General features: G+C 48.8%; 2 protein-coding genes across 3 annotated transcripts; one reads left to right on the forward strand and one right to left on the reverse strand.

The window, feature by feature from the left end:
- Positions 1 to 1,232: 1,232 nt before the first annotated feature.
- SYNDIG1L (synapse differentiation inducing 1 like) lies at positions 1,233 to 20,274 on the forward strand. Of its 2 annotated transcripts, none has more exons than XM_084893670.1 (4): positions 1,233 to 1,426; positions 16,785 to 17,251; positions 18,184 to 18,324; positions 18,468 to 20,274. In XM_084893670.1, the coding sequence occupies exons 2-4, from the start codon at positions 16,847 to 16,849 to the stop codon at positions 18,624 to 18,626; spliced, it is 705 nt and encodes a 234-aa protein (XP_084749796.1). In that variant the 5' UTR covers positions 1,233 to 1,426; positions 16,785 to 16,846; the 3' UTR covers positions 18,627 to 20,274. The 2 variants fall into 2 exon arrangements, with proteins under 2 accessions (XP_084749796.1, XP_084749795.1); XM_084893669.1 differs by having other exon boundaries at positions 1,265 to 1,426; positions 16,788 to 17,251; positions 18,468 to 19,403.
- Positions 20,275 to 43,862: 23,588 nt separating this feature from the next.
- On the reverse strand, positions 43,863 to 46,073 carry VRTN (vertebrae development associated; the record flags this gene model as incomplete). The annotated part of the gene is made up of 1 exon (XM_084899041.1): positions 43,863 to 46,073. One exon carries the CDS (start codon positions 46,071 to 46,073, stop codon positions 43,863 to 43,865), a length of 2,211 nt encoding a protein of 736 aa, XP_084755167.1.
- Between the last annotated feature and the right edge of the window lie 24,988 nt (positions 46,074 to 71,061).

The raw sequence follows: 71,061 nt of genomic DNA on the forward strand, positions 1-71,061 counted from the left end.
CCCCAGGACCTCCTTCCAGCCCTGTCACCGGCTCCACCTGCTTCAGGCTCCAGAGTTTACTTTTTGGCCCCTGTTTCTCTTCAGAAAACAAGAATGCTCTCCCCTCCCAACCTCCTGGTACTGTGGTGAGACTCAAGACCTATGGGGAGCTTGAAAAAGAGCCTCATCCATTCATGACCCTCAAGATGAGGGTGTCCCCAAGCTACACAAAGAGAACTGAAGTGAGGGGGTGATAAAGAGAAGCCCTGGGCTCCGGGGTCAGATCCTCTCTGGGAGACCTGAGGGGGATGCTCCCCCACTGCGGGCCTGGCTGGAGCCAATGAGTCACACACGTCAGCCCGTTTTGTCCTCATGTGACTCCTATGAGGTGGCCACAGCTCCCCCGTTTTGCTAATGAAAAAACCTGAGACTTTGAGAGGTTAAGTCATTTTCTCAAGATTATACAGTTAGTAAGTGGGAGGCCAGGGAGCAAAATTGAGGTCCATGGTCTTTAAAGCCCATGCATTTCCCAGCCCAGTATTGTTCTCCCTGCGTGAAGAGATTTCATTTATGAGCCCAGCGTCTTTATGAGTAAAATGGGGGGTGGGGCTGGGGGGAAGAGGATTGTATTGCCTCTTAGAGTTGTTTAAAAATTAAATGAAATTATATTGCTTAAAAGCATGAAATCCTGCTTGGTGTCTAATAAATAGTAGGCGCTCGATAAATGGTTTTTATTTGCTTGCTTTTCTCTTTAGGGCATCTTCATATTATTAAATCTCAGGGCTTGGGCGCCTAGGAGCTCCAAAAATGCTTCAAGAAGCGGGAGGACCGCACATCGCTTCTGCGGGAGCACGAGAGCAGGGTGGGCAGAAGGGCTGGGAGAGAGGACTCGGCTCCAGAAGCCAGAGACACCCGCCCGCCTGCCCGTGGCTGCCTCTTCGCCCCTTGCTCCGCCGCCTCCTCCGGGCTCCCCGGGCTTCCCGCTCCGCCCCGCCCCGCCCCGCCCCGGAGCTGGGTCCGGAGCGCCCTGGTGGGCTGGTTTGGGAGCGTGGAAGGGAGCACGAAGCACGGAGGCGAGAGGGAGGCGGCGGCGGCGGCGGCGGCGGGAGGCGGGGGAGAGAGGGGACCCTCCTGGCTGTTCTCCCAAGTCCGCGCGGAGCCGCCTCGGGCCGGGCTGAGGGCTGCGCGGCGGCGGCCCGGCGGGGCCGGGATGCGGGGCTCCCGGGACCGCGCGGGGCGGGGCGGGCGGCGGCGGCGGGCAGAAGGCGGGAGCTGTCCGTGGTGCTGAAGCGGCGGCCGTGGCAGCGGCCGGGGGCTCCGGAGCAGAGGTGCCCTCCGGGGAGTTCCACCGCAGCCAGCCACGAGGCGAGAGCGCTGTCGCTCACCGGCCCATGCCGGGCCCCCGAGCCCCGCGAAGGAGGCGGGACCGGCGTCCTCGGCAGGACAGGTAAGAGGCCGTCTGGGGGCGCATTATCGGGAGCGCGGAGCTAGGCGCTGAACCAGGATTGAGCTGGGGCCCTTCTCAGGGACGAGGGCTCTGCCAGAGACCACACTAAGTCCATGGCTTCCCCTCACCCTCCAGGGGGAGAGGGGCCTGAGGGACTGGGGCTCAGGCAGGCACCTGGGTACCCTGACCCCACATCACCAGGCCTTGACCCCAACCTCAAGCAGCTCTAGACACCCTGCCCCACTAGGAATGCTCAGGAGTCTCCAGACTCCTGGTGTCTCGGTCCCCACCAGGGCTCTGCGACACTAGGGAAATCTGAACTAGCTTCACTAGCTTCCCTCTCCTCCCCCAACCCTGCTCATTAGGGCACTGCCTCAAGATGTCTGCCCTGGAAATGACCCTTGGGGACAAGGGATGGGCCAGGCCTCTCGGGACCTATTAACCCATTTTTCCACGGAAGGAAGGAGGTACCAGAAGATACCTTAATTTTATCCTGTGGCCCTCTTGACTCTCATGGAAAGAGACTGGTTTTGCATCCCACGGCTTGGTGCATGAGGGCCAAGAGTGGGAGATCCTGCCTCCTGTTGTCTATTATGTAGCTGAATGCTGGTGACCCTAGACAGAATCTCTGTTTGGAGTCCTTCCTGTTTTTGGCAAGAGTGAGCTGAATGAGATCATTCGGGCCTGCAAAGTGCTTCCAGGTCTTCAGAGCAGAGTTCTCTGCATGCCAGAATGTAGCAGTCAAAATAAAGCTGCTCAGAGGAAGACCGGCCTGTCCCTGTGGCTGGCCACTGCTTTATCCCCATCTTCTTACCCCAGCACCACTTCCCCACCCACAGTAGTAGAAGGAGCCCTGGGCGAGGCATTCCTGGCTGGACTCTGGCAGCTTATTATCTGAGCTCTCTGAACCTCAGCTTCCTCATCCCTAAAGTAGGGATAACACCGCTGCTCTGCTCCCCTCAGAGAACTGCCTTGAGACTCAATGAAACAATGTACCTGATGGAAGGCTTGTCGACTGTACGTTGCCATCTTAGTGTGAGCTGTGGTCCCTGTTCCCACCCACCAGCCAAACCTGCTGTCAGTGGCCTGTGCATGGTCACCCCCCCCCCCTTTGCTCCCAGCGTGGCCATGACTCCCTTCATCCTTGGCCTCCCTGAGGTCCCAGAGTCAGTGAAACCCAACTGATAAAACTTGAGAAGGTAAAAGGGTTCCTTGTCTACTCTTCTGTCGTCACTTACAGGAGATGATATAGGGGGAGAGTCTGACTCAACAGTGTTTATTCCCCCCCCCCAAAAAAAAAAAAAAAAACAACACAGATCTAGGGAAACAGCTCCTTGAAGGCAAGGATTATGTTGCTTTCATCTCTTTGCTTCCTTCAACACCCCGCCTCCCCCATAGCACCCCAACAATGGTGAGCACTCAGTAATTGGGTGGAAAATGCACGAGCAAAGTGTTAACATGTCTCAGAAGAAAAGCACTTGACTGCAAGTCAGGAGCCCTGTGTTCTGATCCCAGATCTGCCAGTGATTGTCTCAGGCTGTCCCTTCCCTTCTGTAAGCTTTAGTTTTCACTTCAGTAAGAGAAGGTTGAACTCGATGAGTTTTAAGACTATGAGGTCTAATGTTCTGGGGGGGGGGGGGGGGAGGGCAATCTGAGGGGTATTCCGAGCCCACAAATCCCTAAGTTCTCCTTGAACACAGGATACCAGCTTCACAAACCTGATCTGAAGAGTACGTTAATGTCCTTTCAATGAAGAACTGGATTTTATGAATGCAGTGGGATGAAGAAATAAGAACTTAGGAAAAGATATTTATAGTTTTAGTGCTTCTTAAGATCTCCTACTCTTCCTTATTTCCCTGGGAAAGCCAAAGTTGCTGAGCTGGGAGGGCCGCTGCCTCCAGGCCAAAAGGCTAGGAAATCACTCCCCCGCTAACATCCTTTGTGAGTAGCCAATGGCCAGGGACCCTGTCCTTAGCCGTCTCCTCCCAGGGATCCTGCCTGATTGGGATCCCCCCTCCCCCACTTAAGAAGGCTGAAGGAGGGGACAGTCAGGAAAGATCCATCCCTAGAGAGAACACTTTTTAATATAAAAACAAAACGAGCTTCTCTGACAATAATTTCCCTCAACTGTGGCAGGCCTGGCTGATGTGCAGAAAAACCTCAGCTAATTGGCACTTGGGCAGGGCTGAGTAGGCCATGCCAGTGACCTCCCCTACTTACCCACCACCGCCCCCTCCCCCCGTGTCAGCACTTTCTGGCTCCCAGCTGCCGGTGCAGCCCTGGCAAGAATCAGCTCCTCAGAGTTAATGGACAGTCACTAACCTTTATAACAAAGTGACAGCGGCAGCAGCAGCGGCAACCCTGGAGAGGGGCTTTATTTTCTGCAAGACTGGTCTGTGGGGGTGCTGGCCTGCCGCTGGGGATAGAACCATGCACCACCCCTGCTCCTCCAGCTGTCTGGGTGGACACGCCAGCTCCAGAGCTGTCAGGGTTCAGGGCATCGCTGATCACCAGGCAGACACATCTGGCTTCTCTGCCAGCAGGGAAAAGCCACCACCGGCTGCTTCTTGTGTTCCCCTCTCTCTGCAAGACTTCAAAGGGAAGAAGGGAGTCAACCTGGGCGCCTGATTGGATGATCTTGGCTATCTGGGGCTGGGGGCAAGAGAGGTCTGAAGAAGAGAAAGAGATGAATGTCATTAAGAAATGAAATGTGTGTTGTGTGTGTGTGTGTGTGTGTGTGTGTGTGTGTGTAAGAGAGAGATGGAAACATTGAAATACACATAACACACATATATATATGCAGGCCCCTTTCCCTGGGTGGCGCACACAAAATAATAAGAGGCTATCTGGAGATACCTGCACATCATTCATTACCTTTAGATTCAAAGACCAATTCATTTGTACATCCCAGAGGGGCTTGCAGCCCCAGAGTGCACCGCGCCAGGGAGGAAGAAGTGGAAGCAGCAGCCTGCACTTTGGGAAGAAGAAACATGTCAGTTCCTGAAAGCTTGGGCATTGTCCAACCCCATTCCCTTCTCAGGGGCTTGGTGGGCCTCCTGCCTGGAGCGAGGTCCCTCTGCTACTAGCCAGGGGGCCATGAAAACTGATGTCATCCCTGCTCTTTCTATCCAGGTTCTCCCTTCTCTTTCTCCTCCTTTATTCTCTCTTCTTTCTCCTCCCTGCAGCTGCCACCCCCAACCCCCACCCCAAGCAAACCAAGCCAGGGCGTGAGGGCCCCGTGCTCTGCCTCCTCCCCGTATGTGTGCTGTCTTCTGCCATCAGATGCTCCGTGTTGCTGTAAGTGGTTGGGAATGCGCTGCTTCAGTAGAGAGACAGGTTGTTTCAGTGAGAATAAAGATTTAATTTCTGCCTGGAAATGGACTAATTTGAGTAGCGGTGCCACCACCTCAATCCTCCCAGCAATTTTCACCCTTGTCAGCCACGTTCCCATCCCCCAGGCAGGTGGATATGTTCTGAGAGAGAGGCCAGTCCAGCCATGGGAGCACAGCTGGCAGTGGATAAAAAGCAGGGTAGACTTTTGTTCTCTGGAAGACGGCACCTCAGAAGACTTGGGAGCTGACAAGTGTTCAGCTGCCTTTTCCCTTTCCTGGGTTCCCTCCTCAGCCCTCTTGTCTCCCTTCCTTGCTCTTCTCTTCTCCTCCCTCTCCATAAGTCCTTCAGTAATTCTCAAATCTCTCTCCAGCCCTGACCACTGTGCAGGGCTTCAACTTCATACACTTAATTGCCCCATGGAGTTTCTACCCTAGTAACCCAAAGACACTTCAAGACCAAAGTCATCCACTTCTCTTTCTCATCTTTCTCTTGCGTGTGTGTGTGAGTGTGTGTGTGTGTGAGTGTGTGTGTGTGAGTGTGTGTGTGTGTGTTTCATTTTTGCAGTTCAGTATTTGGTGAGCCTTTTCAATGTAAGTATCCTTTTTTCTTTCAGCTCAGGAAACACTTTCTGCTTCTGTTCTTTTTTTAATCCTCACCCGAGGATATTTTTTCCATTGATTTTTTGAGAGTGGAAGGGAGAGAGGGGAGGAGAGAGATACTGAGAGACAGAAAGGCAGAGAAACATCCATGTGAGAGAGACACATCAATTGGCTGCTTCCCGAATGCGCATGGATCAGGGCCCCCAGGTATGTGCTTGAACCCACGACCCTTCGGTGTGCAGGCAGGCACTAAAACCACTGAGCACACTGGGCTCTGCTTCTGTTCTTTTAATTATTATTTTCCTACAGTCTTTCTGAAATGCCTCCTAGATTGATTTGGAATTCTGGGACTCTCATTCATATCTCTCAACTTTATTTCACCTGCGTCATCTTTTTGCTCTGTACCTTGGGGAAGTTTATTAACTTTTCCTTTTACATTAAAAAAGTTAGTCTTGTGCTGGCTGGGTGGCCCAGTTGGTTGGAGCATTGTCCCATGCACCAGAAAGGTTGCAAGTTCTATTCCAATCAGGGCACATACCTAGGTCATGGGTTTGATCCATGCATAGTTGTGTATATGGAAGGCCATCTATCAATGTTTTTCTCTCTCTGTCTCCCCCTTCCTCTCTTATTAAGAATCAATAAAAACATATCCTCAGGTGAGGATTAACAAAAAACGGTTAGTCTTTAACTGTGTTTATTCTATTGCCAACTCTCTCCATTACATTTTTTTTTTAATTTAGACAATTATTTTCAGTTTTCCAAATTCTTTCATGTTCTTTGATTGCTCCTTTTTCATAGCAGCCTGTTCTTGTTTTATGGATGCAACATCCTCTTATATATCTGTGAGATTATGAATTCAAAAAATTAATCTTTGTTGAATTATGAATTCAATAAAGATCTTGTCTATAATTTGGATGTTTTGATCTTATGTCAATTTTTCTGTTCATTTGGCCCTTTTCTTTTCATGTATTCGTCATTCCTCGTTGTCCAGGCAGACTTATGGATAAAGGGAGGTGTTGACTAGCACAGGTAGCTGGTGTGGATTTTCCTGGAATTTAGGTACAAGAAGGCAGCCCGGGCATGCCTTGGTGGTTGAGTGTCAACCTAAGAACCAGGAAGTCCTGGTTTGATTCCTGGTCAGGGCACATGCCTGGGTTGCGGGCTCAATCCCCAGTGCGGCCATAGATCAGGTTCAGGCGCTTGTCCTCTCCTGCCTCCATGTTTACAATAGTCTCCTTACAGGACTCCTAGCCTCCCTGCCAAAGAAATCCACACCAGCTACCTGTGTTGGTCAACACCTTCCTTCACTCATAAGTCTGAATGGGCATCAGGGAATAATGAATACATGATAAGAAAATAAAAGGACACTCAACCGCTGAGCAGCACCAGCCGGGCCCAGGTTGCCTTTGTTTTCCTAACAGGTCTCTCCCTGGAATGGGAATTGTTCTTACCTCTGGGGTTTGGGGCTGCAGATTTCTTTACCATTTCCTCTGTATCTCCCAGAAATTCCTCAGTGTTTTTGGTTCACTGATATCATTCTTTTCTCTTTTCTAATTTTGTTATAATTTTATTCTTTAAAAAAAGAAAGTCCTGCCGAAACCGGTTTGGCTCAGTGGTAGAGCGTCGGTCTGCGGACTGAAAGGTCCCAGGTTCGATTCCGGTCAAGGGCATGTACATTAGTTGCGGGCACATCCCCGGTAGGAGGTGTGCAAGAGGCAGCTGGTCGAGGTTTGTCTCTCATCGACATTTCTAGCTCTCTATCCCTCTCTCCTCTTCTCTGTAAAAAAATCAATAAAATATATTTTTTTAAAAAGAAAGCCCTGTCGTTTTAATAGAACCTTAAGAAGGAAAAGAGAGAGTATTTGTGCTCAGGCTGCCTTCTTTAAAAAAATATATATATATATATTTGGCTTCAGAGAGGAAAGGAAAAGGAGAGAAACATCAATGATGAGAGAGAATTATCAATTTGCTGCCTCCTGCATGCCCCCTACTGGGGATCGAGCCCACAATCTGGGCATATGGCCCCAGCAGTAATCAAACTGTGACCTCCTGGTTCATAGGTCAACATTCAACCATTGAGCCACACTGGCCCAGGCTGCCTTCTTGAACCAGCAGTCTCCCCTTCGAATTTCTGTCTCATCTAGTGGCATCACCTTCTACTTCGCTGACAAAGTCAGAAAGACGGGAGTCATTCTTGGCTCCTTCCCCTCCCTCACTTGTAGTTAACCACAAAGTCCTATTTATTTAGCTTCCTAACAACTCCTCCTCGGGTATGACTCTTCATCTCCATTCATTTTGCCATATATCAGGTTCAGGTCCTCTCCTTCCTCCAATTTTACAGTAGTCTCTTTACAGGACTTTTGGCCTCCCTTTTCATTCACCTCTAATCCTTTCTATCCACTGCTGCTGACCAGAGTGCTCTAAAACACAGGTGCAACCATACCACTCCCTGTCATGAGCTCCCCACTGTCCACAGGAAAAAAACCCTCCATATAGAGAAGACCCTCTCCCTTCTCCTGCCTCATCCCATCAGTACCAAGCCACCCTGGCCTCTCCTTCATACCAGTAGCCATGCTTCTGTGCTGCTTCCTCTGCTAGAAATGCCCTTCCCTCGTTGTCTCGCCTACATGACTCATCTTCTTTCTTCAAGACTCACTTCTGATGTCACCTGCTCTGAAAGCCCCTTCACAGTTCCCATCATCGCCTCCACTCAAAATCCCAGGATGGGAGTCCCTTATCGGAGTCCCATAGCTCTCTGTGTGCTGCTAACGCACTGACTCCATTGTATTGAAATTTCGTACTTACTGGTCTGTATTCCCCACCCCCTCCTCTGAGCAGGTACCACTTCTTGTTTATTTTTGCTCAAGAAATGTTTGTTGTGTAACAAAAAGTGCCCGGGCCAGATGTGCTCCATCCATCCCAGATCCTGGAAAGTACTTTCTTATGAGGGAGGCTCAGCATACCTAGCTCACTCATTCACTCATGAGATCAACTGTTCAAGTACCCACTCTACGCCCGGCGAGGGGCTGCAAGGATGAGGAGGACAGAGGAAATCCCCATCTCTTGAAGCTCACAGTCTGGTCAGAGAGAAAGATGCTAATCAATGAGTCACACATATAAAGTAGAGGCGGTGATAAGCTCTCTGAGGAAGAGCTGGAGCCTGGAAGCAGAGAAGCAGGGCACTTACATCTAGACGGAGGAGGCAGGGACACCCTCCCTGAAGAAGTCACTTTTGAGCCGGGAGCTGAAGTATTCTGATGTGAGTAGAGACAATGCTTCTGCGAAACACGGCTATAAAGTGAAGGAGGGAGAGGAGACAGGAGCTGAGGGAGCTGGCACTGAGGAAGGCTGTTCCAGTTATCTGCTACTGCCTGCCTGCCCCAGAACTTTGCAGCTAAAACAAAAGACAACTTATTATACCTCAGGACCTCGGGGGTCGGAAAGCCATGCGGGGCTGAGCTGTGTGATTATGCTCTCCCTGTGCACTCGCTGAAGAGGTCACCCAGTGGTATTCAGCGGACAGATGGGCTGGTTTGGAGAGTCCAAGGAGGCTTCCCTCATGCATCTGGCTTCTTAATGACTGGAAGGCTGGGCTCAGCGGGCTCCATTGACAGGAGGATCCACACTCACAGCCTCTCCAGCATGGCGGCCTGAGAGTAGTCCAGCTCCCTACAGACAGCTCAAGGTTCCAAAGGCGGTGAAAGATGCATGGCCTCGTGTCACCTGCTTTGGAGTTACACAGCATCCCTCTGCTGTGCGCTGGGGTTGAAGTGGTCACACACACACCTAGGCCCCCACTTCTCAGTGGGAGGAATGTCAGAGTATTTACAGCCAGGTTTTTGATTGTTTGTTTGTTCTTAATATATTTTTATTGATTTCAGAGAGGAAGGGAGAGGGTGAGAGAGATAGAAACACAATGATGAGAATCATTGATCATCTACCTCCTGCAAGCCCCTCACTGGGGGTTGAGCCCGCAACCCAGGCATGTGCCCTTGACCGGAATCGAACCCTGGGCCCTTCAGTCTGCAGGCCGACGTTCTATCTACTGAGCCAAACCAGCTAGAGCTACAGCCAGATTTTACAACCACTGCAGTTGATTTATTTTCTAGCGAGGAAGAAAACAATATGTTTAAGTGCTTGTTAGGAAGGATCGGGAGTTAGGAGCTGTTGAAGACAGAGGAGAAAGCAAGGATAATTAATTGCGTTAGCTTTCCCAGACACACTGAAGCCAAGAGAGCCAAATTCCCCATTTTCCCTGGACTCTCACTCCCCTTCCTCCCCTTTTCTTTGCCCCTGACTTTCTCTCTTTGCTGCCAGATGCAGGGAGCTACAGCCATGACCCCCAGCTATCTGGGTGGCTTTCATGCTCATAGGCCAGCAATCATCAAACCCAGCCCGAAGCCATTACAAACAGCCACGCTTCACAGCTTGTACAACAGCTTCCATAGTATCTGACTTGAAGGTAGTCTAGCACCTTTTGTTAAAGGTTTCACCTTTTCCCTGATTTTAATCATTTATATTTAATCTTCTGCCTTCCTAGGAAGTGCTTGCTTTGATCTTTCCGTTTAGAGGCAATCTCTCCTGCTGTACTGAGAGATAGCAAGGTGAACAGTTCAGCTTCTCACAATGGCTCTGTATTTATACAAATCCAGACCTTAAGGTTATCTAGGCAGCCACCCCTGAGCTACTAAATCACCCCAAATCTCTTAATCTTTTATTAAAGCTCCTTTGTCCCATCCCCTTCACTGAGGCCTCTGGTGTTAACCCGTTCAGGACCAGATCCACACAATTTATCCTGACCTTCTAGACACAGGTAGGCTCTGAAAGGCATAGTAATGGAAGGCGAGGCTTTGGACTCACTTAAACTTGGGTTCAAATCCAGTCGGTCACTGTTTATTCCTGGGCAAGTTACTTAACTTTTCCGAATGTTCGTTTCTTTATCTGAAAAATGGGAAATAATAATAGCTAGCTTCCTGCAGTGAACAGTTGCTAATTATAATTTTATAGGGTTCTGATAAGGGCTGGCCCCACCCCAAAGATGTGACCAAACACCTAGTTATACATCACACTATCCCTTGGACCTTTCTTTTTTTTTTTTTTTTTTTTTTTAAGAAGTCTGTTCTTTATTTTTAAAATATATTTTATTGATTTTTTTTACAAAGAAGAAGGGAAAAGGATATAGAGCTAGAAACATCGATCAGCTGCCTCCTGCACATCCCCCACTGGGGATGTGCCCGCAACCAAGGTACATGCCCTTGACTGGAATCGAACCTGGGACCCCTCAGTCTGCAGGCCAACACTCCATCCACTGAGCCAAACTGGTTTCGGCTCCCTTTGGGCTTTTTGAAAAATAGTGTTCAGGATGCCTCTTCCCAGGTATTGTGTGTAACCAACAACTCCAGGCCCCACCCTGCAGCTAACCTGGAGAACTCGATGCTGTCCAGGCCAGCATGCGCTCAGGTCCGACTGACCTGGGTCAAATGGGCTCTGCTGGGCTCCAGCCATGTGACCTCCCAAACCCTATTTAAACCTCTCTGAGCTGCAGTTCCCCACCTGCGACAGAGAAAGGATTAAATGAGATATTGCATTTGAAGCACTTGGCCTGGTGTTCAGAACCAAGCGAACACTCAGTGGATGGTATCTGACCTCTAGTGGCACTAGGCACAGTCGTATTCCCAGGGGTCATGCCCAGCTCACCACTCACGTCCAATACACACACACATGCACATATTTCTTATGCCCTTGAGTCTTAATATGTAAAATGAAGATAATGCAGGCACAGACTTCATAAAGCAACTGTCAGAATTAAAGGAGATGATAGCGCTTAAAATTGTGCCTGGACCACAGTAAAAACTTGGTAAGTGTGAGGTGGTGGTAGCATTTTTTTATTCTTTTTCATTGAACTTCTTTGTATTTTTATATTTAAGGTGCATTGCTATAAGCAGCATGTAGTTGGATTTTGTTATTTTAAAAATCCAGCCCAGCCAGTGGCCTGGTTGGTTGGGCATCCTTCTGTGCCCTGAACAGCTGCCGGTTTGATTCCCAGTCTGGGCACATTCCCGGATTTCAGGTTTGATCCCCAGTCAGAACACATATGAAAGGCAACCGATTGATGTTCCTCTCACATCAATGTTTCTCTCTTTCTTCCTCTCTAAAAAAATCAATAAAAATATATACTCGGATTTAAAAATAATAAAATATAAATAACCAAACAAACAAATGGCAAAAAATCCATTTTTGACATGCCATCATAAAAATCATTAATTTTAAGTATGCAATTCAGTGAGTTCTGTGAAGTACAGTCATGTAACCACTACCACAGTCAATCAAGGTATAGAGCAGCCCCTACAGTAAAAAAGTCCTCATGCACCTTTGCAGTCAGTCCCCACCCCCAACTTCTGGCTCTTAGCAACCACTGATCTGCTTTCTGCCGCTCTAGTTTCGCCTCTCAAATTCCATATGAATGGATTCATACCCTATGTGACTCTCCTTGTCTTTGTATTGGCAATTTTATTTCGTTCACATTCAGTGTAATTGTTGATATAATCGGGTGTAAGTTTAACATCTTACTCTTTGTTTTCTATTTGTCTCATCTGCTCTATATCCCTTTTTCTATCTTGTCTGGTTTTGGGTAATCAGGCACTTTTATTACTTCATGTTCCATCTGTTAGCTTACAGGTTATACATGTCTTCACTATTTTTTTCAGTGGATTATCAGAGCAGTGGTTCTGAGAGCGTGGCTTCTGGACCCGCAGCACCAGGAGCACGGGGAACTTGCTGCAGATGTGCATGCTAAGGCCCATCAGGAAGCATACACGGTGAGGGTGGGAACCAGCAGTCTGAGTTTACGAGTCCGCAGGTGGTGCTGGTTAACACTAAAGTGAGAACTGCTGCCCTGAGACCACGTCAGGTTCTGGAAGGCAGCCAGGCTGTGTGCAGGTCCCCTTACTCCGAGGGACGGAGCTGATTCAAGGCCTGCTTTGTGCCTGCTTTCTGGTTTGCTCCTGCCAGAAAGAGGGGTGGCCTAAGGCAGTTGAAAACTGGCACTGTTTTCTGGGTCCCCCACCTCTTTCTTCAGTTTTTTCTCCCCAGCTTCCGATGCCGCTAGAAGAAGGGGAAAGTAGGGCCAAGGGAGCCTGCAACGCTGACCCCTCCGATTCTTGCTCCCTCATATTCCTTTGGGTGAAATATGGGTGATTCTTCAATGCCCTCATATTCTCCCTGGCTTTTCTAGCTATTATTGGCAGGTATTGTGTGACCTGAGTTTGTCTGCCACAGCTAGAAGGGGCAGCACCCATCCTATTTTTATTCTCCCACTAGAATTATTGAGTCAAAATGAGTGTCTAGCACATGCAGAAAGCTCAGTAAGTGTTGTTATTATTCTTCTTCTCCCAATAGAATCCCAGGGTCATATTGAGCCGAACTGTTAAAAAAATCAACACTTTCTACCCCATCCATTCAGTGTATAGATCAGCAAGCTGATGTTACACTATATGATGATTGGACTCAGGTGCAATCAGACTCCAGTGGGACGCTGTAATTGGATGCTAGTGGGCTCCTGGATGGCTTCCTGTCCCTGGTCTGAGAGGCGGCAGTGTGCTCTCCCTCCCCAAACCAGGGACTGGAAAACCTTAGCTCAGCTCAGTTCTCAGCTGAAAAGAAAACAAGCCAGAGCCATCTTCTCTCCCTCTCTCCCTCTCCTCCGGTGGGGCCCGGACAGCTAGGCCCAAACGCACAATTTGGAGCAATCTGCTTAGCTTCAGAATCCCAGACATTTCATGTCTGTCGTCTGGACATGTGTGCACTTACACACACACACACACACACACACACACACACTCACACAGGTATGCTCACCAGGCCATAGGCACACATAGTCCAAGGGAGCAGAGGTGGAGATGAAAACTGCTTTGAACTAGTCTCTTCCCCAGAGAGCAGGGAGAAACAGCCACAAGCAATAGGCCAAGAGGTCAGGCCAGGCCAAGGGCAGAGAAGGCTGCCCTGGGGACCTGCCACTCCTCCATCTGGCCAGAGCCCAGTGCTGGGTCCATGGGGTCAGCTCAGTGAACTCTTGTATGGCCCTAGCAGGTTATGGGGAGAGCGTGACCACATGACTGTTAGAGAACTGTGACCCTTGACTGCCGCTATGAGCAGGTGCTACAGCTGAAGCTTGGATGCTTTATGGAAGTGGAGGTGTGTGTGTGTGTGTGTGTGTGTGTGTGTGTGTGTGTGTGTGTGTGTGTCAGGGTAGGCTTTGATGCTGTGCTCAGACGTCTAAACCCAGAAGAAACGCTCTAGCCTAGGGAAGTTTTAAACCAATTTTAGATAATTTGGTTCAGAAGAAATCTATGCACTTAATTTGTTCTGGTTTAAAAGTAGTACATGCTCACTGTAAAAAAAAAAAAAAAAAAGAAAAAAGATGTGGAACACCGGAAAACCACGGTGTAAAAAAGAAAATGGAAAAAAACACCCGTGCTCTCACCCCTGGAGGCAATCGCTGTTGACACTCGGCTGGAGTTGAAATGATGTGCACACACTGTTCTTTCCTGTCTTCTCCCTGAACTTGCAGGGAGCACTGTCTCCTGTCGTTCCTCTCTGTAAACCCGCTGGAAGGTCTTGTACCACCTTAGATTGGACCATAATTTATTTAACTCATCCCTGGTAGTGGGACACTCGGGTGGCTTTCCGTTTGTTCCTATTGTGCAAAACCCAGGACCGTGCATCTTTGTACAGTGACGTGCTGAGAAGCCTTGCCTAATGGCACAGCCCAGGAAAGGCTGTGTGACTTGGGTTCTGGAAGCTCAGCTGGGTGTACTCTGACCAAAAGAGATGGTTGGCAAAAGAGGTCCCAGGATGAGCTGGGACCCAGCTGCCTCTTCCTGCCCTGGACAAGTGCCCTGCAAATGCCCCCACAGTCTCCAGAGCCCCAGGGCCTCACTCCAGGCCACAAGCATCCTTCTTTTCCTCCTGGGGGACTGGACAGGTGACTTACCCTGTTGGCACAGGGCAGAGGGCACGGGTGAGTTAGATGCATTCGTCTGCTCTGAGGACCCTGGGACTGGTCCTCCCTGCCCCACCCCTGCTGAGAGGCCCTCCACATGAATGGCAACAAGGACCTTCAAGGCTATCCATAGAGACGGGTAAACGAAGACCAGCTGATGGAGAGGCTGGGGGACCTTTGAGAACCATGTCCGATAATCCTAGAGGGTGGGAAAGATGAGGAGCAGGCAGGGCTGGGACTAGGGCACCTCAGGGGGAGTTGGGAAGCCTGAGGGTCCACCTGGCAAGTAGATGTCATGTCTTTCCTTTGCCTCCCTCATCCTGTTCTGAGGGGCCATGGAGGGAAGGAGAGAACTCTGCACCTCACTGGGCTCTGAGCCTGCTCATCTACCCTGGACTCTTGAAAGGTGACCAAGAGTGGGGGCATTTCACTTCTGTGGGGCTCCTTGAGGCTATGGGATCATGAATGTTAGTGCCATCGTCATCAGTGATCATTTAATTCAACCCTTCTTATTACAGATGGGAAAACTGAGGTGCCCAGTCAAAATGTGAATGGGGGTGGTTCAGGAATGGAACCCCAGTGTTCCTGACTACCAAACCCATGAGCCTTATGGTCACATAACCTTCAACTCTGCATCCGTGGGTCACCTCTGCTGGAGGAGGGGAAATTATGACAGGCTCAGAAGTTGCTCATGGGGGTCAAAAGAGACCAGTCCTGCTTGGAATTTGCCCCCAGGAGCCCAGACACAAGCCTAGCCTTGCAAGACCTCTGTCGTGGGCACTCCCAACTCCCCACCTGCAGGAAGGAGCCCTCCACATCCCTGTAGTCCGAGGGGCTCCACACATTGTTGACCTCTGGAGAGAAAGGAGGAGGAGGTGGCCAGGCCCCTGAATTGGTGAGCACTGGAGAGCAGTGACCTAAGCCCCACCCCCTCCAAGCCTGTGTGCCCATCTCTGCCTGTGGAGAAGCTCCCGCCACAGCTGCTCTCAGCCCAAGTGTAACTTGTACCTGGTTATTGCACCAGCAAAGCCTGCAGGCCCACAGCAGTCCAACGTCTCCGCGCCCTCTGTCCCCTTCCTGGATGAGGAGGTGGACACCCGGGCCACATGCTCGTCTTCGTGCCCCTCCAGGACTCTCTGCTAGAGCCTGAGGCTCGGGCAGCCTCTTCCTGCTGCTTTGCCTCCAGGCAGCCACGGTTCACCCTCCACCCTCACAGCAGGCCAGCCAGCGAGTCAGTCCCCCAAGGACACACTCTCAACACGTGGTCCCTCTCCTCCCCTCCCTCTGTCCCTTTCCCTGGGCATTGCTCCTGGGGCAGGCGTTGTCTTCAGGTTTCCCAAGAACCCACTTTCCAGAATCTACTCATTTCTCTTGGGCAGAAGTAGAAATGGCCCTTTGACAGGTTTTGATTTTTTAAATATTTTTTTAGCTTTCTAAAAATATTTTTATTTGTTTTTAGAGCGAAGGGAAGGGAACGAGAGAGTGAAAAAGAAGCCTTGATTGGTTGCCTCTTGCACACACCCTGAACAGGGGCTCAAACCCACAACATGGGTATGTGCCCTGACTGGGAACTGAATTCGCTACCTTTTGGTGTACCGGACAACACTTCAATCAACTCAGCCATATCGGCCAGGGCTTGTCCTTTTCTCTTTCTCTCCCCACTGAGTCCCAGTGTCTTCAGCTGACCAGAAGCCATAGCCAATTCTCCTAGATGATGTACTAGCCAGCCCAGCCCTCTCCAAGCCACTCTTCGCACATAAACACTGAAAGGCTTCAGGATCCAAACCCCATCCTACCACACCTGCCAAGACCCAGGAAGCCCTCTGAGACTCCAACAGGACTGCATGCCCCACACCCATCTCACTCCTCCCTCTGTACTCTGAGCCACACCACCTTCTCCCAGGCTCTCAGACCTGCCATCCGTTATCTGGCCTCTGCATGAAATGTGTTCCCCTCCTCTGCCTTGTCAACTTGTCCTCTTCCTTCAGATCTGTTAAAAGCCTTCCCTGCACCTCTGTTTTCACCCCCCTGCTGTACTTCTCTACCAGACCGTAAGCTCCGGGAAAGAAAAGCGTGCATCCCTCTTCTTCCCTTCCCACCTCTCTCACCATCATGTCCCAACATCTGTGTGTGCAGCACCTGGCATAGAGCTGATGCTCACCAAATATGTGTTGAGTGGATACATGAACAAACCAATTCTATGAGGTAGATACAGCTGTTATCCCCGATTTGCAGACAAAAAGCTGGAGACGTTTTTGAAAAGTTCAGTAGCCAAGTCAAGGTCCCACCTCTGGCCAGTGGTAAAGGCAGGGTCTGAGGTAAGTCCGACTGCAGAACCCGGGCTCTTAACCCCTTCCAGTCCTGCATCTGGCGCCCTGGCCTCAGTGTCTGTCTGTCTGTCTGTCTGTCTGTCTTGTGCTCCCAGCAGGCTCTCTGAGGACTGCCCAGCTGGCCCATATTCCCTTTCCTGGAACTGCCCCCAGAACCATGGAGAGTCTGAGTGAGCTGCAGAACCCGCTGCTGCCTCGGAGCCCCGCCCATCTCCACCGGCCCTACCCCTACCCCGAGGCCTCGCCCAGCTGGTCCTGCCAGGAGAAGCTCTACTCCTTCCTCCTAGGAGGCGCGGACCCCGCCTGCGCCCACCAGCTCCTGGACCCAGGGTCCCTGCAGCTGGCCGTGGAAGCCTGGTACCGGCCTAGCTGCCTCCTGGGGAGGGACAAGGTCAAGGAGCCCAGGGCAGGCAGCTGTGAGACCAGCTTCACAGAGAGCAGGGAGCCCCAGGCTGGGCCCACGGAGCCGGGCCACGCAGAGGAGGATGTTGCCATCCAGACTGTGTCCCATGGGGTTCAAGAGGAGCTGCAGGGACAGGAGGACGACCCGGAGGAGGAGGAGGTGGGTACATGTATTTAAAACACAGAGTCCCAGGCCCACTGCCAGGTGTTGGATTAATTAGGCCTGGCTTCGGGTCGCACCTCCCCGGGGCACTTTGACACAACTGCTACCCACACTTTGAGAATCACTAGCTTGGGTTGACTATTTAATTTTTTTAATATATTTTATTGATTTTTTTACAGAGAGAAAGGGAGAGGGATAAAGAGTTAGAAACATCAGTGAGAGAGAGACATCGATCAGCTGCCTCCTACACATCCCCTATTGGGAATGTGCCCGCAACCAAGGTACATGCCCTTGACCGGAATCGAACCTGGGACCTTTCAGTCTGCAGGCTGACGCTCTATCCACTGAGACAAACCGGTTTCCGCAACTATTTAATTTTTAAATAGCATGTATTGTTCCTGTTTTCTTAATTATATAAGTAATATACAGTTAATGCAGAAAACCACTGGAAGATAACATTATTGTCAGGGGTGATCTTCTCCTCATTTTTTATTCATGTTTTTATCCCATCCTAGTCCCCGAGAGAGAGATCTTGCAGTGCCTAGTTTTTAACTTGATTTCTCTCTCTAAGCAGCATATGTAGTGTTGCTCCACATAATGTCATCTCTCTACCGGGTGATTTTAAAGGGTTCCATGGCATTCCATGGTCGATATCCCATCCCTTCTTAAGTCAACCCCCTGACCGCTGGGCATCGCGATTGTTTCCAACCTTTCCCAATTACTGTCCGGTGCCGAACGTGCCTGTGCGTATACACTGACATTCTATCCTTGTGATAAAGTCCTGCAGGTGGAATCAATGGGTCATTATTAAGGTGTTTTGGTAGAGAGCACCGAGCCCGACCTAGACACTCCCATCGGAAGGGCAGAGAGCCACATGCTTGCCGCTGGGCAGTCGGGGGCTGGTCGCAAACCCGGCCGGTGTTTTGCAGAGTGACGCAACCTCGACGGAGAGCGAGAGCGAAGACAACTTCCTCTCGCTGCCGCCCAGGGACCACCTGGGGCTCACCATCTTCTCCATGCTCTGCTGCTTCTGGCCGCTGGGCATCGCCGCCTTCTACTTCTCCCAGGGGGTAAGAGCGCTGGCCCCCTCCCTCCCCTGCAGGGCGTGGCAGAAGCATGTGCAGGAGGGGGCCGGGGGCCTGGTGGGCTGGGGCAGCTTGGCTGGGCATGGGCATGGGGATGCCCCGTCTCATCAGCACATCTCTCTCCCTAGACCAGCAAGGCCATCTCCAAGGGGGACTTCCGCCTGGCCAGCACCACCTCCCGCAGGGCCCTCTTCCTGGCCACTCTCTCCATCGCCGTGGGGGCCGGGCTCTACGTGGCTGTGGTGGTGGCTCTGGCCGCTTACATGTCCCACAACGGCCACGGCTAGCAGCCGGCGGGGTCTGGCATCCTGACTCCCCTGCTCCGCCGGAAGGAGGGGGCAGCGGGGCTTGAGGTTGCAGACTCTCTGGAAGGCCCTGCCCCGGAAGACAAGCCGGGAGGCGGCTCCCGGGCTGCAGCCTGCGGGGCTCCACCTTCACTTCCTCTCGTCCACTGCTGCTGGCCCAGAGCAGGGCCGGGGCACCGCTCTCCAGCCGCGCTGTGTTGGGGAAGCAAGAGAGGGCAGTGCTGCCCATCACGCCAACCAGGCCGGCCCCACCGCTGGCTTGATGCCAGCTTGGAGCTCAGCCCATTCCGCCCGCTCCCCAGAGTGTCTCTGCCCTCAGGCAGCCCACTACCCAGCTCTGCCAACCTCTCCACAGAGAAAGAGCAGGAGTGGCAGGGAGGGAAAGGGATGCCTGGCGGACAGGAGACCCGGCCAGTCCTTTCCGCTCGGAGGAGTCGCTACCCTGGGGACAGCCTGGGCTTCCCCAGTCCCACCGTCCGGCCTCCTGATGCCCAAACCCAGCCAGCCAGGCGGGAAACACATGGAGACGTAGGGGCCCCTGGCTCTTTCCGGCTCTGGACGGTGCTTATCCCTCCTGAGGGCTTGTGAGACACCATGGATTCTAGACGGGGGAGTCCCAGGCTTGTAAACTCTGCACCAGGACCAGGCCCTGGGAGCTCCTCTGGGCGGGAACAAAAGGCAGGTGTGATGGCAGGGGTCCTGAAATACTGCCGGGCCTCCTGGGGCTCCAGACTCTGCCGCTGGTCCCTGCTCCCATCATCCTTTTCTGGGCTCCTCCTGGAGATGGGGGGGGGGGTGGCCGGAGAGGACACCATCCAGGTAAATGGAGAGAGAGTGCTATCAGCAGCCACTGAGCTCAGGGCCTTCCATCCTATGGGAAATCAGCGAGGAGAAGCCCCACTGAGCAGAGTGTGTACGATGAAGGAGGGACACAGGGCTGGCATGACTGAGCAGCCAGCAGGGATCAGGAAGGCTTCCTGGAGGAGGTGTCCTTTGGCAAGGTCTAGAAGGATGAGGAGACTCTATCTAAGGGATTTGCTTTCCCATCACCCTTAGTATTCACGGGCAGGGAGGTGACAGGAGCCTCCCAAGGGGCGTCCCAAGCTCTTTGAATTGTGCTGGAGCACGTGGGCTGGAACCAAATTGCAATCATTTCCGAGGACTCCACCAACTCAGAGAAGAAGGCTGGGCCTGTCTCTCAAAGACCGATGCTGTTTTCCCACTTCTGGACGCTGGAGGGCAGTGGTGGGCCCCTGATCAGCCTTGGGGCTTCTTTGCTGATGCCCCCGCTCAGAGTTGCTCTCACACCCCAGCAACTAGGGATCATCCAGAATTTTAGAGACATAAAGGCAGGCGGGCAGGAAGGCAGCACACTAGAAGGCAAGCCTGTCAGACAGAGCTCAAGCGATAAGGCCTCCTTGTGCGTGATCTGGGGCCCTGGTCATTCCCGGGCCCCAGCCAGGGCCTGGGACTGTGGACCCACCTTGTCCCGCCATCCACCCTCACCCCAGGTGTCACCCAGCCCTCCATTCCCTGCTTTCCTTGAAGTCCCACAGGCCTGAGATCAGCAGTTTTAATGTCCCACATTGTGTATATTTATCCTTGTAATAAACATTTCAGTAACACCTGGTGCCTGCCTCCACGCTCACCTGTGTCCCATCCTTCTCCACGCCCGTCTGCTGCTCCTGCCCCCAGCGGCCTTCTGAGAGGACAGGCTCCCATCTGGGCCTGACTCCTGCCCTCTGCGGGGAGGAATGGTCGTGGTGTACACTGGCTCCTGGGCCGCCACCCCCCCCCCCAACTCTGGGCTGAGTTTCAGTTGCTCCCAGCAGCAATTTGCCTGAGAGCATTGAGACTGCCTTCCTCTCCTGTCTTCTTCCTCACTCCCCTGTTTTGCTTCCTGGGGTCATCTCCCAGTCAACTACCTGCAATTGAACCTTTGTGTCTGGGTCAGCCTCTGTGGGACCCAAACCAAGACACATACACGCATTATACATATATTAGCATAGGTGTGCACACATGTGCTCATGCCTGTACCTATGCACATACATGCATGTGCAGGCGTGCACACATACACACGGGGACACATGCACAATACTGTGTGCACACATACAGTGCGTGCCCTTTCCAGGGGTGATGAAGACGTGGTGACTGAGGAGTCTTCCCTGGCCTGCCCACTCTGCGGTCATCAATCACATCGCCAGCCTGGCTGGGTCCCGGATGGACAGTGGGCAGTGCACACTCCAGCCCAGGCCCTGCTCGGGTGGGCAGGCGGCCTCACAGCCAGGACAGTTCCCACTGCCTTCCCACCCCTTCAGCACGGGGCTCCGGGCCTCCAGAAGAGGGAGAAGCCGGTGATCTCCTATGTTCACCTGAGTCCCGCTACCTCCTCCTTTTCACCACCCCCTCCTCCCTCACCCCCAGCTGCAAATTCAGGCTCCACGGGAGAAAATGGAACCGGAAACAAGCTTCTGGGGGCTTCTCTCCCGCAGCCCCTGGGAGGGGCCCTGCTGTTCAGTCCTGCAGCCCAGGCAGGCGCCCTCCCCTGTCACGCCGAGGCCCACCCCCGGGCATGCCTGGGGCACCGGAGGCCTCCTGCCTCCCAGCTCTGCCTGTGCCTCCCGCCTGGGGCTCCCGGGAGGCCCCGGGGCTGGCAGATCCCCCCTGGAGGCCGGCTCCTGAGGCTGGCAGAGAAGTGGGGGGAGGAAGGGTCCCCAGGTAGAGGTGCCCTTGATGAGCTGCAGAGCCAGCACATCTGTGCGAATATTACCAATTATTTTTCTCACTATAAACACCCAGCAGGAAGTCAGGGAGGCAACCAACCCAAACTGTTTAAAATAGAAACGGAAATTGCTGCACAGGGATGGCGGGGCACCCGGCAGAGCAGGGGCTCTGCACCAGGACTCCCCGCCAGCTGCACTTCCAGATCCTTCCAGCCTCTCGTCGCACCTGCTCCCGCCCCGGCCGGTGTGGCTCAGGTGGCTGAGCGATGTCCCGTGCACCAAAAGGTCCCGGTTTGATTGGTTTGATTCCCACCAGGGCACACGTCCAGGTTTCGGGTTTGGTCCCGGTTCAGGGTGTGTATGGGAGGCAACCGGTGGACGTTTCTCTCTCCCATCCATGTTTCTCCCTCTCCCTTCCTCCCTCCCTCCCTCCCTGGAGTCAACGCAAAAACATATCTTTTAAAAATGGCACCTCCTCTGGTTTCCCCCACTCTACCACCCCACCGCAACCTCCTCCTTCACGGGCAGCGTGGAAAGAGAGGGAAATCGGAGAGCCATTTCCTGGGCTAGCCGGGCCTGAGCCCCAGCCAGAGGGGAGGAAGGGGGGAGGGGGGCGGTGAAGAGGCAGGGGTTGGCAACCAAGTTGTCAAGGACGTGCATCCTAAACATGGCAGCGGGAGACAACCGGGGAGGTGACCTAGGCACAGTCGCCCAGGCCACAGATGAGACAACTGAGGCCCGGAGAGGGAGGGGAGGTGCCCAAGGGCACCCGGCGATGTAGGAGCCGAGCCCAGGCTCTGCCTCCCGGCCCCGGAGCGTCTGAGCCAGGCTGGTGATGCCTCTGCCTGCCATGGAAACAGAAAACCCAGGGCAACCGCTGCGGCAGGGTGAATATTAACACGCTCAGCCTTCCCTCCGGCTTCAAAAGCTTCCCCCCAGCCCCTCCCGGGGCCGGGGCCTCAGCCCTTCTATTTTGGTGGCATGACAGGGGCGGGCCGGAGGGTGATCACGGTGCCTGCCCCAAGCTCACAGCAGCCCCACCACCACCACCACCACCACTGCCACCACGCGCTCTCGCCTCCTCTCCGTGCCAGGGGGAGGCACGGCTCGGTGAGCTGGGAGGCCCACGGAGGCACTCAGATGTTCTGAACAATAATTAAAAGTCCTCCTGCCGCCCATCGGCACTTCCAAATCCTTTCAACCTACATCCCTTGAACTGCTTTTACCTTTCTCTCTCTCTCTCTCTCTCTCTCTTTCTCTCTCTCTCTCTCTCAAACCAAGAGGGCTTCAAAGCCAGCTCTGGCTTCATGAGGAAGCACCAGAGAAAGAAATTTCCAAGGGCAGGGTGCCCTGAGAGGTGCTAGAAAGGGGACAGAGGGGACCCTGGGCGTGTGTGTGACCGTGGGGACACAGAGGCAGGAGCAGAGGGGAGGTGGCAAGGGCAGGCTCCACTGACACAGCCACCTCAACACACGAAGCACCTTCACACCAGCCCTCTCTACCCCTGAGGCAGGTTCCTGAACCCATTTCACAGGGGCAAGACGGAAGCCGCCAGGGCCCTCTGTCCTCTCGGTGCCACAGCTCAGGGAGTGGGCCCAGGGCCTCTGAGCGCCTGCCAGGGCTCCGTCACCCTGGGCCCACATCCCACCTGAGGCCACCTCCAGGCCATGGTCACTCCTTAATCCTCCCCAGCCCTGTCCTCACACCTCCGCCTCCCTCAGTGGCTGAAAGCAGAGTCACCCAGGCTGCCTGGTTCCGATCCTATTCCCCGCGTTTTCCCATCTGGCACGGTGACGGTGACTACTGCACAGGCTGTGACCTTACATCGTTAATACTCGGGTGGCTCCTGTAACGGCACTGGGTACCTCGTACGTGCTGTGTGAAACGTGTGTGATTACCTCCCGCTGACCATATCACCCCTTCCACAGCCAGAGAGAGAGATGACAGCCAAAACCCTGGGACCCTGCTGGGCTCTCAGCCGATCCCTCGTAGCAAGCTGAAGGCATGCGTGGTCTCGCATGTTTCCCCTGCCTGGGAATCGCTTATCCCAGTGGTCGGCAAACTGTGGCTCGCGAGCTACATGCGGCTCTTTGGCCCCTTGAGTGTGGCTCTTCCACAAAACACCATGTGCGCCAAAACTGGTTTGGTTCATTGGCTAGAGCATCAGCCTGCGGACTGAAGGGTCCCAGGTTTGATTCCGGTCAAGGGCATGTACCTTGGTTGCGGGCACGTCCCCAGTAGGGGGTGTGCAAGAGGCAGCTGATCGATGATTCTCTTTCATGGACGTTTCTAGCTCTCTATCCCTCTCTCTTCCTCTCTGTAAAAAATCAATAAAATATATTTTAAAATAAATAAATAAATAATAAATAAAACACCATGTGCGGGTGTGCACATACAGTGCAATTGAAACTTTGTGGAAATTTCAATCATTGTGCTGTTGATATGTGGCTCTGTGGACTAATGAGCTTGCCGACCACTGCCTTATCTGCCTCCATTCCCAGACCTTTCCTCCAAAATGGTAAAAATCTTCCAAGACACAGTTCCAGAAAAATCTCATCTTCTCTATCTCAGACAACACTCCCCGCCCCTGGCACCCTGGTGCCCAAATCTTGCAGAACTCCCCACCCTCCTTCCTGAGCCACCACCATACCCGGTCAGACCTTGGCTCCTCTGAGGGGGGAGGAGGAGGGGGCTTTCTGGAGGCTTCCAGCACGGACTCCTGAGCATGTCGCTGAGAAAGAAGTGAGTTGCCACCCAGCTGGAGAGGGCAGGGGTCAAAATTCTTCCCTCCGTGCTATCTCCCTCCGAGGGGAGACTCACCCAGTCTTCAGGGAGATAGGAGCAGGGATGGGGCGTCTGGGGGGGGGGCGGTCCTTTGCAATTCCCAGGAGGATGAAAGAGGCAGGGACAGAAGGGCGGACCCCTGCGGTGCCCAGCCCCAGGGCATCTGAAGGGGGACAGACTGCAGAGCTCTCAGATGCCTCCTCCCGCCTTTCATCTGGGATGCCACATAGACCCACGTCCCCGCGGATCCAGGTCTGCGCTCTGTCGGAAATTATAAACAAGGAGACAAAAGGGGGACAAAGGTGGCTGCCTGCTCCTGTGGCCACTCTGGTCTCCCCGAGGCTCTGGGCTGAGGACAGAGAAGAGGTTCTCGGTTTCCTCTGCTCCCATCTCAGCCCCTGAGTCCCCTCCCCTCTCCCACCCTCCAAAGGGGACCACAAGTCTGCGTGCCCCTGGCTCGTCCACGGTCCCTTCTAAAGGCCAAGGCAGAGGCAGGAGCACTGCCTCACTCAGCCTGGCCACCTTCCCCACTTTCACAAATCCTGTGACTCTACCCCCCCCCACGCAGCTCCCTGATCCCATCTATCTCAGCTCTCGCTCAGGCCCCAGCAAAAGCCACCTCGATGCCCTGACAGCTGCTACATCATGGACGAACCTTGGGGACATTGGGCCAAGCGGAGCCAGCCAGTCACAAAAAGGCAAATCCTGTAGAATTCCGCTTCTGTGGGTCTCTAGTATGGTCAAACTCAGAAACAGGCCGTGGAGTGCTGGCTCCCAGAAGGGGGAGGTGGGGAGTTATTGTTTAATTGGGACAGTCTCAGTGTTACGAGATGAAAAGGTTCCGGAGTTCAACATTGTGAGTGTACTTAACACCGCTGAACTGCACACTTTAAAATGGGTAAAATGGTACCTTTTACATTATGTGTTTTTCACCACCTTCTTTTAAAGACTGGGGCAAGGCCGAGACCGGTTTGGTTCAATGGATAGAGCGTCGGCTTGGGGACTGAAGGGTCCCGGGTTCCATTCCAGTCAAGGGCATGTACCTTGGTTGCGGGCACATCCCCAGTGGGGAGTGTGCAGGAAGCAGCTGGTTGATGTTTCTCTCTCATCGATGGTTCTAGCTCTCTGTCCCTCTCTCTTCCTCTCTGTAAAAAATCAATAAAATATATATTTTTAAAAAAGGCTGAGGCAAGTAGTCATGTACTCTTTTTTTTTTTTCCAAGTCATGTACTCTTGTAAAGAAATGCTCTATGATAAATCTGCTCAGTATCTTTTCAAAGATGATCTTAATGAGAGGAAAATAAAGAGCCTCCCACTAAATCGCCTGCCTGCCTCCCTTTGGCTAAAGTCAACTTTTCTGAAAGCTAACCTGGTCGAGTTAACCTCCCTGATTAAAGCTACCCATTCCTCTGAGACAACAACCAAGCTCCTAACCCTGCCTCCCACTCCAGCTCACACCACCCTTCTCCAAGTCCCCCCAGACTCTCTGTGCCCCACCAGGTCTGCCTGCCTTCAGCCTTCACACTTGTAAGGTCTTTGCCTATGCTATTCCTTCTGCCTGAAAGGCTTTTCCCTCCCTTCTTGGATTAATAATAATAAAAAGATATTAAGTTCTTACTCTGTACCAAACCTGCTCCTGCCTCGCTCAGGATTCGCACCTGCTAGCCCTGGTCCTTCCGCCAGAAACACCCGTCTCTCCACATCTGTTCTGCCATTGCTTGCTCAGAGGTCACTCACCTTAGAGGCTGAGCCTGGTGGCCTCACCCCTGCCATTTACTGCTTTGTTTTTTCCTCATGGCTCTCTCCCTGCTTGACACTTCATTACCCAGGTGTCTGTCAGCCTTCCGCCATTGGGATGCCGACTCCATGAAAAGGGGTGCCTGGGTCGTATTCAGAAATGGCTGAATCCTCCTGCTTAGAGCAGGAACCATCCTATATAATAAAACCCTAATATGCAAATTGACCAAACCATGGAACGACTGACTCTATGATGTGCACTGAACACCAGGGGGCAGACGTCCAATGCAGGAGCTGCCCCCAGGTGGTCAGTGCACCCCCACAGGAGGAGCACCGCTCAGCCAGAAGCCGGGCTCACGGCTGGCGAGCACAGCGGTGGTGGCAGGAACCTCTCCCACCTCCACTGCAGGAGGGTGGTAAGGAGCCAGGGGGGACTGCAAGAGGGTGCAGGCCGGGCTGAGGGATTACACACACACACACACACACACACACACACACACACACACACCAGTGCATGAAATTTTATGCACTGGGCCTCTAGTTCTCAATAAAGTCCTGTACTATGGCCCTAGCTAGTTTGGCTCAGTGTCTAGCATCAGCCTGCAGATTAAAGGGCCCCAGGTTTGATTCCCAGTCAAGGGCACATGCCCAGGTTGCAGGCTCAATCCCCAGTAGAGGGCATGCAGGAGGCAGCCAATCAATGATTCTCTCTTATCATTAATGTTTTTATATATATATATCCCTCTCTCTCTTCCTTCCTCTTTGAAATTAATAAAAATATATCTTAAAAATAATAATGTGTCCAGTCCCACGAACACAACCTCCATCTCTGCACACTCACAGTGGGCCAGATATCAGTCTAAGCATTATATGTGTCTTTCCAAGCTCTCTGCGGTAAGTATGATCATTAGGATCATTCAGATGAGACTGAGATGAACTACGTTGGTCAAGGTCACACAGGAATAGTGGTAGAGTTGGCATCTGAGCCTGGATTCTGGATCCAGAAGATGAATCCTTAACCATGCAGTATGCTGTCCGCCCAGTGCACCCCACCTGGCTTCCTGGTCACACCTTATGAAGCAGCACTGACTGCCCGGGCTAGATGCGTGGAGCCCACGTGGGCTCAGTGGTTGGGGTGAGGGTGTGGGGAATGCTGATGTCAGGTGGCAACAACCTATCTCAGGGGTTATTAGGATATTTAAATCAGATCAGGTATGAAAATGCATGTTTCAGGAACAGTTAGGTCACAGTTACTACCATACACTGATTGCAGGAGGGAAGCTCAAGCTCACACATCCGCAAAATATAAGCTGGATCCTGACTCTCAAATGCTCCTACTGCCAGCTGGCTGGTGTGGCTCAGTGGTTGAGCATCAACCCATGAACCAGGAGGTCACCATTCGATTCCTGGTCAAGGAATATGCCTGGATTGTGGGCTTGATCACATGCAGGAGGCAGCCGATCATTAGTCTCTCTCACCATTAATCTCTCTCTCTCTCTCTCTCTCTCTCTCTCTCTCTCTCTCTCTCTCTCTCTCCCTTCCTTTCTCTGAAATCACTAAAAACATACTAAACATATTTTAAAATGCTCCTACTGCATTTCCCATGCTCCCTCACTATATTTGTTTGTACGCTTGTCTCCTTATTATAATGTGAGCTCCGCAAGGGCAGAGACCCCATCTGCTTGTCCGTGACCCTATTATAAACCCATGGGAGTTCAGAAAATGTGAAATAAATCAATAGTGAACTCTGAGGCCCTTTCAGCTCCGAACTTCTCCACATCTCAGGTTTCTGTTCAGCAAATAATCCACAATTTACTGGCCTGGGCACTGCAGGACACAGAGAGATAAGCCATCGACCGTGCTCCAAGAACAGCCCCTCCTAGCGAGTCCGCTTTTAGGAACTCATGCTGCAGACACCCTGGCCCATATGCCCAAAGGTGTAGGTGCAAGGACATTCACTGAGCCGCTTTGTTTTGATGATTAAACATTAGGAATAACTGAGATGCTCCTCACTAGAGGGCTGGCTGCAGAAATGCCGTGCAGACATCACAAAGAACGAGGCAGGCTTAGCTAAACGGCTATGATACAACCTCTGAGAAACAGGGCTAGGTACCATTCACAGAGTGCATGCAATGCTATGTGAATGTTGTGTTTTTAAAGGAATACATATAGACATATATGCTTATCAACAAAGTCTAGCTCTAAACTAGTGCTGTCGAATAAAGTATACTGTTAGCCACAAATGTACTTAAAGAAAAAGGTGAAGTTAATTTTAATATATATATATTTAATTTTAAAAAAATATATTTTATTGATTTTTTACAGAGAGGAAGAAGAGGGATAGAGAGTTAGAAACATCATTCAGCTGCCCTCACACATCCCCCACCGGGGATGTGCCTGCAACCAAGGTACGTGCCCTTGACTGGAATCGAACCCGGGACTCCTCAGTCTGCAGGCTGATGCTCTAGCCACTAAGCCAAACCAATTTCGGCTTAAATTTCTTTATTGATTATGATATCACATAATTGTCCTCATCCCCCCATTCCCATCCCAAACCCTTCCCCACGTTTGCCCCCACCCCTCTGTTGTCCATGACCACTGGTTAGGCTTATATGCATGCACACAAGCCTTTTGGTTGATCTCTCTCTCCCTTTCCCCCACCCGCCCCTACCTTCCCTCTGAGGTTTGACAGTCTGATCGATGCTTCCCTGTCTCCAGGTCTGTTTTTGTTCATCAGTTTATGTTGCTCATTATTTCCCCTAGATGTGTGAGATCATATGATACAAGAAATACACTTATAAGAACTGAAAATGAGACAAGCCATAACGGTTATGCTGAGAGGCAAATATATTTTATTTTACTTAATCCAAAATAGTATTAACATTTAATCAATTTTTTTTTAATTTCTAGCTTAACTATTACACTTGTATGTTTAAAAGTCATTAATAAAATAGTATATATATTTGGTCCTAAGTCTTTAAAATCTGGTATATATCTTACACTTACAACATACCTCAGTTCAAACTAACCATATGTTAAGTGCTCAATAGTCACATAAATAGTGGCGACTGTATGGGACTCACAGTTCTGGAAGGATTTCAAAGGGGGGAGAAACTTGGGGGAACTGAAAATCAGGGGAGCCCTAGCCGGTTTGGCTCAGTGGATAGAACATCGGCCTGTGGACTCAAGGTTTCCCAGGTTTGATTCCAGTCAAGGGCAAATACCTGGGTTGTGGGTTCAATCCCCATTAGGGGGCATGAGTTTCTCTCATCGTTGATGCTTCTATCTCTCCCTTCCTCTCTGAATCAATAATATGTGTGTGTGTGTGTGTGTGTGTGTGTGTGTGTGTGTGTGTATACTTTTTTTTAAAGAAAATCAGGAGAGGGAGAAAAAGTAACTTTCACTATATGTTCTTTTGTTTTGTTTGACTTTTTTCCCCCATGTGCATGCCTCACCTATTTTTTAAAACTCACGATATTTGAGGTAAGGAAAAACACAGAAAGAGAAACAGAAAAGCAGTGGTCTCAGGAGTGGGAGATTCCAGACATGCAGGTGCAATGGCAGGGAGGTCAAGAGAGAATTGCTTTTCAGAAAATGAGGAGGAGGAGGTGGAGGAATTGGAGGAGGTGGAGGAGGTGGAGGAAGAGTCAGTACCCTAAGGTGACTTCAGATTTAGCACCTGGGACATCACTCATCACTCATCAGTGGCAGTTGAGAGCTGACTCAGGAGAAAAAACGGTAGAACAAGGCAGCAGCAGGTCAGGAGTGGGAGGCAGTAGGTGTGGCCCTCTAGGGAGGAAAAACCCAAAGACTCAAACATGGCAGTTAAGCAACGGTGACTAACTCAGAGGTGGCCCGGGTGGCTGTGAGTGGGGAGAGTTGATAGCAGGAGGTGGAGAACGGGTGGATCAGGCAGTGCCTGTACTTGGAGTGAAGAGGTGCCAGGCCTGGCTGAAACCCACGCTGCTGAGAGAGAAGCAACAAGAACCAGTGTGAGCCGAAACCTGTTTGGCTCAGCGGTAGAGCATCGGTCTGCGGGCTGAAAGGTCCCGGGTTCGATTCCGGTCAAGGGTATGTACCTTGGTTGGGGGCACATCCCCAGTAGGGGGTGTGCAAAAGGCAGCTGGTCGATGTTTCTCTCTCATCGACGTTTCTAGCTCTCTCTCTCCCTTCCTCTCTATAAAAAATCAATAATATATATATATATATATATATATATATATATATATATATATTTTTTTTTTTTTTTTTTTTTTTTTTTTAAACAGTGTGGCTAACAATTAACTTTTTACCTGCTTTGAGACACAGGCTCCTTGGAGAATGTGATGGTAGCTGAGGACCCTCCCCCCAAAAAAATGCACATACAATTTTTTTAATCCTCACCCAAGGATATGTTTTATTGATTTTTAGAGGCAGAGGAAGAAAGAGTGAGAGAAATATCGATGTGAGAGAGAAACACCCATCAGTTGCCTCCCTTATGCACCCCGACTGGGGATTGAACCCACAACCTAGGTATGGGCCCTGACTGGGAATCACACCTGAGACCTTTTTGTGGTGTACAGGACGACGCTCCAGCCAACTGAGCCCCTCAGCCAGGGCTGCACAGACAATGTTATACACAACTTCAAGGCATTCCCAGCGCCCCCAAGAGGCCCCCCACCCCCTCCCCAAATCACAAAACCTGCCTTAATGGTCTTCTGTGGACTCTAAGCTGTGACCCAAATTCCTCACCTGCCCTTCACTGTCTGGTTCCATCACCTGCTCTGGGCTCATCCTCTGCTCGCCTCACCCCTGTTCCTGTGCAATGACCCTTTGTTCCAGGCATTTTTAATCTTAAGATACCCTTTCCCTCTCAGGAACTCTTCCCTCTCTTCCTCTTCCCCTTTGCCTTCCCCTCCTCCTCCTCCCGCCCCCTCCCTTCCCCTCTCAGAAGCTATCTCTCTCCCCCAGGCATACTGAATTACATCTTTTTTTTTTTCAATTACACTTGACATTCATTATTACATTAGTTTCAGGTATACATCATAGTGGTTAGACATTTATATAACTTATGAAGTAATCCACCGATAAGTCCAGTGACACCTGGCACCGGTTATTACAATATTATTGACTACATTCCCTGTGTTGTACTATACATCCCGTGGCTGTTTTGTAACTACCAATTTGTACTTCTTGATCGGTTCCCTTTTTCACACAGACCACCCACCCCCCTCCATCTGGCAACCATCTGTTTCTCCTCTGTGTTTATGAGTTTGTTTCTGTTTTGTTTGTTCATTTATTTTGTTTTTCAGATCCCACATGTAAGTGAAATCACATGGCACTTGTTTTCCTCTGACTTGTTTCCTCCTCCACTTAGTAGACACCCAGGGCAAATGTTGCATATCATTCTAGTTTGTCTCTGATCTGTTCCCATTCCAGCCCACACAGGCTTTGTGCAGCCTGAGGGCCAGGACCTAACGGGATATAACCTAGGTACCTAGTAAATGAAAGAATCCAAAGGTCGCGGAATTAAGAAAGAGACCCCTCTTTCCCAGCAGTCCCTGAGGAACCAGAGGAGGGCTTTTAGGGGCTATGGTTGGATGCCGGGCCATGTTGCTACCTGATAGGAATGTTGTCTTTTGCATAGGAATTGAGAATTGACTTACTCCATGTTCCCTATAGAAGTCCCCGATTATGGAACCCACGCTGCTGGGGGAGAAGCAATAAGAACTAGTGTGAGCCAAAACCGGTTTGGCTCAGCGGTAGAGCATCGGGGACTGACAAGGTTGGGGAGAGGTTGTCAGAATTTTATTTTTAATCCTCCCCTGAGGATATGTTTTTATGATTTTAGAAAGGAAGGGAGAGAAAAAGAGAGAGAGGAGAGAGAGAGAAAGAGAGAGGAGAGAGAGAGAGAGAGAGAGGAGAGACAGAGACAGAGAGAGAGAGAGAGAGAGAGAGAGAGAGAGAGAGAGAGAGAGGGAACCATTGATTCAAGAAATAAACATTGATTGGTTGGTGTATGGGATGATGCTCCAACCAACTGAGCCACCTGGCCAGGACCAGAATTCTTTTTTTAATGTAGATACAATTGGCATATTATATAAATTTATTTTAGGTACAATTGGCATGGTATATTATATTAATTTCAGGTGTACAACACATTTCTATATTTATACATGGTGCAAAATTATCACCACAATAAATCCAGTTAACATCCATTACCATCCCTGGTTATATTTTTCCTGTGATGAGAACTTTCAAAACCTACTCTCCTAACTACTTTCTAATATGCAATACAGCATTATTGACTGCAGTCATCATAATGTTCATTACATCTCCATGACTTATTTATGTATTTATTATTTTTAAAGTCAACAACTTTTATTATCATTCATGTATTTTATAGGGGAAAAAGGAATGTAGCAAAAGGGTGAGAATTGTACAAAAAAAAAAAAATGCAAGTTTGGCCCTGACTGGTATGCTAAGTGATTAGAGATTCAGCCGAGTACCAAAGGGTCTCAGATTCAATTCCTGGTCGAGGGCACATACCTGAGGAGGGCAGGGAGAGAGAGTGTGTGTGTGTGTCTCCACTGGTTGCCTCTCCCACACACCCTGACCGGGGCCAGAGGTCAAACCTGCAACTGAGGCACATGCCCTTGACCAGGAATCAAACCTGAGACCCCTTGGTCCTCGGGCCATACTCTAACCATTGAGCCAGGGTTGGAATAGCAGTTTTGCAGTTTATTTTATACTATCAAAGAAGAAAACATAGTACTATGATAAACATTCTTTTCTTCTTTTTAAATATATTTCTTTATTGATTTCAGAGAGAGATAGAAACATCAATGATGAGAGAGAATCATCGATTAGCAGCCTCCTGCATGCCCTACTGGGGATTGAGCCCGCAAGCCAGGCATATGCCCCTGGCTGGAATCAAACCTGGGACCCTTCAGTCTGCTGACTGACACCCTATCCACTGAGCCAAGCAGACTAGGGCTATGATAAACATTCTTAAACGTAAGTTTACATTCTCTTAGTATATGCTTAGGAGTAGAATTACCCTAGGGAATTCTAGAGAATGTAGATGTTCATCTACTAGATAGCTTTTATAGATATTGCTAAACAGTTTTCCAAGGTGGGTATGCATAGGTATGTACACTCCCATCAGAGGCACCAGAAGTTTTTAACAATCTCCAGGTGAGTCTAAAGAACAGCTGTTTTACTGGTGATATACTTCAGAGCAGGGGTCTTCAAACTACGGCCCGCGGGCCACATGTGGCCCGCAGAGGAGTCTGATCCGGCCCGCCAGGTTTTTTGGGCAGTGAGCGCAGCTGAGGTGTTACAGTAGGAATTAGTAGTTCATATAGTCCAGCCCTCCAGCTCTCTGAGGGACCGTGATCTGGCCCCCACTTTAAAAAGTTTGAGGACCCCTGCTTCAGAGCCTATGGGACCCTGTAATGGCGAGGGTTGACCCAGACTGAAAGAAGAAACCAGGAAGTGGGGCTTGGCTGAACTCTGGGCAGGGTGGGTGGGGGCAGGGTAGCATTGCAGGTAGAGGAGGGTTGCCTCTGGGAAGTCAGAGCATATGAAAGGCTTGTATGAAGGGAGAATGGTCAGGGACTGTGGAGGGGAATATCAGGCCTTTGAGGTAGTGTTTAGGATTTTCTTTTTTAACTTTTTTTTTTTTTTTAATAAATTTTTATTGTTCATATTATTACAAGTGTTCCTTTCCCCCCCCCTTCCCACCCCACCCTCTGCCCTTTCCCCACTCCCCATTGTCCTCATCCATAGGTGCACAGTTTATGTTCAGTCTCTTCCCAGATTCCCCTGTCCCCTTTTTCCCAAGAATCATTAGTTCACTCCCCTTCCATACCTCTGATTCTATTATATTCAACAGTTAATATTGTTCATCAGATTTTTTTTTTTAATTTCCTTGGTTTTTAGATTCACTTGTTGATAGTTACGTATTTGTTGTTCATAATTTTTATCTTTATTTACTTTCTCTTCTGAAAGAACCCCCTTCAGCAATTCATATAATTCTGGTTTGGTGGTGATGAACTCCTTTAGCTTTCTTTTATTAGTGAAGCTCTTTATCTGACCTTCGATTCTGAGTGATAGCTTTGCTGGGTAGAGTATTTTTGGCTGTAGGTTCTTGCTATTCATCACCTTGAATATTTCTTGCCATTCCCGTCTGGCCTGCATGGTTTCTGTTGAGAAATCAGCTGACAATCGTATAGGAGCTCCTTTATAGGTAACCACCTGCTTAGCTCTTGCTGCTTTTAATATTCTCTCTTTGTCCTTTGCTCTTGGAATCTTAATTATGATTTGTCTTGGTGTGGTCCTCTTTGGATTCCTCTTATTTGGAGTTCTGTGTGCTTCCTGGACTTGTAAGTCCAATTCTTTCCCCAGGTGGGGGAAGTTTTCTGTCACTATTTCTTTCAGTATGTTTTCGATATCTTGCTCTCTCTCATCTTCTGGGACCCCCATGATTCTGATGTTGGATCGTTTGAAGTTGTCCCAGAGGTTTCTTACATTATCTTCAATTTTCTGGATTCTCTTGCCTTCTAGCTTCTGCAGAGGAGTGTCTTCTGGCTCTTTATGTTCCAAATCTTTGACTTGATTCTTGCGATCTTCTATTCTGTTTTTAGGACTCTGTATAATATTTTTTATTTCAGACAATGTATTCTTTATTTCTTGTTGATCCCTTTTCATATCCTCATAGGTCTCATTTATTTTATCGGCCTTTTCTAGGATACTCTTGAAAAACCTTATAAGTGTGGTTTTGAACTCTATATCCAGTCGCTTTTTGTCCTCCATTTCTTTCGTTTGTGATCTATTTGGTTTAGGCATTTTCGCAAGCAGCTTTTCTGATGGGGCGGAGTTTCAGGGTGGAGCCTACAGCCTTGGCTTCCGTCAGCCCCGCCCTATGCGACTCCTGAGACTCAGGGTCCTTCAGTACTTGTTGCAAGCGCCTCTGAGAGAAAGGTGCCCTCGATTTTCGCCTGCTACCAAACAGTGTAGGCTCTCCCGCAATGGGCCCGAAACTGGGGTTCAGTTCAGTTGGAAGTGGAGTTGGAGATGGCGTTCAGAGCAGTCTGGAGCCCCTGTCTCCTTCCCGCCAGGGCAGTCCTACGGCACAGCCGGCCGTCCCTTCTCTGCGCGAAGTATGCGCGCCTCTGGGACCTCCTTTCGCCACTTCCCCGGGTTCCGCCTTACAGCCCAGCTCCCTCTGTGTGAGCCTGAGTCCCCGGGGTCTGGCCCAGATCTGGGGTTCAGAGCAGTCGGGGGCCCAGCACAGTCGGAGCTTTTATCTCCTTCCCGCTAGGGAACGCCAGCCAGGCACTCGGCCTCCCTCCTCTCCGGCTCCGTCCTCTCCGCGCGCCGCGTGTCTCCGTACCTTGGGCTTTTCCAGCTCCTCCACGCTTCCTTCTGGTTTTCTCCTTGCTTCTCGTTGTAGAATTTCCAGTCAGTCGACTTTCCTGTAGTTCTGGGTAATGTCCATTTTATATTTTAGTTGTATTTTATTGAAATTGTTGCGTGCGGCTGCGGCTAGGTGCCTACCCGAGCAGCCATCTTGGATTCTCTTTTTTAACTTTTTTTTTTGAAATAATTTTTTTTTTTAACTAATGATTTTTGAAATGACTATACTCATTTTTTAATATATTTTTTATTGAATTTTTTAGAGAGGGATAGAGAGAAACATCGATGAGAGAGGAACATCAATCAGCTGTCTCCTACACACACCCCCACTGGGGATGTGCCCGCAACCAAGGTACATACCCCTGACTGGAATCGAACCTGGGACCCTTCAGTCTGCAGGCCAACGCTCCATCCACTGAGCCAAACCGGTTTCAGCTATTTTGAAATAATTTTAAACCTACAGAAAAGTTGCAAAAAAATAGTACAGAGAATTCCTATCTACCCTTCACTCAACTTCTTCTAAGATTAGTAACTCACATAAATGTGTGCAATTTTCAGAACCAGGAAAACATTGGTATAATACTATTAGCTAAACCACAGTTATACTCAGACTGCTGAGTCTCCAAGAAGGACTGCCAGATAAAATATAGGACATCCAGTTCAATTTTACTTCAGATAAACAAAGAATCATGTTTTAGTATGGCTCGAATATTGCCTGGAACATGCTTATACTAAAACAGTTTATACAAAATTCAAATGTAATTAGGTATTCCTTCTTTTTATGTGCTAAGTCTGGCTACCTCATGCCCAAGACAGGGATCTGATGGGGTGGCCCATTCCCCTCCAGTGCAGCAGCTTCCAGACCAACAAGAATGTTCCTCCTCTCCCTCCTCTTCCTCTCTCACACCCAGGCTAGCCTCACCAAGAGCAGGTTAGACCTCGGCACCGGCCTTTCCATGGTAACCCACACTCAGCCTCCCACTCCAAACCCACTCAATTCTTACTCCAGTCAATATTCCTTCATCCCTACTATGTGCCAGGCTCTGGTCTAGTCAGAGGCAACAACCAATAAACAAGTCAGATGAGTTCCTGCTCCTGGGGGCTTGCATTCCAGTGGTGGGGGGAGCGGACAATAATCCAGAAAACAAGTGTATCCGTTGGTGATGATGACCATGAAGGGATGTAGTCATGAATAGTGACTGGGACCCACTTGAGGTGGGGGGTCAAGGAAGACTTCCCTGAGCAGATGGCATGACGGAAAGCACTAACAGGAGCCAGTCCTGTAGGATTTAGGGGAGAGTGAGTCAGGGAAAGGAGTGACCACAAAGGATGTCACAGGCACTGCTGGATGTCAGCACAGCTGCCTGGTCGGCAGGATCTGCCAATGCGTATGGTGTAAGTACTCCATGGTGGCCAATTCCAAGCTACCAACATGATGCGGTCATTTTTAGAAAACTAATATTTTAAATGGCTTTGGGCCTCATCAACATGCCAGGGCCAAAGGGCTGTGTCAAAACCCTGCTCTCTTGGGGTTTTTCCCAGCTCCAGGCTTTCATTATCTTCCGTTCCTTCCCCACGGCACCATCGCCTCCCTCTGTTACAGCTCATGGCATGTAACAACGCCCGGATTCAAGAGACCGGCTTTAAAAGCCAAAGTCTTACTGCATAGAGATGTCTTCCAGGGGCAAATTGTCATTGGAAAAGGGTTCTGTCTTTATTGAAAAAAATGGATTAAGGTTGTCATCTGAAATTCTGAATGAAGACATAAAATTGCAAACTACACTCACTGCCCTGAGAATCCTTGAATTTTGGATTGAGAACCAGTTATGGAGTCAATGTTTATAAACAACTCCAGGGGGGCGCTAGCTCTTACTGAGCTCTGTAACCTTGCTCTCCCTCACCTTCAGGCCTCAACAAATGTGGAAGGAAAGAAGGGAGGGAAGAAGGGAGGGAGGGAAGAAGGGAGGGAGGAAGGGAGGGAGGGAGGAAGGGAAGAAGGGAGGGAGGGAGGGAGGGAAGGAGGGAGGGAGAGAGGGAGGGTTAACTAACCCAAAAATACCAGCCTCCTCCTGTCCCCATGAAGGTGAGGTCTGAGGATCAGTGGAATCCACAGTCATCAGCACTTGTCTGGGGCACTGTGGGCACTGCAATGCAGCCTAGCCAGCCCTCATTTTCCCCCAATTCTGTCTTAAATGACAGCAGATAGCTCTGTCCAAAGTCAGGGGCGTAGAAACTGAGCGTGGCTGACTGTCAACATGCACAGCCCACAAAACAACATTGGCACTCCTGAGCCAGGCGGGGCCGGGGGCAAGTGGGCCACAAAGCCACTCCCGACAGGCTGTGCCTTCCCTCCTGCCCGCCCTGGCCTCTCCCCAGCCTGCATCCTGAGGTCCCCCGGGAACAGGTGAGGCAATGGGGGGATGCCTGTCCTCTGCCATCCCATGGCCCTCAGGCAGAGGACAGCCGCCTGCCTGGCTCTTCCTGGCTGTCCTCCTATCTAGGTCCCCCCACCCACCCGAGTTTCCTCTGCCTGGCAGAGAGGAGCCACCAGTTAAGTGGATTTCATGCTATTTTCAAAGCCATTTTCTACGGAAGCTTTTTTTATACCATCAAACCTACTTTCCGACACTCCTCATCTCCCTGAAAGCTTCCTTCCTCCTCTTCCAGGAGATAAACCAGTGATGGGAACACTGAGGTACCCGCCAGTGACACTCCCCAGGCATCCTGGGGTGTCCTCAGCCAAGGCTGGGCGGGAGAAATCACACAGGAACCTTCTTGTAGAAGTCAGGCCAGTGAGGGAGGCAGACAGCACCCCGGGCAGGCAGAGGCTCCCCTGAAACACATTCCCCAACGTGGCTTCCCTAGGCCTTTCAGCCCCCTCCTCACAGCTGCCGCGGGTCAGAGCACCTCTCCCTCAGCTTCCCATCCTCCCGCACAGCCACCACACCGAGGTATTTTTTTAAATATATTTTATTGATTTTTTACAGAGAGGAAGAGAGAGGGATAGTTAGAAACATCGATGAGAGAGAATCATCGATGAGTTGCCTCTTGCACACCCCCTACTGGGGATGTGCCCACAACCAAGGTACATGCCCTTGACCGGAATCGAACCCGGGACCTTTCAGTCCGCAGGCCGACGCTCTATCCACTGAGCCAAACCGGTTTCGGCCACGCAGAGGTATTTACAGTCAGTGACCAGGATCATCTGGAAAATGATTGAGGCGTTTCCCAGAGACCCTCAGGCAGCCTGCTGTGCACAGAGCAGAGTTGGCCTCAGGAAGCTCCAGGTTGGGAGGGGTGTCAAGATGAACTATGAGATGCCCAAGCCACCATATGCTTTCCTCGCAACCCCACGGTGCTTGTCTGTGCATTGCATATGGAAGCCTCCATCACATGGTGTCAGACCACAGCTGCCAGGAAACCCTCTTGTGAGGACAAGAGCTGAGGCCAAATGGCTCCGTAGCCTCAGTGTACATGGCACAGGGCTCAGCCTATCGTGGGTTGCTGGAGAGGAGCCTCTGACATCTGCCAGACCCCTTTGTGAGCAAAGCTGATGCAGCCACAGCCTGGACCAGACGTGGGCAGGAGAGTGGTCTCACTTATGACTTGGCTTGAGAGCTGTGCTCAGCGGAAAGGGGGTAGGAGTGGGGTGGACTGGACCAATCAAATTCTCTTCCTGCGACAGCCCAGCAGCGTGGAATCTTATGAACCGTGCGATATTCCTAGGGTCCTGGTGGAATGGAGATGTGGAAGGAACATTCTAGGACGATGCCCCGCTTCTTAGCCAGCTCAGCTGGTAACCTGACACTGGCAGCAGCCAGGGTGAAAAAGAGAGAACAGGTTGGTGGGAAATGGGAGCGTGAGCCCAGATTGCCAGATGGTGAGGCTGAGGTGCTGGTGGAACATCCATCCAGAAGAGGCAGTTGAGATATGAGGTGGATGCTTGGGGCCCAAGAGCTACCCAGGGGCCTGTGTGCTGGACTCCAGATAAATATTGAAGGAGCTTCATGCATTATGGTAGACAGGATGACTGCCACCAAATACAGGACCCTGCCCCCAGGGGATAAATACATAGATAAAAATATTTTAAAATTATTCACATTTGACATGATTGTTTTATTGTAAAGCTTTTATATTCAAATTTTTCAGAACCAGCCGGGACTGGTTTAGCTCAATGGATAGAGCGTCGGCTTGGGGACTGAAGGGACCCGGGTTCGATTCCGGTCAAGGGCATGTGCCTTGGTTGCGGGCATATCCCCAGTGGGGGGTGTGCAAGAGGCAACTGATCGATGACTCTCTCTCATCGATGTTTCTAACTCTCTATCTCTCTCCCTTCCTTTCTGTACAAAATCAATAAAATATATTTAAAAAAAAAAAATTTTCAGAACCAGTGTAACTTTTTAAGAGTATAAGATAGCCCTAACCAGTTTGGCTCAGTAGATAGAGCATTGGCCTGCGGACTGAAAGATCCCAGGTTCGATTCCGGTCAAGGGCATGTACCTTGGTTGTGGGCGCATCCCCAATGGAGGGTGTGCAGGAGGCAGCTGATTGATGCTTCTCTCTCATCGATGTTTCTAACTATCCCTCTCCCTTCCTCTCTGTAAAAAATCAATAAAATATATTTTTTAAAAAGAGCACAAGATGTTGGGAAATATAAAGCTAACCTCAAATATTGTTTTCTCCCTTTATTCATTGTTCATTTTAATGGCATTTCTACATGTGCATCAGAGATAAAATTTGGTGCAAAAAAAAAAAATACAAGTAATTTCAGCAAATGTCAACTTCAAAACCATCATGAAATATTCTTAGCAAACATAGTCACTGCTTATGTGTTTCTGTCTTTCTAAGCAGATTATTTAAAAAAACAACAGCCCTGCTTTTCTATATAAGAATAATTTAACCAGACTTATAAAGCCTTGTCCAAATCAATATTGACTTCTCAGTTTTATCTTATCTGTCTACGGGTCTGGGGCTCAGTGCTGGTCTCTGACAGAAGACCTATCGGTTTTCGGATGGGAGTGTCTTAAATCTACAATAGATGCACCCTACCTTGAGCAAGTGCCTCCTTAGGCATTAGCTTCCTCTTAAAAATCCAGGGGTTCTCAAACTAGACCACGTAATTTACCAACAGCAAATGCTCACCTAGCAAGGTACAATATTATAGACATCACTGTAATCCCCATTTTACAGGTGGAGAAAGCAAGGCACAGCAAGGCTGAGTAACTCTCCCTCTTCAGTGTCTAAGGTGAGAATCAGTAGATCTGGGTGGGGCCCTGGAATCCCCACTACTAACAAGCTCCCCCAGGGTCTTCCATCCAGGTGGTTTTTAGATCCCCTAGTGCCGAGGTCGGCAAACTGTGTCTCGAAAGCCACATGCGGCCCTTTGGCCCCTTGAGTGTGGCTCTTCTACAAAATACCACTGCCTGGGCGAGTCTGTTTTGCAATAGCGTTAGAAATTTTAAAAATTTCTCTCTCAAAAGAAATTTCAGTCATTGTACTGTTGATATTTGGCTCTGTTAACTAATGAGTTTGCCGACCACTGCCCTAGTGAAACACTGTTCCTGCCATCAGATCTGCTTTGGTTCGAAGAGAGCAGAGAATAGAACAAACGAGAAAATACAGAGCCCCAAGCAGGGCCGTTCTCAGGAGCAAGGTTGGAGTCACCCTCTGACAGCCAAACCAGTCAAGAGGAGTAGATGGGGAGTTGTAAACTGCTGAGCCTACTGGAAATCCTGAATCTGTCTCTTGTGGCATCAGATTGCCACCTTCTGGCTATAGGCAGCCATTGCAAGCCAGATAGGAGAAGCAGTCCAGTCCCTTCACAGAAAGTTAAGGGACTACAAAGTAACTTGCTTTGGGGGTTCAGCTTGAGAAAGACAAGCACTGGCAATGTGCGGTTAGCATTATAGAACCGATAAAATGAGTAAGGGTTGGGGCAGGGGTGGGGGCTGGGAATAAGCCTGAGACATAGGAATGGGCCAGGCTGGTGGGCCTCATTAGTTTGGATTCTGTGCTGAGGGCAATGGGAAATCGAGTAATGGGTTAAGACTTTAGTTAGATCATTCTGGCCTTTGTCAGGAGGATGAAATGGGATAGTCTGAGTGGAGGCAGAGTCCCTTTGAAAATTCACGGAACAGAAATGAGCTCAGCTGCTGGCCTAGATTAGGGGGTGACAATGTGGACGGAGAAAAATGGTCAATGAGAAACGTTTAGGAAGTGGGATTGGTTAGGATTTCATTCATCCCTTCTTTGAATGGACTGTAGCACCTTTAATGTGCCAGGAACTAATCTTCCTGCTGGGAGTATAGTGGTGAAAGCAAGCCAAGAAAAAAGCCCTACCTTTCATGGAGACGGCTTGTTTTAATGGGGGGAGGGGAGGCTAATAATCACCTAAATAAGAAAAACATCAGGAAAAGCAGTCTAGCATTTCTCTGTCTTGCTGGGACACGCCTAGGTCCATGGCTTGGAGAATGAGGGGGCAGATGATTCTGGGCATTCTGTATAGAAATGGATTTAATTAAAAGTGGGTGTTCTTTCAGCTGGGGGCAGGGCTATGGCTACCTGGAAACTTGCCTCCTGGCAAGGGGAAAAAACTGGCTAAGTGCACTCAGAGGCCAGAAAAGTAAGTGTAGCATTTTCAAGATCAGGGGCAGCCAGTGTGGTTGTGATAGGCAAGAGTGGCACAAGAGAAGGCTGAAGAGTCAGCCCAGCCCATGCCTACGTCTCAGTATTCCTCCCCCCCACCCCAACCCTTACTCATTTTATCTGTCCCATAATGCTAACCACATATTACCAGTGCTTGAATGTATGGTTCAGTGATTGAATGTCGACCTATGAACCAGGAGGTCACGGTTCAATTCGCATCATGGCACGTTGCCCAGTAGGGGGCATGCAGAAGGCAGCCAACTGATGTTTCTGTCTCTCCTTTCCACTCTGAAATCAATAAAAGCATTTTATTTATTTATTTATTTTTTTAGTCAGGGGCCAGTTTATGAAGGCCTTTGTAAGGCAGTGCAAAGAATTCTGAGTAAAGGGAAGCCACTTAACATTTTAGACAAAAAAGGGACAGAGTGAGGTTTTATTTAAAGATCTCTCAGGCTGCTCTATGGAGAACAGATTATATGGGGCAAGAGCGGGAGCAGGAAGACTTGTAGGGAGCCGACATGTGGATCAGGAGAAATGGCGGCGGCAGCATGAGAGAGGGAATTCTAGGCATATTTTGGAGTCAGAGTCAACAGGCTTTGCTGATGGACCGGATGTGGAAGTGAGAAAATAGAACAAAGGATGGCTCCCCCAAACCTCATGGAAGACAGACAGCAAGCAAAGGCCTGGCCGTGAAGCTCGGCCCCACTGGAGGGAGGGACACGCAAACTAATCTGTTTTCTTATCAAAGCCTGGGCCCATCCTGCCTGGGCTCAGGGCAGCCTTGACCCTCTCCGTGGCCTGGCCTGAGTGCACTTAGCCAGTTTTCTCCCCTTGCTGGGAGGCAAGTTTCCAGGTAGCCTTAGCCCCGCCCCCAACTGGAAGAACACCCACTTTTAATTAAATCCAGTTCTATACCGAGTGCCCAGAATCATCTGCCCCCTCATTCTCCAAGCCATGGACCTAGGCGTGTCCCAGCAAGACAGAGAAATGACCCCTCTGAGATCCCGAGGGGAATATGCGAACAGCAGTTTTATCCCAGAACAAACACCAGAGACCAAGGGCTGTGGGCACCACATCGTTTTATTTCTTTAGTTTTCCAACTTCATCCTTGGGCAATGCAAATTCAAGTATTTCGCCTGCCTGGCCACTGAGTGGTCCCTCCCTGAAGGTGGGGCACAGGCCCTGACCGAGGGGCTCCGCAAAGACAGGGGTTCCCGAGAGCAAGCCCGCCGGGCAGAGCCCCGCGGATGGGCCAGGCACCCGCGAGCAGACTCAGCGCCTCTCCCTCCGCCCTGACCACGCGGCTGGCAAGGACCGCGCCAGCGCTCAGAGGCCCTTGTTCTTCCTATACACCCTGCTCCTGCTCACACCGAGCCTGGCTCCCTCTCCCAGGGGATGCCACTCAGAGGCCTCTGCCAACATGTGATCTCTCATGCTCCTTAGGGAGACGTATTTGAGGAAGGAGAGTGCCAAGTCCCAAACGGAACTGAAGATGCATATTCTGCCCAGGAGGCAGATGGCCATGCTATAATACTCCTTTTGTCCCAAGAAAAAAAAAAAAAAAAAGCAGCTTCAGCTAACCAACCCTCTTCCAGACCTCCCCCCAACACATAGAGCTTCCAATACTAGCCAAAGTGGGCCCAGCCAACCAACTTAAATCAAAATTTAAAACAAAAACTAAAAACCAAGACACCATCAAAATAAGAAGGGCAAACAACTGAAGAGACCCCTCTGGTCCTGTGACTCTGCAGCAGACCAAGCGGCTGACGTGTGGCTCTCTCCGCCCTGGAGCCAAGAAACAACACAAACCTGCCTTTGGGTTCAGGGTAGACACCGTGGGAACCAGAACAAGGCGCATCCTGGCCAAGCACCTCGGGTCCCTGGCCCTCTCCAGACGGGCCCCCTCCCTCCCGCCCCTCGGCCCGGCCTGTCAGCCGTCCACCAGGGTGAGGCCGTCGAACAGGGCTCGCTTCCACATGTAGTAGGTGGAGCGGGCGGTGAGGGGGAAGAGGGCGCTGAACTCCTTGTAGGAGGGGAAGCTCTTGGACTGGAAGCACTGCTGCAGGAAGAGCTTGGCCTGAGCCTTGAACTTGGTGGTGGCGAGCATGTCCATCATCAGCATCTGGCTGTCCCTGCCACCGGCGGCCGCCGCCACAGGCCGGCTGGGCCAGGACCCGCTGTGGGGCCATCCCTGGGCCGGGGCCCCCTCTGGCAGGGCCCTCTCTCGGGAAGGACCCCCCTGGGCCTTCCCTGGATCCTCTCCTGGAGGAGCTGCAGCCGGGGCCACGGCAGCGGCCACATTCCGGCCAGCCCCTTCCTGTCGCTTGGCCTCAGCCTCCTGCACCCCCCTTTTGCCCGAGGCAGGAGGAGCCTGGGCCCGGAGCTTGGACAGGCTTCTGGGCCAACCCCGGGCCAGACTCTTCCAGACCCAGAAGGCGGACGGGGACAGACTAGGGTAGCGCAGGCGAAAACGACAGAAGGGGAGATGCCCGCTGAGCACCTGCTTGCGGGCAGCCCTGCGCAGGCGCCTCTGCCGGCGGGACAGGGGCATCCTCGAGGGCAGGAACTCCTGGGGGGTGGGGGACCCCGCTACCACACCTGTTGCTTTCCCTGGCCCCTCTCCCACCTCAGCCTTCTCAGGGAGCAGAGCCTCTTCCCCTACAACAGGTGCTGCTGCTGGCTGGGGAGCCTGGGCCGTGGGGAGGGCGGGGCCCGGCTTGAAGTTGGGGTTCCTCCGGAGGGCCTTGCGGCGCCAGTTGTAGTAGGTGGAGCGGGAGATGCCGGGGAACCTGCGTTTGAAGCAGCGGTACGGCACCAGCGTGTTCAGGGAGATGCAGTGCTCCAGGTACAGCTTGGCCCGCTGCATGAGGACCATCCCGGGGCTCGACCCGGGCAGCAGGGAGCACCCCAGCCCCTGGGCCGCCGGCTCCTCCGGCAGCTGCTCCGGCTCCTCCTTGGGGGCCGGGGGCTGGCAGGCGCCAGGGCCCAGCAGCTCGTTCTTCCAGGCGTAGTAGGTGGAGCGGGAGATGTCGGGGAACCGCTGGAGGAACTGCTGCAGGGACATGACGCCCCCGCGGTGGGCACTGTCCTGCAGGACACGCTTGGCCGAGCAGAGGGTGGCCAGCTTCTGCTGGTGCTCCTGCGACTGGCGCCGCCAGCGGTAGAAGGTGCTCTTGGTGACGCTGTAGCGTTCCCGGAAGTGGGAGTAGCTGAGGCCAGGCTCCTGGGGGAGCAGCTCCGGGGTCTTGGCTGGTGGGGGCACCGGAGCTGGAGCTGCAGCTGCAGCTGGAGGAGCCGGAGGAGCCGAGGCAGGAGGGGCAGGAGAGGCCGAAGGGCCCGGGGCAGGGGGAGCTGAGGCCGGAGGAGCAGAGGCCAGGCAGCTAGCATCCTCAGCCTCCACCTCCACCTCCTCCAGCCCCACCACGGGGGCAAAGTACTGGTGGCGGAAGAGGTGCCTGGTGAGCGGCTGGCCCGCCCACATGATGTGCAGCGTGGCCGGCACGTGGTCGCAGCGGCGGGGCCGGATGATGCGGTTGAAGTAGGGCCGGATCCTGAGGTTGCGCATGGGGTAGATGGAGTAGATGTTGCGCTGGAGGACGGAGGCCAGGGCGTACAGGTGCCACACGTTGGAGAAGCTGTCGGGGAAGCAGGTGGCCTTGACGTCCGCGTCAAAGATGGCCTCCAGCGTGGCGGGCGGCAGGCTGGTCATCTCGGGGGACTCCTCGGAGCAGAGCGAGTAGCGCACGGCCTGCAGCATCACCTTGGAGTCGATCATGCCCTGCAGGTAGTACTGCCGGTGCAGCAGCATCTCCACCACGGTGCGCGCCCGCAGCTCCAGGCTGAGGCCCGCGTCGCCCCACAGCAGCGTGCTGGCCGCCTCGAACAGCAGGCTGCCCCCGCCCCGGCACCGCAGCGGCAGCATGCTCCTGGGGGCGTCCTCCGGGTACAGGCTCAGGGCCACCGAGTCCACCTCCAGCACCTGGCGGCCGGGGCCTCCCTCCCGGCAACTGGGGAGGGCGAAGGAGGACAGGACCTGCTTGGCCTCCAGAGCGGCGCCCACCAGACCCTCCAGGCCCTCGGCCTCCACCGCTTCCTGCAGCTCCTGGAGGACCTGCTGCACCAGCTGCTCCCGGGATGTCATCCTGCCGGGCAAAGGGCAGAGGGCAGAGGGTAGAAGTCAGAACAAGGGCCCGGATGGCACCGGCGATGGTGCCCCATCCAGCCCTGGACCTTCTCCCTGGAGATAATGTGAACCACCCCCATTTCCTCCCAGGGCTTATTTCGTCCTTCAGGGGTACCAAGAGCTTGGTCTGGGCTCTGAAGAAGTCACTTAACCTCTCTAAGCTTCAGGTTCTTTCCCTGTGTTAAAAAACAAAACAAAACAAAAAAATCTACCTTATAGGGTTGCTGTAGGTATAAATGAAACAATGAAAGAAAAGAAGGGAGACAGAGATACACACACTTTTATATCCACCCCTAGAACAGTTCCTGCTCATTGTGAAGTACTGTACAAGTGTCAGGTATTATATATTTGAGTATTATCTAGTACAGTGGTCGGCAAACTCATTAGTCAACAGAGCCAACGATTGAAATATCAACAGTACAACGATTGAAATTTCTTTTGAGAGCCACATTTTGTAAACTTTAACTATATAGGTAAGTACATTGTTATTAACTTATAATTAGTGTATTCCTAAGCTGGCCTTTGCTAAAAACTCAAGGGGCCAAAGAGCCGCCGTTTGCCGACCACTGATCTAGTACTATAGATTAGAGAAGACAGCCATCAAAGCTGTACCTCTGGACCTGGTAAAGACTTACTCACATGTAACCAAAGTTGTCCTGTCTTTCCCTAGAACAGTGATTCTCAAGGACCATACATGGAGTTCCTGGGACTTTTTCAGGGGGTCTGCAAGTTAAGCTATTTTTATAATACTAAAATATACTAAGCCAACACTAAGATAGTTGCCTTTTTCACTGTATAAACACTTGATTAAAACAGCGGTACTTTAGTATAAATCAAATTGTGCTAGAAGTCATTACCTGCTTTACCACCAGGTAAAAAAAAAAAAAAAGCTAGGTTCACTCAAGAATGTCCTCGATTGTTCCGGTCAGGTTGCTCAGTAATTAGTCGCCCACACACATACCTGGGTTGCAGTATCTGGGTCCCAGGTTTGATCCCCAGTCTGGATTAGGGGAGCCGTAGAGAAGGCAACCAATCGATGTGTCTCTCTCACATTGATGTTTCTCTCTCTCCCTCCTTCCCCCCCACTCTAAAAAACAGAGAGAGAATGTCCTTGATGAAGCCATAAAGCTTATTTTTATTAAATCGCAACCCTTAAAAACACAACTTTTCAATATTGGGAGTGACAAGATGGGGGGTACACACAAAGCATGTCTGCCGCACACTGAAGGTCTCACATGACACTTGTATGTGAACTAGCTGCTCTTATCTTACCATTTTACTTCAAAGGAAGATTGAGAGACATTAGTCTTCTAGGCGAGTATATTTAGTAGACATTTTCTCAAAAATGTCCTTAAAGTGTCATTTCTGTCATTCTAAGGAAAACTACCATTTGCTGCCAGTGAAATTTTGAGCTTTCATTTGAAAATTAGAATTTTGGGGAACATTTGAGATGTTGCTTCCTGGCAATTGTCATCAGTTTGGCTCAAGGAGAAGGAAGAGGAGGAAGAGGAGGAAGAGGAGGAGGAGGAGGAGGAGGAGGAGGAGGAGGAGGAGGAAGAGAAATAGAAGAAGGAGGAGAAGAAGACTAGAAGATTAGAATTTTAGAAACCTGTATTCCAAAGATTTTTCTGATCAGTAGTAACACTATAAATGTAACTTTTTATACATATAATGGAATTGACAACATTTGAAGATCTGCATCATTCAATGAATTATATTTCCCAAATATATTGGGTGGTTGATTACAAAGTCTTGCACAGGTAAAAGATCCAAACAAAGTATTGGGTCGGCAGCTAAGTAATTGCGGGTTTCACGCATATATGGCTTCAGTTGAATTTTTAGGTTTGCAGACGTAGTACAAATGTAAAACACATTTTGTTATTTGATAGTTGGCTATTCAGCTTTTAATCAGTAAAAAAAGTTTTTTGATCTGTTTTGTAGTTTTTGTTTGGCGTTCGTTGAAAAATGGAAAATCAAAAGGAACATTTTCGTCATATTTTGCTTTTTTATTTCCTCAAAGGGAAAAACGCATCGCAAGCTCATAAAAAGTTATGTGCTGTTTATGGTGACAAAGCCTTAAAAGAACGGCAGTGTCAAAATTGGTTTGCCAAATTTCGTTCTGGTAATTTTTCACTCAAAGATGAAAAACGCTCTGGTAGTCCAGTTGAAGTTGATGACGCCCTAATCAAAGCAATAATCAATTTGGACTGTCACAGTACAACACGTGAGATTGCAGAGAAGCTTCATGTATCACATACATGCATTGAAAATCACTTAAAACAACTTGGCTATGTTCAAAAACTCGATACATGGGTTCCTCACGAACTGAAAGAATCACAGTTAACGCAACGCATTAGCAGCTGCGATTTGCTAAAGAAACGTAATGAAAATGATCCATTTTTAAAATGACTGATAACTGGCGATGAAAAATGGGTTGTTTACAACAATATCAAGCGGAAAAGATCGTGGAGCAGGCCAGGTGAACCAACTCAAACAACATCAAAAGCTGATATTCATCAAAAGAAGGTTTTGTTATCAGTTTGGTGGGATTACAAAGGAATTGTCTACTTTGAACTCTTACCACCCAACCGAACGATCAATTCTGATGTCTACATTGAACAACTAATGAAATTAAACAATGCAGTTGAAGAAAAGCGGCCCGAATTGACAAATCGAAAAGGTGTTGTATTCCATCATGACAATGCAAGGCCACACGCATTTTTGGTCACTCGGCAAAAATTAATGGAGCTTGGTTGGGATGTTTTGCCACATCCACCATATAGTCCTGACCTTGCACCATCTGATTACTTTTTGTTTCGATCTTTACAAAACTCCTTGAATGGTAAAAATTTCAATAATGATGATGATATCAAATCGTACCTGATTCAGTTTTTTGCTAATAAAAACCAGAAGTTTTTTGAACGTGGGATTATGATGCTGCCTGAAAGATGGCAAAAGGTCATTGATAAAAATAGGCAATACATTACAGAATAAAGTTATTTAGTTCCATGAAAAAATTGTCTTTGATTTTTAAAAAATCCGCAATTACTTAGTTGCCGACCCAATATAAAAGAAAGCAAAGGATTTTAATTTGGTAGGGTAAAAAAAAGTTCATGGGTATTGTTTCAGATTCTACATTATAACTAAGCTTTGAGAAACTATTGAGTTTTGGTTCAGTTATCAAAGAAAACCCACTGATAACTGGGATTTTCTTCATATACTTCCACCAAAACAATGTATCACAACAGATCGAACACAGAGACACAATCTACTCCTCTTCCATTAAACCAGATATTAAAAGATTTGGAGAAATGTAAAAGAATGAATTTTTCCTAACAATGTTCTTTTCCGGAAAAGTTATTTCTCATAAAAATTATACACTGTTCCTATGAAACAGGTGTGTTGTTTTTTAAATAGATATTTTCTAAATGTCTCCTTTTTCATTTTAAATGCAATCAGCATTGACAGATGTAACCTATATAAACAAAGTTTTTATGGGTCCTCAATTCTCAAGAGCACACTGAGGTCCTGAGACCAAGAGCTAAAGAACTGCTGCCCAGGAACAAGCCAGTCTTTTCTTTTCTTTTCTTTTCTTTTCTTTTCTTTTCTTTTTAATGTATTTTATTGATTTTCCACAGAGTGGAAGAGAGAGGGATAAAGAGTTAGAAACATCGATGATCTGCCTCTTGCACACCCCCTACTGGGGATGTGCCCTTGACCGGAATCCAACCTGGGACCTTTCAGTCCGCAGGCAGACGCTCTATCCCCCACTGAGCCAAACCGGTTTCGGCTACAAGCCAGTCTTTTCTTCTTCTTTTATATATATATAATTGATTTTTTTACAGAGAGGAAGGGAGAGGGGAGAGATAGAGAACTAGAAACATCGATGAGAGAGAAACATCGACCAGCTGCCTCCTGCATCCTCCTCCTACTGGGGATGTGCCAGCAACCAAGGTACATGCCCTTGACCGGAATCGAACCTGGGACCTTTCAGTTTGCAGGCCGACGCTCTATCCACTGAGCCAAACCGGTTCTTTTCAAAGGGGCAGCAGCTGTGTCGGCCTGGCCACTGTGCCGATACGGATCTAATAACCAAAACTTACTGAGCATTTGCTCTTTGCCCTGCACTGTCCCAATCCTGACGGCCACAAGTGAAGGTAATAACACCATTAGCCCCACCTCACAGGTGAGGAAACCGAGATAATCAATGTTAGTTTACTTCACCCAGTTTGCCCAGTCACCCAAGTGGTACAGCCAGTAGTTGAAACCAGATGCTCTTTAGGGCCCGTGATTCATCTCATCTAGTTTCAACTACCAGTCACCTTTTCAACACAAACTAATCGCTACAATTACTGGCCTGTTTTCAGCTTTGTATTGCAAAAGCAAAGTAATATTCCTTTATGGAGACTGTTTTAAATTTAAAGGGAGACCATTTCTCAGGCCTTTGTTTTCATAGAGAACATAGAATTCAATAAATAGCTTTTGATTAGTCTGTCTGGACCCTGCGGAGGCATGGCTCAGTAGTTGAACTGGGAACCAGTAGGAGGTCAGGATATATACCTGGGGTGTGGGCCCCGAATGCCCGGTGCAGGGCGTGCAGTAGGCACTGATCAATAATTCTCATTCATCATTGATATTTCTATCTCTCTCTCCCTCCCCCTTCCTCTCAATAAAAATACTTTTCTTAAAATAAAAATAACTGTTTTGCACCCTAGCTAGTTTGGTTCAGTGGATAGAGCATCAGCCTACAGACTGAAGGGTTCCAGGTTCGATTCTGGTCAAGGGCACATGCCAGGGTTGCAGGTTTGATCAGTAATTCTCTTCATCATTGATGTTTCTCTCTCTCTCTCCTTCCTCTCTGAAATCAATAGACATATAATAAGGAATGAGGTTCTTAAAAAAAAAATAACTGGGTGTACCCAATTGTCAACTAATCAAACTTTACACTTAAAAAGGATTGCTTACAACAAATATGTAACTATCAACAAGTGAATTAAAAAATCTGATGAACAATATTAACTGGTGAATATAATAGAATCAGAGGTATGGAAGGGGAGTGGACTGACGATTCTCGGGGGAAAAGGTGAGAGGGAGGTGCGGGAAGAGACTGAACATAAACTGTGCACCTATGGATGAGGACAGTGGGGCGTGGGGAAAGGGCAGAGGGTGGGGTAGGAACCTGATGGGGAGCTAGGGAGGGGAAAAAAAGGAACAATTGTAATAATCTGAACAATAAAGATTTATAAATTTAAGGAAAAAAAGGATTGCTTGAGTGTAAACTATGGTTCAGTAAAGTTGGAAAATAAATAAATAAATAAAGCACCAAAACAACAACAACGAAAAAGCACCAAAAGTGTCAACAGAATTTTACTTGATCATCACACAAAAATAAGCTTTTTTAAAAACTGGTCATCACGAACACTTTTGAATAAAATTTCTCAGCTGTAGATTTTTTTTAAAATTGCCTATTGTACCAAATCTGGTCTAACCTCTCACCAAATTTCTATTTGGATCGTAATATTTGGCCCTGGAATGGGACTTTTAATCTGTTCATCCTCTATTCGCTTTAGATCTATTTTTAAAAACAAATTAGTTTTCTTTGGAAAAGTAAGGGATAAATCTCCTATCAGTTCTTAGGGAAGAGTGCATTTTCATATGGAATTAAAAAAAACAACACACAAAACTGCCTTAAAGTACAAACAGTACACAGAGAAGAGCTTTTTCATTCTGACAAAGATGCCGGGATTTTTTTTAACGCTGCTGTACATCTGCAGTAAACGAGCGCTCCCCTGGTTACTCTGTCAACAAAATTATGAAATTAGCCACCACCCACCTACTGCTTCCTCTGGTAATTCGACCAAAAAATCTCAGGGGGTGAGGGGAATTAAAAGGGGACAATTAATTTAATTGTGTGGGTGAGTCTTTCTGCCCTTCCACTCGGTGAGCCTACTTCCTACAACGTTCCCTCACGGTTACAAGTTTCTGGGGCGGGCACATGGAACAGCATCTGGAGTCAGGCTTCTCAGAGGTCATTGTTTCCCCCCGTTGTGGCTCTGCCCCTTCCTCCCTGTGAGCTGCAGCTCCCACACACCTGCAGCCAGCGCCTGGATGGCTTTCCCTAGTTCACACCTGGAGAAACGGGGGCTTGGGGATCAAATTAAATAACTTTCCCAAGACCGCAGCTATGAACACTACGAAAGCTTAGGCATCTGAACAGAGCTCCCCTCCCAGCCACTGAAACCCACCACCCAGGGATACGTCCCCCACAATACACATCATCCAAAAGGATGGGAACACGGGGATCCTCGGAGCTTTGAGACAAACCAGGCCGTTTTACAGAGAAGGACACGGAGATCCAGAAAGGTAAGGTCGACTTACCTGAATTTAAGCAACAGAATCCAGATGCCTTCCAACACAATGTCCAGATATGGCACACTTCCTCCTGCACAGACCCCACCCCTTTCTGCCCTGTCCCACCCTACCTACAGGCCCAGGCCCAGGCCCACCCTGCTCCACCCTAACTCATTCTTTCCTCTCACCCACTGTGGTACGAGGCGGTGTACGGGAATACCCACTGCTGTTTTCCTCGGCAGCTTGGGGAGAAAAAGCAGCTCCCCGGAGAGGCTCTGCAGCCCACATCTACCCGAGAGGGTCCGAGCCACCAGAGAACAGGGCAGTGGAAAAGGCTAGAAGCCCTACGGGGAAGCCAATCATCCTTAAGTAGACAAGGCTGATGGGTTCAGGTGCTAGTAGTCTTTTGCAGCAGTGATTTCCTGGAAATGCAATGCAAAGCGGCTGGCGATGGCCAGGTGTATTCGCGAGTTAGGTGCACACAATGAGAGCTCATCTAGGGGTTTTGCCCAGCTGTCCCCTCTCCCCCGCCCGGCAACGCTTGGAAGGGATCTGAGAAAGCGTGACGGCTGCCCTGGCTAGAGGTTGGAAGGGAATAAAACAGGAGCGTGTCCTGAAAGCGTCCAGCCGGCATCTTAGCACCTTGGAAGGACTCTGGAGCGGAGGAATGAAAACAACACGGGCAACTCTGCAGGAGACTCAACGCCTCACCTTCCCAAAGACCAGCTTTCCGCCTCCCCCGGCTCTTTAGGAAACAGGTGGGGCCTCGGAGCCCCGTTCTGGCCGCTGTCTTTGCATTTTAGAAGGGATGAGCCAGAGACCTGGGCAGGGCCAGGGAAGAGAGGACCGAAGGATCTGCTGACCAAGACTGTGAGTCTCCTCTGCTTCCCTGCCGGCCTCATGCGGGGCCCTGTGGGAGCTCACCAAGGACCCTCTGTCCTCCCCACCCTCTGCCCACTTTCTCCGTCCCACATTCAGCTGGCCCAGCAGTCTCTTAGTCAGCCGGGCCCAACCAGCAGCACAGAGGCCTCAGCCTTGAGTGAGACCGGGATAAGCCATTAGGCAGCTCCCGTGCCTCTCCGGCGTGCCCTCACTCCCCTGGTCACACGACTAGCCTAGCAGTCCAGAGACTAACTCGAGGGAGGGCCAGGCGCCATGTCTTGGCTCCCTCCCCAGTGGCCAGTGGCCAGGAGGCCCAGAAATTAGCACAGGGGCTGGCTAATGGAGGCGACTGTGACCCAAAGAATTTCCTCCCAGCAAGGGCGGCGGGAGCACCTGGGAGCTCCATGCAGGCACTGAGGCTACCAGGTCAGCATGGCTGTTTCCAAGGAGAGTCGCTCTAGTGAGACACATGCCTGAAAGGGCTGGGGGAGGTGCGGCCCACAAAGGGAAACAGGCAAGCAACCAGTCCCTCCTGGGTGAGCCAGGAGGCAGCGGGTGGCTGGGGAGAGAGCTCGTGGCCCAGAGCGTCTGGGACAGAGGAGGTGAGGCCAGACCATTGTGTAGGGTGGAGAGGAGAGATAGGCGGGCGGGTGGGGGTGGGGAGAAAAGAATTTGAAACAATGCTTCACCTCCCCTCTCCACACACACACACACACACACACATACACACATACTCACACCCAGGCTTACAGCATCCTCATGAAGATACTCCTCCATCCTTGGGCTTTTTAGAATCCCAAGGCCAGCCCTTGTTTCGCTGGGGACTCCAAGCTCCACAGGCACTCACCCTTCCTAATTTTGAATGAACACCCTCCTTTACTGACCTCAATGGCAGCCCAGAGCCCGGGCGGCGTCCACGTCTCCCTCCGCCTTCCAGCGTGGGACATTTAAGTCACCCCGCGGACAGCATCCCCGGCTGACGGCCACTCTCACCTCAGAACCGGCTTCAGGTTTGTCCATTGAGCAAGGAGACCTACAGCCAACTGGCCGGGGGAGAATCCGCGTAAGCCACTCCCCCCCAAGGAAATCGCCTACTCTCAAGTGCTCCGGTCCGAGATGAAAGAAGTGCAAATTCGGGGGTCACTTCCAATGGTAAAGTGATAGAGGCTATTGTCTCCGCCGCTCTCCCCAGCTGGGGGTGTTAAAGCGCCCTGACTTCGCTCCCAACCCGACCTCAAACTGCCCAGGAAAAACTTGAAAGTGTTTCAAGGTTTCCAAAGAGTTTGGGGGGAGGAGGGGAGAGGAAGAGAAGGTTTAGATAGAAAATCCCAAGGAGGAGAGCCAAGCTGGAGTCCAGGCACTGGCCTGGGGTGATGGGTTAGAGACTTTGGGGCTCTCGGAACCTCTTACGATGCAGCTCTTCTGTGGCAGCTCCCCCACCCCAGACCCTGCAGGTCAGGGAGGCTGGAGGCTTTGGTGCAGCCCATCCCTTCCAGAGAGGCCTTCCATCCGCACCTTTCTCTGAGCATCGCCCAGGCTGGGGGCCCAACGCCTCTTCCTCTCTAAGTGTGGCTGGGCCAGGGCTGCAGCTGCTTCCACCTGGGGCCAGGGCGCCCATCCCAGGACACCTAGTCTTCTGAGCCCCATGTGAAGGTGGGGAGATGGGGTACTTGGGGCTTCAGTCCCCACAGCTCACCTCAGCCCAGGGGCCTCAGATAATCCCGCAGAAACCCATCCTATCGACCGGCCTGGTCCCTGCTGGTGGGGGAGGTAAAAGCCAAGGATTGCAGCCTTCAGTGGTATCTCCCCCAGGGGCTTTCCTGCCGGACTTTAACCCTTTGGAGTGCGGGGCTAGCTGCTTCCCACCGGGCTTCCAATATCACTCAACACTCCTCCATGCCCCTGGCAGCCAGCCCAGTGTACAATGCCCCCCGATGTCGGTTATGCCCCGGCTCCACTATTATCATTTTCTTCTCGGCCTAGCATGAGCTCTATTCTACAACTGTCACCTACTGTGCAAGAGCACTGGACCAGGGAGCTACCAGAAGTGAGTTCAAGTCCAACCCCTGCATTATAATCGCTCCAGCCCCACCCACCATAATGGCAGTCCCCTGAGGCAGTGGCTTGGACATCCCCTGGAACTGGATTTAAATGCCAACCCTGCCCTTATTAGAGTGTGGCCTTGGGCACATTGTTCAAACTCTCAGGGCCCTGACTTGGAGGTTCCTGGGGCTTAACATTTACCTCGCAGAGCTGTTGGATAGATTCATCGAAAGGACACATTTAAAACATTTAGGACTGTGCTTGGCACAAAGCAAATCCCAGTTCTCAGCCTCTCCATTTAATTGGAAATGTTTTTAAGTTCTTGATATAAAGGCAGTATTTTAAAAGCTTCAGAGATTAGCGGTTATCTTGTAGGAGGAAATGGAATTAGCAGATACCTTTTCTTGCCATGTTATATATATCTTTCTTTGTCATTTGACATTTCATATGGAGTGTGCATTACTTGCTATCATTTTAAAAAGCAATGAAGATCATTTAAAAATTTTGTTAAAGGTTAATAGGATCTTTAAAGGTATTTTTTAAAAGAAATTACAGTGATTTGTTGATGATTCCATTACCGAAGTAAGTCTTATTTATAGGTTGAGAAAATTTAGAATGATTGGCAAAAGTTTAAAATGAAGTGAAAGAAAAAATTATCAGTACTTTTATTATCTAAAGAAAGCTATTGTGAACATTTTGGTACATTTCTTTCTAATCTAGTTTTTCTTCTTAGACTGACTTATATAAGTTAAACATTCTTTTCACAAAACAGTCAAATGGTACAGAGTAAAAAATGTGGCAAATTTTGTTCTTTCCCTAACACATTCTCCTAACTGCTTATCTGCCAGTTCTTTTTCTGTGATTTTCATCTTTTCCTGCGCATATATACATGTATATTTTTCTAGTTTCTCTATGCCTACGTTCACTCCGTTAAACATTTTAAACTACTACTTTTGACTAAATAATATACTTTATATATTTATAATATATCATATACATAAATGATACATAAATAATAACATATTATTTTAAATGTTTGTAGCCCTAGCCGCTGTGGCTCAGTTGGTCAGAATGTCACCCCATCCACTGAAAGATCGTGGGTTTGATTCTCAATCAGGGCACATATCCAGCTTGGGAGTTCAATCCCAGGTCAGGGTACAGATGGGAGGCAACCAACTGATGTTTCTCTTTCATATCCATGGATCTTTATCTCTCCCTTCCTCTCTCCAAAATCAGTAAACATATCCTTGGGTGAGGATTTAAATTAAAAAAATAAATAATTGCATGAAGGAATGAATGAAATGCTTATAAATTTTGATTTGGGAATTTGCAAAAGGATTCAGCATTCAAATTTTAGTCCTATTCCCTGTCCATGGTTTCTCCCTCCCAAAGCAGCCAATGTTGCTTGTTTTCACTTTATTTATTTATTTATTTATTTAATATATTTTATTGATTTTGTACAGAGAGGAAGGGAGAGAGATAGTTAGAAACATCGATGAGAGAGAGTCATCGATCAGCTGCTTCTTGCACACCCCCCACTGGGGATATGCCCGCAACCAAGGTACGTGCCCTTGACCGGAATCGAACCTGGGACCTTTCAGTCCCCAAGCCCACGCTCTATCCATTGAGCCAAACCGGTCCCGGCTCACTTTATTTTTTTACCCGGAGCCACCACTGTCCAATGCAACATAATGAAAGCCACACATGTCCTTTTCCATTGTCTAGTAGCCACATTAAAAAGGCTAAAAGGAACACCTGAAGTTAATGCTAACAATATAGTTAAATTAAACCAATATATGTGAAATACCGTGTTTCCCCGAAAATAAGACATCCTCCGAAAATAAGACCTACTTACAGGTTTCCTTCTGAGTGAAATATAAGGCATCCCCCGAAAATAAGCCCCCACTGTAGGCTAAAATGAGAGATTTGGTCCACTGATTCTGAAAGAAATGGAGTCACAAGAAATTCACCAGGAAATTTAGGAATTGGATTGTTATGATGATGTTCCAGAAGATGATGACATGATTGTCATTGAATAAATAAGTAAATTCTTGATACTGTAGGATTCACAGTTTGTCTGGTTTGTGTTGACAACTACCGTACTACCGTACCGTATACAGGTAGTAATTTCCTTTATTTTCATTTAACAATAAATGTGTACCGTATTCTTCTTCATGGAAAAATAAGACATCCCCTGAAAATAAGACCTAGCGCATCTTTGGGAGCAAAAATTAATATTAGACCCTGTCTTATTTTCGGGGAAACAGGGTACTATCATTGACAGGAAGTCCATATAAAACATTATTGATGCCGGGACCGGTTTGGCTCAGTGGATAGAGTGTCGGCCTGCGGACTGAAAGGTCCCGGGTTCGATTCCGGTCCAGGGCATGTACCTTGGTTGCGGGCGCATCCCCAGTGGGGGGTGTGCAAGGGGCAGCTGATCGATGATTCTCTCTCATCGATGTTTCTAACTCTCTATCCCTCTCTCTTCCTCTCTGTGAAAAATCAATAAAATATATTTTTTTAAAAAAAAATAAAACATTATTGATGAGATAATTGTACATTCCATCTTTTGTACCAAGTCTTCTAACGACAATGTGCATTTTCCACATTAAGCACATTTCTATTAGAACTGGCCACATTTCAAACAGCCACATGTGGTTGGTGGCAAATGTATTAGCACATCTAGACTTCTAGATATCATATGAAATCCATTTATAAATGAACATAATGTCCTCTCCAGTCTCCTGTGGATGAGCTTTAAGGTTATTTCCATCTTTTGCTCATAAACCATGCTACAGTGGGTAACCTTGCACATACATAATTTTGCACACATATAACTATACTTCCAAAGTGTATATCTGGTAGTAATTTGTATAGATTTTGCCAAATGTCCCTCCTTAAAGTTGCACCAGTTTATTTCCCCAAAACAAAGTGTGAGAGCTGAGTCTCCTTAACCTTTGGCCAGGACTGTGCATGTCACTTTTTATTGTTTTTAATCTTTTCCAATCTTATAGGTGAAAAATTAGTCCTTCGGGTGGTTTTAATTTACATTTTTATTATGAATAATGGAGAGCATTTTTCATATATTTAAGAGCCATTATGTTTTCTTTCTTGTGAATATTTTTGCCTACTTGCTATTAGGTTATAGACCTTTTTGTTATCAATTAATGAGAGTTTTGTATAAAGACAGCCTTTGATCTATGGTAGAAATTAGAAATACCTTTTTGAATTTGTGGTGTGTTTTTTTAATCCTGAAATCTTTTTATTTGTGCATACATTGAGCACATCGGTCTTTTCTTCCATGGATTCTGGATGATAAACTTTAACTCACTTTTTTTTCTAAACTCTTAAGATGAGGTATCACAAAATTAAGGACCTCGTCACTAGATGTCCAAACATCAAATATCCCAGATTCCCAGAAATAATTAAACCCACTCTTACAAGTACACATCTCTAGTTAATATGTATCTTGCTTTGAACAAAATTTAGATTTAGAAAGCAGATGAGTCAGGGGTAATCCTTCACTTATAAAGGGGCACACAATAGAAAAGCTTCCTTGAACTAATGAGCTGAGATAAGTAATTAACTGTTTAAATGTACAGCTTTCCAGGGGTTGGGTAAGTGGGGGTTCACCTGTATTTGCATCAGCTACAAAAAAAGCAAGTCCTACATCCAGCAGTGACTGAGCACTGAGTAGTAAGGAATCTGAGCCTGAGAGCAGGGCTGACCTTCCAGCTCTGCCTGTGTGCCCTGGAACAAGTTTCCTCCCATCTCCAGACCTAATTCTTCACTTTAAAAAATGATGATAATAATACACAAGAGGTTGCTGTGAGGATTAAGTGGGAAAACTGCTTATGAAGTTCTTAGCACAGGTCTCGAGATACAATGCTCAGTAAATAACACTGCTATTAGATTTAGCTCTCATGCTCTTTCTTACTGCGATCTTTAAAGAACTCATCTGTCTTTTCATTTAATGAACCCATCTGCTCACAAGGCCTTATTAAATAATGTATACATATTCCTCCATCACTCATCAATCATTTGCTTATTCGGCTATTCATTAATTGATACATTCACTCGAGCATTGTCAACAGATATTTGAGCTGCTAAGACCTGTCATAGTCTTGCACCAGCCCTGAGGACGTGGTGATGTCTACACTCTGGATTTCAGTTGAGGCTCCAAAGGCTTCTGGTGTATTCCACCACACAAGGAGCATCTATTGTATTTACTGTGCACAAAGGCCCTGCATCCAATGGCTGCTAATTTCACTTCTATAACTAATCTCCTGATTTCCTTTCATTTTATTTGTTACTTATTCTCTTCTTTTCCCCCCTTCCACTCTCCTCTTTTACCCTCTTTGCCTCGACTCAGAATTCAGGGCTTTACTACCTAGGTAAAAGATAGATGACCACTCAGGTTTTGGAATTATACCAACCTGAGTTGAATCTCAGCTTCTCTACTAACTTCTCTTAGACAAATCTGACCCTCAGTTTCCTCGCCTGTAAAATGAGGATAGTGAAATTAACTAAATGACTGAAGTAAACAGGGGTATCACTCCTTGACTGTGAAGAAACATTTAATACCAAGGAGACATCATTATCAATTCAAATTACAATTGAGGGCTGTCAGACGGATGCTGATTGCTGCTTTCATTTGCAGCTCCAATCAGGTATTTAATTTTGTAGTATACTTTAATATAAACTGGATATTAGCATTTACTAAAGAATTAATGTTAAATTTGTTAAAAGTGATAAAAGTAAAAAGGTATCCTAAATTTTCAGATATACATGGATTTATTGGTGAAATGATAGGACCTCAAGTATTTGCTTTATAAAAATCAGAGCAAGAGAAGAAGAATAAAAAATATATGGCAAAATGCCCATAAACATTGAATCTCAGGGGCTCATTTTACCATTAGCTCAGGGTGGTTCATCACACTATTCTGTCACTGTTGGTGTGTTTAATAAGTTTTATAATAGAAAAGTTAAATATTTATTTTTGAGGAGCAGGAGTATCATTTTATGGAAGCTCCAGGGAAGGAAACTTACCTGCAAGCAGCATTCCCATTTAGGCGGAGAGCAGGCAGCCCCTGTCCTCAGCCAGGAGGAGAGCCAGCAAAGGTGCCCGTGTGGGCAAAGTTATTGGTCACATGGATTGATGCCTACTTTGTCTGCAGAGCCTTTGCCAAGTGCCTTTGGAGAGATGGACTTCACACAGAGGCTCAGGGGACTTAACAGGAGAGAGGAAGCTTGTGGATAACTAACACCCCACCCCCACATTCCCATCTGATCTCCCCCACCCCCACTTCCTCACCTTCCCCACCCCCTCTCCCACACCCAGGAAGCAGGCACAGGTACCCCAATAGGGGAGCAGGTAGACTTCGGACAGTCAAACAAGGTTTCAAGAGCTTGTGGTCCCCATCCCCCAAGTTCATTGCATTTCTTTTGTCACCTCTATTTCATCCATAGAGAGAAGGAAGATCGCAATAGGCCAACCCCAAGGTATCCCAATCACTCCGTTTTTAAAGTCGGGCGTGGTGCCCTTGATCGTAGTTGGTTTATTCCAAATCCCCTCCGTTGCTCACCACCATACACAGGTAATGATTTCCTTCCGGAGTACAAGCAAATACAAATACATGTTCTCCAACTATGTTTTGAATAGGCTTAAAATGACCACAAAGCAAATAGAAGATACAGAAAATCTCAGTGTTCCAGGTAAAGAGTGAAATAAGTCTGAAAGTTATTCATTAGATGAGCTCTAAAGCCAAGGGAGAGGAAGAGAGAGGAGGAAAAGGTGGTGAGGAAAAATAAAAAAGAAAGAAAGAGGGGGGGAAAAAGGACCACCTTGGAGAGTCCGCCAGAGAAAAAAACAAAGAAGCAAAAAGAAAAAATTTAGAAAGAATATGTTAAGAAGAAAGGAAGTAGTCAATTGTGTTACCCATCCTAAAATGTGAATAGATCTGCATGAACCAACCAGGAAAGATGGCCCAAGTTCAGAGTAAAATAAACCTATGGCCCACTTTTGCAAAGATCCAATTGAAATGTGTGTTCGTGGAGTAGAAAGAAGTCTGGAAGACTTGTAAATAGAACAAACTAGCAGGGGGAACCCCGCTGGGCGGCAAGCTGGTTTGTGGTGAGAGGAGGCTGCTTTACTTTGGACACTTCGATTTTGTTTGCATTTTTTTCCCACGGGAATGCATTCTCTTTATAAATAAAAAAGATTTGTAAAAGGAAGGAAACTACTGTTTAAGACCATCTGGATTCAACATTTTTGAGGCTGCTGGTTAAGAGAGCTAGCTTCTTGAACAAAAATTGTACACCTATGGATGAGGACAGTGGGGGGTGGAGAAAGGGCAGAGGGTGGGGTAGGAACCTGGTGGAGGGGAGCAATGGAGGGAAAGAAGAGGAACAATTGTAATCTGAATAATAATCTGTAATAATCTGAAAGATTTATTGAAAGAAAGAAAGAAGAAAGAAAGAAAGAAAGAAAGAAAGAAAGAAAGCTAGCTTCAGAATCTAATAAACATGCATTTAAACCTCCCTCTATTCCACGAACCAATTAACCTCTCTGAGACTCAGTTTCTTCATCTGATCAATGGTGATTATAATGACAATTACCTCAGAGGGTTCTGATAAAGGTTATGCAAATAAAGCACTTAGTAAGGTGACTGTCTTACCGAAAAGTCTCCATGAATATTAATCAGCCTTGACCTGACCTGTGTGGCTCAGTTGGTTGGGCATCGTCCTGTGCACGGAAAGGTTGCCAGTTCTATGCCAGTTCTATGCCTGGGTTGTGGGCTCTGGGCTGCAGGTTTGATCCCCTGTAGGGGACTTGCAAGGGGCCCCTGATCAATATTTCATTCTTGCATAGATTCTCTCTCCCTCTTCTTTTCTGCCTCTTTAAATATCAATTTAAAAATATATATATTGATATATTAGTTACTACTAGATCAAAACCAGGTACCAGAGAGGTGGATTATTTTGGTCCCTCTAGAAATGCCGTCACTTATTCTGTGTCAGGCTTTGGCCCTCACTGAGGGTCAATATGAGAAATGATGGTGTGAAGTCTGCCACTGTTATCTATGCCAGGATCCCAGCGCAGAGAACCACCCACAGTGCCAGGGACCTCGGAGAGAACCTGCATCTTCCAGAGAGAATATGTAAGAGGATCTTCAGCAGAATTTCCGTGTGTTTTTATACTTCCTCTCATTCTTCTCCACTTCTATTTTTGTGTATTACAATGCACGCGATCTATTATTTCATTAGTGCGAATGTGTAGTTTATAAACAAATATACCTATATTGGGGAGTTGAACAATTTTCACCCATGGAATGTTAACCAGGGGAGTTTGGAAAAGTGTTGTCTAATGATTTAAGATTTAAGGTCACAAAACCTGCAAGCAGTAGGTTTATTGTTGCTAATGAATACAATCACTTCCTGTCACGGAATGCCTTTCCTTCTTGGCCTTGGCTGCTAGGAACCTCAGAGCCGCATTCAGAGCCCAGCTCTCTGTGCAGAATGCCCGCGGCTGACCTCCTGAGGGCTACAGTTAGGAGCGCGGCTTCTATAACCACACTGCCTGTGCTCGAATCCCAAGCTAGTAAGTGTGAAAGTGTGAACTCTGTGCTTCAGTTTTCTTAAATGTAAAATGATAAGTTTCCAAAATTTTTAATTATTGATTTTTAGAGAGAGGAAGGCTGAGAGACAGACCGACATTGATTTGCTGTTCCCCTTATTTATGTATTCATTGGTTAATTCTTTTATTGTTATTAATCCCCACCCTAGGATATTTTTTTTCATTAATTTTTAGAGAGAGTGGAAGAGAGGGGGAGAGACAGAGAGAGAAATATCGATGTGAGAGAGACACATTGATTGGTTGCCTCCCAAATTCGCCCAACCAGGGCCAGGGATTGAATGTGCAGCGGAGGTATGTGCCCTTGACCAGAATTGAACCTGAGACCCTTCAGTCTGCTGACCCTCTAATTACTGAGCCAAACCAGCTAGGTTCATTGGTTGATTCTTGTATGTGCCCTGACTGGGGATTGAACCCACAACCTTGGTATATCAGGTTGGTGCTTTAACCAACTAAGTTATTCTATTCGGCCAGGACTGAAATGATCATTTTAATAGCAATTAACTCACAGGATGATTATCCTATATAATAAAAGCCCAGCGACCAAATGGCAGAACAACCGAATGACTAGATCAACTGCGGCTCCTCACCCTGGCCGGCCACACCCCTGATCAGCCCCCATCGGAGCAGACTGACTGAGCCCCACCAGTGCACAAATTCATGCACCATGCCTCTAGTAAAGATATAAATGAGATGATGCAGGTAAGTATATAATTAAGCAATCAAATATTATTTATGTTGTTATTAGTATTAGATCTCATTCTATGATTTCCTTACCCTTCAGCCTCATCTCTGCTACCCTATGTATTTTAGTAAGGTGCTTCAAATCCTTTTTTTGAAGGAATATAAGCAAAGAACTGTATATATATTTATTTACTATGCCAGGCACTGTGTTAGGTGCTTGAATAATACAAATATATATATCGTTTCTGCCTTTAAGGAAATGCTCACACAATAGCCATAACCCAAGGACATAACATGGGAAGCCATGCTATAGAGGTGTCCAAGTATCATGCTCAGCTGAGATCCAGTAAGGCTTCCTGGAGAAGGTGTCATGGAAGCCATGCTGCCCAGGAGACAAAGGTGATGGAGCAGGGATTTCAGGTGGTGAGAACAATGGATGATCCAAGACAGACTCTCCAGGACTGATGTGCTACCTACGCTGCAGGGTACAGTGAGTACTCAATAAATCCCTTTTTTTATTTGATTCAAGTGATGAGAAGAGGGGTAGGAATGCCCAAGGACACATTCCTTTTTTTAAGAGAAGTGAACAAAAGAAAAAGAAAAGCAGAATCAAATCCTCTGAGGTGGGAAGATAAACGTGTCTCTGAGCCAGGAAATACCAGTGTGAAAACCTGTAAGCAGAGGTTGCTTTGAGGAAGATGGGGAAGGTAGAGATGAGAGGGGTCCTCTGCCCTGGTCTCTGCGGCACAGAGCACAGGCCCAAAGTCCCTAGCATTTCCCCTCAGGCTCAGTGATGAAACTTTCCTTCTCTTTCATGGTTGGCGTCAACTTCAGGCCTTCCAGAACCTCATTCGGGCACAATCTTTGAAGATGTCCTATCATCTCTAAGCGGAGAGATCCCAGATAACTTCAGCTGAGCATTCTCTTCCTTTGGTGGTCTACAGAGTGAGTGTGAACAGGAGGGCCTAAGGCACAGTTACCTTCCTGCCCCAAATGTCCCTAAGAAGTGACGGTGTGGTAAGCAGAGTGTGGAATTTGGAGTTGGGCAGAACTAGCTTTTATTTTTATTTATTTTTAAATATTTTTATTGATTTCAGAGAGAAAGGGAGAAGGAGTAGAAACATCAATGATGAGAGAGAGAGAATCACCAACCGGCACCTCCTGCAAGCCCCACTCTGAGGATTGAACCTGCAACCTGGACATGTGCCCCTACCGGGGATAGAACTGTGACCTCCTGGTTCATAAGTCGACACTCGACCACTGAGCTACGCCAGCAGGGCCAGAACTAGCTTTTAATTCTTGTTTCTGGCAAAAATGCTAACCCAGGTGAGCCCCAGATTCCTCATCTATAAAACAGAATAACAAAGGCTTGTTAGGGAGGATGACAGGGCACCAGGTAAATGTGCCCGGTGTTCAGCAGACACTAAGACCATCTCTGAGCTCATCCACTCAGAAATGAATAGGCTGCCCTCACCGGTTTGGCTCAGTGAGTCAAGTGTCGGCCTGAGGACTGAAGTGTCCCCGGTTCGATTCCGATCAAGGACATGTACCTTGGTTGTGGGCACATGCCCAGTAGGGAGCATACAGGAGGCAGCTGATGGATGCCTCTCTCTCATCGATGTTTCTAACTCTCTCTCCCTCTCCCTTTCTCTCTGTAAAAGATCAATAAAATATATGTTTAAAAAAAGAAATGGATAAGCTACTGCTATTGAGTGGCCTCTGCTGCGGCAGGACTCTGCAAAGGGCTTTGTTTGCGTCCCCGGATTCCTAACAAAGTGGTGGCCCGAGTCTTTCAGAACTCAGCAGCAACACCCACTCTTTACGTTCTGCCCTTGAAGACCTGACCTCCTAAAGCCAAGAGGTCAAGACTTCTAGAACATCTCAGAAACTTTGGTATCACTCAGGGCTATATGTCAACTACCTCAGTGCTTACAGACTAGTAATTTCAGACCTTTCTTCTCCCAAAAGAACAGGGCAGATAATATATGTGTAGATTTCTTTTTTAAATATGTTTCTATTGATTGCAGAGAGGGAGGAAGAAGGAGAGAGAGACAGAAACATCAGTGATGAGAGAGAATCATTGGCTATCTCCCACACAGCCCCCCCACTGGGGATAGAGCCCGCAACCCAGGCATGTGCCCTGACTGGAAATCAAACCGTGACCTCCTGGTTCCTAGGTTTAATGCTCAACCACTGAGCCACGCCAGCCAGGCAGATTTCATATAAAGAGTTTACAACCTCATTTTCCTTTCAGAATCAATCTTTCCTTCCTTCTGGTTCTTTAAGGTATATTTCTCAGGTTGGCTGCTCACCAGGCCCTCCTCCCATCCCCCCCCAACTCCCACTATTGTGTGCCCATGGGCTATGCATATATGCATAGAAGTCCATTGGTTAATCTCTTCCTGCTTCCCTGCCCCCGCCCCCCTTCCCTCTGAAATAGATCAGTTCATTCCATGCTTCAATGTCTCTGGATCTTTTCCGTTCATCAGTTTATTTTGTTCATTAGATTCCACATAAAAGTGAGATCATGTGATACTTGTCTTTCTCTGACTGGTTTATTTCTCTTAGCATGATACTCTCCAGGTCCCTTCATGCTACCTCAAAGGATTAGAGATCCTTCTTTTTTACAGCTGCAAAAAATGACATGACATTTATATATTGTTATGCTATTTGCTTCTTTTCACACAATAATGTGTCATGGATCTCTTCCCTTGTCAATACATATAAAATTACCCCGCATCTTTTGGCGGCTGCAGGATATTTTCCTGCAGGGATATTCAATAACATAAGCAACTCCTACAGCTGGACATTTAGACTGTGTCCAGTTTTTCAGTATTACAGGCAACGTGTAGGAGGCATGTTTGCATACATGAAAACATTTCTGTAAGAATCACCAAGTGGGGTTGCTTAGTCAAAGAACATAATGTGTAGGCAAGCATTTACACACTCCTGTCTTTATTTCTGTGTCTTGGCAAATGAACAAAGGAAGCGCGTTGTAGTGCCATTTGCTGGGCGCTTGCATGGAATTCTTGTAGCCAAAGTGGGACGGGACCCACTGGGCCCTTTAGGTCAAGGGCTGGCTGGGCTGACTGGGTCATATCTGGACTTTCTATCTAACTCTGGAGGTGGCCAGGGTTCAGTTTTCCTCCTCCACAGGATGCCTTTGGTTGTGTTGGCCCCAAATCTGGCAAGTTGGGAGCGCTTTGGGAGGCTGATGCAGACAGAGGAGGCGCACCACCGTCCGAATCAGCCGGTACTCTCTGAAGTTCCGCACTGTCCACAGGGGCAGGGCCTGCGGGGCTGGAGGAGGGCCAGGGAGCAGCAATTCCGAGCCAGGCCCGAATCTGGCCAGAGCTTCTCCCAGGAATCACTGTCCCTTTCCCCGGGCTGCCCTGCTGAATTAGTATTTGAAACCAAATGTAGGTTTCCACTCCAGGCCTAGGAGGGCACCGGGAGCCCTGGCGGGCCCAGCCCCGAGGACCGGAAAGGTCGGGATGATGATGGCCTGTCCGAGTTTGGAGCTGGTTGGTAAACAAGTAAACCGCAGGGACTGGGTTATTGTGCAAGAGTTTGAGGAAGGATGCTGAAACCGGTTTGGCTCAGTGGATAGAGCATCGGCCTGCGGACTGAAGGCTCCCGGGTTCGATTCTGGTCAAGGGCATGTACCTTGGTTGCTGGCACATCCCCAGTGGGGGGGGGGGGGGAGTGCAGGAAGTAGCTGATTGATGATTCTCTCTCAACAATGTTTCCGACTCTCTATCCCTCTCTCTTCCTCTCTGTGAAAAATCAATAGAGTTTGAGGAAGGAGTTGCCCAGTCAGTCCTCAGACTCTCACTCAAAGTGGGGTTGAGGGGTGTGGGGGTAGACCTGGGTTCACATCCTGGCACTGCTGCTGACAGCCGATTGCCAGCCGACTGTGTGGAGGCTTGGGGTGAGCCTCTCCCCTCTGAGCCTCCTTCTTCATGGGGATGAGGGGGCCCATGCTTATTTCACCTGGGGTGGTTGTGAGAATGAAACAGAGACAGATGCAAAGGCATCTAGCCCTGTCCCCCGAAGGCACACAGTCGGTGCTCCATCAATAGGAGCTGCCTTTGTCAGTGGTTAGGGAGCCACTCAAGAAGGATAGGGACCAGCTTCCTACCTGGCCGCCGCCCTGTGGGGCCTGGAATCAGAATCACAAAGGACAGGGAAGCAACTTCCCGTGGCGGCTGCAGGGCGGGAGGCCTGCGCCTCTGGGTATCTCTGCAGCCCGGCTATCCATTTCCTGGGCCACTACCTCGACTTCCAGGGAACGAGGAGGGCCCTGGCCTTGGCCATGAGGGGGAGAGGGCAGGGGGAGGGGTGCTGTAAGAAATGTAAATGGTGCAGCGTGGAGCTCGGCTCCAGCTGTCTGGCGCTCCCCCGAGCCGCGGGAGCTGGAGGAAGGAGCCCCAGTGCCCGGGCGCCTTTTGTCCGGCGCTGAGCTTTGTGAAAGGTGGGGGGAGGGGCAGGAATCTGTGGAACTTGTCCTTTCATGGGAGCCCCTGCTGCCAGCAGGTGTGAGAATGTGGGGGGACAGTTGCGGACTTCGGCCCGGAAAGTTTAGAAATGGGAATTGCAACTCAGCGTGCAGTTCTGTTTGACAAACAAATTCCTTCGGTCCCAGCCTGTAAAGCTGTGAACTCCCAGGGCAGCCAGACCCCATTCCGCTTAGGATGTGGCCATGAACTGCCCCCCCCTCCCCCGGCCCAGTGGCCTTCCTAATCCCCATCTCTGCCAAAGCACTCTGCTTTCCCAGGCCTTCTGCCAAGGTTGCTTGCGTTTCAGAGGTTTTTGCTTGCTCTTTGGCTGCTTGGGGGCCTTCCAGGGCCTTCTCCAATGCATCATCTTAAGCATTAGATGTTACTTGGACTGAAGTTCTAGAAAAAAACCGTGTGGGGAGAGGAAGGTCTTGGAACCACGCAAACCCTGGTCCCAGCCCTGATCTGCTCTTCCCAGCTGAGTGAATTCCAAGCAAGTCACTAAATTTTCTGAGCCACAGTTTCTTTTGGTAAAATGGGAATACTACTTTTTCCTACTTCTCAAGTTTTGTACAGGTGAAATGCTGAATTAATGTTTAGAAAGCTCTTAGCACCATGCCCGGCACAACATAGGTACCTGCTCAGTGAATCTTAGGTTATTCCCCTTAATGGACAGGGGAATAAGGCAGAAACTCCCTGCACAGTGTGGTTCAATCTGCATTGCTAGATTAATCCCTGTTGCCAGATTAATCTGTTTCTCATATGTTCACTGGCCATTAGTATTTCTTTTGCAATTCATCTGTTCATAACTGTCATCCATTTTTCTTTTAGTTTTTTTTTTTGAGTGTTTTATGTTTTTGTCTGGTCTAACGACTGGCAGGCCATCTTTATACATCCTAGAATTTTTTTGCTATATAATTGCAAATATTTTTTATATTTTATTAATTTTTTTTTACACAGAGGAAGGGAAAGGGATAGAGAGCTAGAAACATCGATCAGCGGCCTCCTGCACACTCCCCACTGGGTATGTGCCCGCAACCAAGGCACGTGCCCTTGATCGGAATCGAACCTGGGACTCTTGAGTCTGCAGGCCGATGCTCTATCCCAGTGTTTCCCAAACTTCTCTCATGATGAGAATCACCTGGTGGAGTTGTTAAAACACAGATTCCTGAATCCCAACTAAGAAGTGCTAAACTAGAATTTTTGGGAACATATAGGTAAAATTGCATACCTAACTTAGTGCTCTGTATATAAAATCTGTCTTAGAGCACTAGTTAAGTATACAATTTTACCTATATGTTCCCAAAAATTCTAGTTTAGCACTTCTTAGTTGGGATTCAGGAATCTGTGTTTTAACAACTCCACCAGGTGATTCTCATCATGAGAGAAGTTTGGGAAACACTGCTCTATCCACTGAGCCAAACTGATTAGGGCACAATTTGCAAATATTCTGTGTTGGTCTGTGTCTTGCTTTTGCCTTTCTGTGTCTTTTAGCATTCAATGTCTCTCTCTTCCTACACAGTGTAGGCCCAGACCTGCCCCGAGGGGCTGGTGCGGTACAGGCTGACTCACTGGGAAGTTGTGGGGGCCTCACTTTCCCCTTGACCAATGCACACCCAGGGCTTTCTCGGGGCCTCCACTGTTCTCTAAAGAGAATGAAAACCGGCAGCTGATCCTGTTTGACTAGATTAGGGGTGTCGAACTCAATCAGAGAAGGGGCCAAAATCTAAAATCCAGCCTAAATCGCGGGCCGAATGGTTTACTGAACAGTCATAAACTGACAATGTCATAAACTGACAGCGGAGTGCAGTGATGACAGCGCGGTGCGGGCCACATTGCAAGGCCTGGCGGGCTGGATTTGGCCCGTGGGCCTTGTGTTTGACACATGTGGACTAGATGCTAGAATACCCCAAAAATGCACACTTACACACCCTACTGGTTTCTGCAAGAATCACATCCTTTTTTTAAATTTTTTATTTTTATTGGTTTGCTGCTTTGGGGAAACTGCAAGATCTGACTGAGAAATGAGCGGCTGAATGAGAATTTGGATATCCTCCTTTAACCTTCTCTTTGGGACCCAGGATGAGTTCATGCTCTTTCTACCCCACCATCCCAGCCAGCTGCCCAGACTCACATTAACTGGCCATTTCAGTTAGGCATTTCTGAGAAGCTGTACAGAAATCTAATTTGATGGATTGTATTTTCATGCTCTAGGACAGTGTTTCCCAACCTTCTCTCATGATGAGAATCACCTGGTGGAGTTGTTAAAACACAGATTCCTGAATCCCAACTAAGAAGTGCTAAACTAGAATTTTTGGGAACATATAGGTAAAATTGTATACTTAACTAGTGCTCTAACACAGATGTTATATACAGAGCACTAAGTTAGGTATGCAATTTTACCTATATGTTCTCAAAAATTCTAGTTTAGCACTTCTTAGTTGGGATTCAGGAATCTGTGTTTTAACAACTCCACCAGGTGATTCTCATCATGAGAGAAGGTTGGGAAACACTGCTCTAGGAGAGAAATACATGTTATGAATTTTACTAGCTCACTTACTGGGCACTTACCATGTGCCATTTGATGGTGAAGCACTTTACGTGAAGATCTTATTTAATCGTCATGACAATCAGCAAGCTCACATTCTCCATTTTATAGATAAGGAGACTGAAGCACCAGGAGTTACGATGCAGCTTGGCCAAGGCCACCAGCTGGAAGGTTGACAGATTGAGCAAATAAACATACAGCACCCCAGTTAAATTGAATTTTATATAAACATGCTATTCTAAAAAATTACTGTCTCAAATATTGCATGCAGTATTTTTTTTACAATAGCTTCTTTTTATTGAT

This window comes from Pipistrellus hanaki (genome assembly GCF_964339955.1).
Source record: "Pipistrellus hanaki genome assembly, chromosome: 1".
NCBI classification, from domain to species: Eukaryota; Metazoa; Chordata; class Mammalia; order Chiroptera; family Vespertilionidae; genus Pipistrellus; species Pipistrellus hanaki.

What these genes read in the sequence shown, in the direction of transcription:
- SYNDIG1L (XM_084893670.1), top strand. Translation starts at nt 16,847, where the DNA reads ATGGAGAGTCTGAGTGAGCTGCAGAACCCGCTGCTGCCTCGGAGCCCC. An exon ending in ACGACCCGGAGGAGGAGGAG is followed by an intron (nt 17,252 to 18,183) that starts GTGGGTACATGT and finishes GGTGTTTTGCAG; the next exon opens with AGTGACGCAACCTCGACGGA. An exon ending in CCTTCTACTTCTCCCAGGGG is followed by an intron (nt 18,325 to 18,467) that starts GTAAGAGCGCTG and finishes CTCTCTCCCTAG; the next exon opens with ACCAGCAAGGCCATCTCCAA.